General features: G+C 36.2%; 3 protein-coding genes and 1 long non-coding RNA gene across 4 annotated transcripts in view; 2 read left to right on the forward strand and 2 right to left on the reverse strand.

Moving 5' to 3' along the window:
• LOC131949119 (uncharacterized) overlaps nucleotides 1-468 on the reverse strand; it is a 2,067-nt gene extending 1,599 nt beyond the window's left edge. Inside the window, exon 1 of the long non-coding RNA XR_009388122.1 lies at nucleotides 409-468. This is a non-coding gene — a long non-coding RNA (uncharacterized LOC131949119). The remainder of the gene's footprint in view (nucleotides 1-408) is intronic.
• Nucleotides 469-5,178: 4,710 nt separating this feature from the next.
• Nucleotides 5,179-10,508, forward strand: LOC131949124 (ras-related protein Rab-22A). Its single transcript, XM_059310886.1, has 7 exons — nucleotides 5,179-5,387; nucleotides 6,857-6,953; nucleotides 7,708-7,777; nucleotides 8,275-8,368; nucleotides 8,889-8,918; nucleotides 9,669-9,794; nucleotides 10,257-10,508. The coding sequence occupies exons 1-7, from the start codon at nucleotides 5,330-5,332 to the stop codon at nucleotides 10,445-10,447; spliced, it is 666 nt and encodes a 221-aa protein (XP_059166869.1). The 5' UTR covers nucleotides 5,179-5,329; the 3' UTR covers nucleotides 10,448-10,508.
• Nucleotides 10,509-17,616: 7,108 nt separating this feature from the next.
• LOC131949121 (uncharacterized) lies at nucleotides 17,617-33,546 on the reverse strand. The gene is made up of 4 exons (XM_059310882.1): nucleotides 33,444-33,546; nucleotides 27,301-27,474; nucleotides 26,521-26,656; nucleotides 17,617-26,268 (listed from the first exon to the last, which is right to left on the reverse strand). Exons 2-4 carry the CDS (start codon nucleotides 27,456-27,458, stop codon nucleotides 19,198-19,200), a joined length of 7,365 nt encoding a protein of 2,454 aa, XP_059166865.1. The 5' UTR covers nucleotides 27,459-27,474; nucleotides 33,444-33,546; the 3' UTR covers nucleotides 17,617-19,197.
• Nucleotides 33,547-33,826: 280 nt separating this feature from the next.
• LOC131949123 (U4/U6 small nuclear ribonucleoprotein Prp3) lies at nucleotides 33,827-40,457 on the forward strand. The gene is made up of 18 exons (XM_059310885.1): nucleotides 33,827-33,915; nucleotides 34,300-34,482; nucleotides 34,593-34,699; nucleotides 34,827-34,976; nucleotides 35,081-35,170; nucleotides 35,422-35,603; nucleotides 35,869-35,962; nucleotides 36,465-36,562; nucleotides 36,672-36,759; nucleotides 36,879-36,980; nucleotides 37,175-37,233; nucleotides 37,421-37,515; nucleotides 37,840-37,983; nucleotides 38,094-38,307; nucleotides 38,629-38,747; nucleotides 38,937-39,020; nucleotides 39,248-39,306; nucleotides 39,454-40,457. Exons 2-18 carry the CDS (start codon nucleotides 34,338-34,340, stop codon nucleotides 39,607-39,609), a joined length of 1,986 nt encoding a protein of 661 aa, XP_059166868.1. The 5' UTR covers nucleotides 33,827-33,915; nucleotides 34,300-34,337; the 3' UTR covers nucleotides 39,610-40,457.
• Nucleotides 40,458-66,946: the final 26,489 nt, after the last annotated feature.

Here is a 66,946-nt window from a genome sequence, read left to right on the forward strand (position 1 = left end):
CCCTGCCCTTCGTCACATAGCATCACAAAAAGCCAGAACCCATCACTCACACTATAAACTGACGTCACACTTCAGCCTACAACCACTTCACCTCCTCAAAATTGCAGTTATTGTTGTTTAAAACATCGTCGATATCTTTCTCAAATATTTACTTACCTCGATCAACGTTGCGGATACATGCCATCGTTTTACAATTTACAAAAAAAAAAACTGTTTTTATAATGCAACATAACGTCTCAAAGTTTAGATTATAACATTACTTTTTAAAATGTAAAAATGTGTCGTCACACTTCCTACCCCCACCCCCCACCTCCCCTTCATTATAGACAACCACCCCCTTTTCACCATAAGCCCCCTTATATTATATGAAATTATGTATGTTATACAAAGTTATAAATTAATATTTACCTTAAGATGATTGGAAATAATGAATGACCGACCATAGTTTGTGAAATATCGAAAGACAATAAAAGAACTAAAATTATAAGTAGTCAAATGATTACGTAATTTCTTGATAGCTAAGCTTTGGGGTTTCCCATTTTCGTTTTCAACTCATTAGCCTAGCGGTAATGGTCTTTCATTCAGAATGTTATAGATCAATCTCTCTCTCTCTCTCTCTGGATTTGATCTTTCTATCTGTGTGATCCAGAGGCGTAGCGACCCTTCACGGCGCCAGAGGACAAACTTTCGATTTGCACCCACCCCCTCAAACTTTCGATTTGCACCCCCCGCCTCAAACTTTCGATTTGCTCCCCCCTTCAAACTTTCGATTAATTTTTCCAACCCATTTTGGCGCCCCCTAAGGTCGGCGCCCGGGGACATATGTTCCCCCCCCCCCCCCCATCGCTACGCCTCTGGTGTGATCTCTCTATTAGGGTGTGATCTTCTATCTATCTAAGTGTGATGTTTAAATCTGGTTATTTCAGTCCCTATACCAGTTTTGTGAAATTGTGTCTGTCTTGTTTACATATTTTTCTCTCTTTCATTTGTCCTGACAGCTCCATGCCAGTGACACCATTTAGGGGGGGGGGGTGACACCAAGGCAAAAAAAGCCAAATATATTGAGAAAAATGATAATTTCACTTAATTAAATGATTAATTCGAGTGTTAAAAAGTCTTTTAAGAGAAAATTTGACAAATCCCGACAAAGGTGGAGCGGGGTGAAAGTTTGAGGGAGGGGTTGCAAATCGAAAATTGTCCCCGGGCGCCCGGAAGGATCGCTACGCCTTTGGGGTGATACCATTAAGTGCCGCACCGGGTGACACCTGACCTCGCTACGCCACTGCTCCATGCATCTCACTACTACTACTAGACACCAAAGTACGCCCCCTTGTATCAACACGATTGTTTATGTTATTCGCCTTTCATTAACCCCAATCTCTAATGGCTTTCCACGTGACAGATATTGGTCTAAAAATAGTAACATCTATCTTAACCAACTTCTATAAATAGACTTTATTATCCCAATGACAAAGATGTGCGTAATTAGTTGCCCGTGCGTTTCCCAAATACACGCAAGTGATATTAGGTCAGTGACCAACATCACATGAATGGGAGTTCACCTTAGTTATTGATATCTTAAGAAATATGCTCTACCCTGAGTCATATAGTTATTGATTTCTTAAGAAATGTGCTCTACCCTGAGTCATATAGTTATTGATTTCTTAAGAAATGTGCTCTACCCTGAGTCATATAGTTATTGATTTCTTAAGAAATGTGCTCTACCCTGAGTCATATAGTTATTGATTTCTTAAGAAATGTGCTCTACACTGAGTGATATAGTTATTGATTTCTTAAGAAATATGCTCTACCCTGAGTGATATATAGAGGATATATTGTCCAGTATATTATATGGCTAGGAATTTCTGACCCACGAACTTCTACACGAAAGTCACGAGTTGGAATCCAGTCAATAGAACATCCCTGAGTCCCGGTAACCAGTGTTTCTTCCAGACTTTTTTCTCTGGGGGGGGGGGGGGGGGTGACATTACGGGGGACGGTGGAATTTCTTCATATATTTTCTATATAATTTTCATTTCGTTCGGGGGGGGGGGGGGGGGGGGCTCTCTGACCCCCCCCCCCCCCCCCCCAAAGAGATGCCTGGAAGAAACTCTGCCGGTAACTAAGGAGGGTGTCACCCAGTGGCGTAGCGATGTCGGGTGTCACCCGGTGCGGCACTTAATGGTGTCACTCCCCCCCCCCTGAGGCGTAGCGGCGACCCTTCCCGGCAGTAGCGTACGCAGGGGGGGAGCAGGGGGAGCGGCCGCTCCCCCTCTGGCCATTTTCAGCAAAGTGGCGCCTTTTTGGAAACTTTTTAAACTCAAAGTTTTAAACAATGATATTTGTTAAAAAAATATTTTTGGTCGGCACATCTATGTAAATCACAAGATTTCTTTTCATGCAGCAATTAAGCATTATTGTACTAGTCTAGTAGCGTCTACGTTTACAACACGTATTAACAGTTGCATCAGTTTGCCATTCTAAAAATAACCATTATGATGCATTGCATTGTTTAAAAAACCTCTACGGGTTTTAAGATGGGTGTTAAGTTTAAGGCAACTGTATAATGTATTTGCTTACAAATAATTGAATTAGAAAATGTTATACATAAAACTTCACACATAATTACTCTATTACAGTTTGAATCGTGTGATTAATTTAAAAAAAAATTACAATACAGAAACAAATACAACTGATGTGGCACCTCTATTTAAATTTACTTATGAGCAAACTGCGTAGTAGTGGGGAAATTTTGACAACAACAGTTACAACCCCCCTCCCCCATGGACCCCTCTGTAAAAATAAATATTGTCATAATACCACTGCTACTTATTTAAATCTATTTCTGTAATATATATTTGTGTAATATATATTTGTGTAATATATATGTATGTTTAGAACAGTCATCTAAAAACTGACGCTATGTTCACTCTGAGTTGGTTATCTCCCCCCCCCCCCCACACACACACACACCTCACCACCACAATTGTGTAGAGCGACATTAATGTCACATCTAGGTATACACTGGGTTGGATGATTGACCTAAAGTGACCGGACAGTGGTGAATGAAGTTGAACACCCCCCCCCCCCCAAAACCCACCCGAACTGATCTGTTAAGTCGGCCTACATGTAGAAAAACGCGTAATGATGTACCAAAGTACCATGCCGCCAGAAAATTAGCTTTTTAAACGCAAAACTCTGTGAATATTGTTTTTGCAATTACCAGTAAAAATGTGTGTAATCAATACAGTGATCTAACCCATACCTATCGCTATGTTAAAAAAATGATCTTTAAAGAACACAAACAAGCAGTAGTTAATTAAAAATATATGATCTGAACTAAAAAGACCAAACTTTAGTTAAATGTAGGCTGTTATTCCGAATGTTTATCTATTCTATGAAAAGCGTGGTTTTATACAGACTCTGACTTTAAAAACTTTCATTATGCTGTAATACTTTAGCATTTATGATGACGATATATTAAATTCTGATTATAGACAAAAACATTTTGTAAACACGAATAGTGTTAAACAATTCCATTATATTCTAAAGTAATTATTTATTTTTTTGACATTTATAATAAAATGTGAAGATATATACATATTTATATTAAGAGAGTGATAACTTCCCCTATTTCACTAGTCTGAAATAATTTCCCAGGAATTATTATGTAAGAAAATTTTTTTACAAGAATTACAAAACAGATTGTGTTACTTTCATTGTTACTTTCTCGTATATACGAAGTATAGAGAAAGTATTGTAATCATGCAAAAAAAAAAAAAAAAGATTTTTACAAATCTCGACGTTTTTCTTCTCACTGATACGGAAAACATAATTTTGCAATCTTGTTCGTATGTCTGTGTGTCTGTCTGTGTGTCTGTCTGTGTGTCTGTCTGTGTGTGTGTGTGTGTGTAAACACGATAACTTGAGTACCGTTACAGCTATGTTGATGAAATTTCATATATAAGTATTTTATCAAAATCGTAGATCCGTATCAACTTTTGAGCGATTTCCGATAACCGAAAGTGGTACTTTTCCTACTTTGAAATTTTCAAAAGCCTATAACTTGAGTACTATTTCAGATAGATAAACGAAATTTCACACGTAAGTAAAAGATCTAATTCTCTACCTTCTGTAATATGTTGAGTCATTTCCGTTGAACGGAAATAGTAATTTACGCTACTTCCGATGTCTCAAAAAACTAATGTAAATTTTTAAAGTACTAATAATATTGCGCACTATTATGCACTTTTTTATTTAGCGTTCACTTGGTGTGCAATTCTTTTGTCTACGAGATTTTATTCTATTTTTAAAACTTTAAGTATTTAAAATGGATTAAAAATCATGTCTATAGCCCGAGTTCCCATCCCCTGTTATTTTAAATAAAAATATTCGAGAAAGTTTAGGGGAGATCACTCCCGGTTTATTTTTTGTTGTAGTGCGTGTATATATATATATATATATATATATATATATATATATATATATATATATATATATATATATATATATATATATATATATATATATATATATATATATATGTTTAGATTGATACAATTGTTGTTTTGTCGGCCTACTTTGTGTGTTGTCTCTTATTTCTTCAGAGTGCTACTTTCAATTTATTTTACATTATAGCGAAGTAATGACATACAGCTAGTAATTATATATATATATATATATATATATATATATATATATATATATATATATATATATATATATATATATATATGAATACACGTATATAGAACGTATTAAAAATTCGGCGCCTTTTTTGCTCTTTTCGCTCCCCCTACATCGAAAACCTGGATACGCCTCTGCTTCCCGGGGACAAACTTTCAAATTTTTCTATTTGCACCCCCCCCCCCCCTCAAACTTTCGATTTGCACCCCGCCCCTCAAGTTTTTCTCTATATAGTTTGCTATATGGTGTCACCCGGTGCGTTCCGCCCCCCCCCCCCCCCCCGCCCCCCTCGCTACGCCTCTGGTGTCACCCCCACCTCCTCGAACTGCTTAGCATTTTCGGTTTCGCGTCACCCCTCCCAGAGGCGTTGCTTAGCCTTAGCGTTAGGCGCTTTTGTTTCCCGCGCGCAGAAGGGGTCAACTGATGTTCGTAGAAATTGAAACCGGATGCGGAAGTAACAGCCAATGTTTACAAACAGGGACAAAATGGTGGATGTTGATTAACCATAGTCCTTAGTGTAGCTTATCAGCTGTGATATTTGTGTTAGATAACCGATCGAGCTTCTTTAGTATCTGTCTAACCATATCGTTTTAGTGTCTGATAATTTGTTAAATATAATATTTCTAGCCTAAAGGAAGCGGAAATGAACGATCTAAACATGAAATCGTTGGAGGCTAAGGTGGTGGTCTTGGGCTCACAAGGTTTGTCATTGATTCGCTCGTAATCTCTCTGACTCATTGTACTTTTGTGAGGATGCTGATTCATGTTACAGTTTTACATTATTGAATATGACAGGAGATTTTCGTTGCAACTTTTAATAATGTTGGCTATTTATTTTCAGCATTTTTGGTATCCTTAGTGGCCTTTTTTAAGGCTAATTGTAATAATTAGTAATTAGGGCCTACTAGCCTAACTAATTAATAATTAATTAATATTCTGGTAGGCCTAATCACCTAATCTATCGTTTTAGGTAGATATAGATCTAGAATATAGATCTACGTAAAATCGCCTGCGACTAGTAATGTGACAGGTGACTCCTTAAATTTTAATAATTATTTTACATTTTGAGGAGGATTTATGTTTTGAAAAATACAAAAATGTTTCTGTTTCATTTATGTAGATTTACCTATTTTTAAACAATTGAGTTAAAACTTTTCAGTAATAAATGAAGACTAGCAATGTTTCCAACAGATGCAACATTGCCTGTTTACTATAGCAGCCATCTTATGAAGTTTTTTTTTTTTATAAACTTATAGCGCAAGACTCAGGTGAAGCCACTCTAACTTACAGATGGCTGCTTTTTATATAGCAAATCTTGCTCGCAAAAACTGCTGTTTAAAGTTAATTTCTTGCCTATATTGATATATTTAGCCATTGATTTAGGTTTATTATTCATTTATATATGATATTTGACACAAATATATCACAATATACTTCTATTAAAGCCTTGACAATGAGGTAACTTTTTTGTACATTACTAGCAGCGGGCGATTTTACATAACTAAAACAATAGATTACCCTAATTATTGGTAATTTAATAAAGTTTATAAAGTAAAAATATAGGATTTTTATATGGCAATAGTCAATAGGTGCCTAATTATAATTAATTGCATTAGGCAGGGCCAAGCTAGTAGTACTCAGTAGTAGTAGTATTAGTAGTAATACTACAATTTTAATTTTGATATGTAATTTGCTATTAGTTCTATTCTATTATCACTATAATAATTTACTACTAGATCAAAGTACTATGCTTTGAGATGACAATGGGCGATCTGAAGATCATCTACTGGTAGAACGCATGCTTGCTAACCTGAAAATCATGAGTTTGGAACACAGGATTAAAATAATAGGTTGTCCCCTGACTGAAATGCCCCTCATGTCAAAACTTTATGGTGTGATGCACTGGAGGAGTATCAAAAGCCTGTTAAAAACCTATGGTTCTAGTAGCTGTGAGCAAAAAGATGATTAATTGCTCACATGTGCACTTCTGTTGGCTAGGCATTGAACTGTCACACAGCTTCAATTAGGCCTACAAAAAACTGGCAGCCAACCAAAATTTAGATCTATATTAATTTAATATATATATATAAATATAACATCCCACAAGAAATATATTTTCTGAATTAAATATTCAAAACATTTGGTTAAAATTTTCTTCTATGTATGACAGGTGTGGGCAAGACGAGTGTTGTCATCCGCTATGTTGGAGGAATGTTCAGTAAAGCTGTTAGCCCCACTATTGGAGCCTCATTCTTCACATACAAACTGTAAGATTTTAGCTGATTTTTTATTATTGTACTTGCGGGTTTTGATTAGAACTAAGACACCTCACACATCTATGCTAAAATTTTGTAAAATGTATACTTCTTAATGTGCAAATACAACACTGCTAGATGATTTGTTTAATTTTCAAAATGAAATAATAGTATCAATGTCATATGGAGTAACTTAGTCACACTTTTGATGTTTATTTTTTATCCCCCCCCCCCCCATCCCCCATATCAAAAATATAAAGCAAAAGGCTGGATGCTTCCCCCCCCCCCCCCCCAAATAAAATGACAATAAAAACTCCAGCCTTCTCCCACAAAAATTTACATACTTTTCTTAATAAAAAAATACTAAATGATTGCAATGTCACAATTTCCAATTTACTGCCTTCTCTCCTCTGCACATGATTTAAAACTAACCATGATTGTGTTCTGTCACTGCCTTTTCTGCTGCCAATCATGGCACAAGCTCAAAAAACAAATACCAACCGCTCTCCTCTCTCCTCCTTTGTTATTCTAATTTATAACACTAAACAACCCATGTTCAGGAAATTTTCATGATTTTATTGGTTCATTGACACAACGACTTCACTGCCAAAACATCGCCATTTTCTTCCCGCTCTCTCCCTTCTTGCTTCCTTTTTTAGCGCATGCGCACACCCACACTATATTTTAGATTTATCTCGCCTTTTTATGAAACATACTTGAAACATGCATTCACCTTACATTTGACTGTTACATGTTCATTTCTCAGCACACTAGAACAGTACAGGGTCAAGCTTCAGGTCTGGGATACAGCTGGTCAAGAGAGGTTCAGGTCAATGGTAGGGCCAATCATATTTTACTCATTTTTTTCCCCTCCTTTTAATGTTTACTTTTAAAATTAAAAAAGTCATCTAGTTTTTAGGCTCAGAATTTAAAAACGGCTGTGTAAGCTTATCTGTCCCCATGACAGAAATTATGGCAAGTGTACTCATTACTCGTCGAGATGGTCCAATTGTTTATCCCAGTTGAGCATTTAAAGTAGAGTTCATCTGTTTCAATTACCCCAACCTTGGGAATAGTGCCCTAGATGCACATCTTCTGTCTGAGTTGTACAAATTGTTGTTGACTGTTAGTCCATGATATTCTTACCTGATACAGGATTGATTACTATTAGTGCTTTTTGCCATCTCCTCTGATAAATATGATGATTATAATCCTCACTTTAGTAGCTCCCCTTGATATATATTGTTTCTCTAGAACCAAACTGGTGGAGTTAAAACATCATCTCCTAAGTTGCTTCCCTTATATATATAATATTTGATCGTTCTTTCCTTAGGCCCCTATGTACTACAGAAAAGCCAATGCGGCCATGCTTGTCTATGACATCACATCATTAGAAAGTTTCTATGACATTAAAGATTGGGTCAAAGGTCAGTATAATTCTAATGTTACACAGCTGTATATTTTGGCTCTAGGACTTCCCAGACATGCTTAATTTCTGCAAACCATTTGTCATAAAGGCTTTCATTACTTTTTTTTGGGGGGAAATTCTTTAAAATTTGTCGCAGTTTTAAAAAAAAATATTTTTATGCCCGAATACTTGTGCCCTTAAGTGAACTAAGCCCTAAATATTTTTTCTTGTATGTAACATGCAAAAGTAAAGTTCACTTTTCAAACCTGACGGTCTATAGGGCAAGTGAAGTAGAGTTCACTAGTTTGACCTCGGCATATGAAGAGATAGTATGGTCAGCACTATGCCCAGCTGCCTTTACTTTCCCTAACATGAGTTAGGTATCCATCAGAGTTGGATGGACTCAGGGACGGTCTACAGACTTGAACCCGGATTTGAACTGGAGACTTACGGGTTAGCAGTCCAGCTCTCTACCGCTAGACCACTCCGTTTCCGTATGTAACATGATCATCAATTTTTCTTTTCATTTATTTTTACAGAGTTAAAGAAAAATGTTGACACACCTATTGGTAAGTTTTTGCTTTGACATTTTTGTTTGAAGCTAAAATAGTGGAGAAATATTTTATTTATAATAAAGATGCTTTTACAGTAAATTATTTTTTTAAAGGATAATTTAAACAAGTGAAACGAATGTAATGATAAAAATAAGTCAAGTTCCCCTTCCACACCTGGTGGGGCACAAGGCTGGTGAAGCAGAGTTCACCTGTTTCTGTGACCTCTGTTTTACTAAGGGATAGTGTAGTCATCACTATGCCCAGGCACTTTTATTTTCTCCAGTGTTAGTCAGAGTTGGGTGGTCTCAAGGACCTGAACTCGAGACTTTTGGGTCAGCAGTCAAATGCTCTACAGTTAAACCACGTCATCCCATAACCACTCCGTCAGATAAAAGTGTAATGTGTGGACTTAAATCATTGTTGTCTTGTAACAACAATAACAGGCTTTTCTTGTAGAACAAACTCCAGTAACTCCGTGGTAAAATAGTGGAAAAAAAACCATGTCAGTCATATCGTTTCTCCTTCAGTGTGCTAGGGCTGGCTTATTAATAATCATTGCATCGAGCTAAGCTATATATATCTCAGAGTCACCATCTAACCAATCAGTTTCCTGTAGTGTCTCACTACATTACTTCAACCACCTACCTTATAGAGATCCCTAGCCACAACTAACCTTACACCTGAAGTTACTTTGTTAAAATTTCTATTTTATGGTGTGTTGTTTTTTTTGTGTGTTTAAATAAAGCATTTCTTTTGTTTTGCTAGTTCTCTGTCTTTTGGGTAACAAGAGTGACCTTGAAAGTGGGAGAAAGGTCAGCAAAGAAGATGCTGCAGAATATGCCTCTTCTATAGACGCCATTTTCTTTGAGACTTCAGCTCTAAAAAACACAGGTAGCTTGAAAATCTTTATTTTCAATTTTTAAACATAATGTTGGAATATCTGCATTGCTTGTGAATTAGTATGCTATTTTTAATAATTCCAAATTTCTTTGGAATATCATGTTAATTTTTTTAGTTTGTGGAAGTGTATTACATTAATCTCATACAGGCAGTAAGCTCTAATCCATGCATGTAATAGTAAAAAAAAGCTCTCAAATTGAATAGGATTTACTCATCGCAGACACAATTTTTTTTTCTCTTTAGAATAAACAGAAAATGGTAATTTAAACATTGCAAAAAAATTAAAATCTAAAACAAAATGACTCAATCGAAAACAAGGTTGTTAAAATTATTTAAAATATTAATTATTTTTATGTTTCAAATATTCTTTGTTATACTAAAAATAAAGAAAAAATTGCTTCGTTAAATACTTTTCAAAGAATTTGTTTTCACCTGTCTAAAACTGTCTCCCAGGTATCGAGGATGCTTTTCTCCAAGTGTCCAAGCAGTTGATTCACCTGTACGAGACGGTGCCAAACAGTGGGATGGGGTCTCTGGTCTCGCAACAGGCGCCTGACATGTATGCTCCTGACCACGCCCTCAAGCTGCCAGAGAGGAATGAGCCGGCGGTCAGTCGACCACAGGACTCTGCTTGCGGCTGCTGAGTGGGGTCAAGGTTGTACATAATCTTGGGGGTGGGTGTAGTGTGTCGTGCTGGGAGTGTGTAGTGTGTAGTGTGTCATGCTGGGAGTGTGTAGTGTGTCAAACTGGGTAGTGTGTCATACTAGGAGTGTGTAGTGTGTTGTGCTGGGAGTGTGTAGTGTGTAAAACTGGGTAAAGTGTAGTGTGTCATACTAGGAGTGTGTAGTATTACTCTGTTGAGTTGGTATGACTCTAGTGCATTCAGAAGTCTTAACACTTCAATCAGCCTAGACTGGGTTTATTTTCATACTATCAAAAATTGTTGGTGTATGCTGTTGTATGCAACATTTTTAGTATGCTGTTGAATGGTAGATATGCACTAAATGTTGAGCTTTTGGTATGCTGTTCTAAGCTTAATTTTTAGAATGTTGTATGCTAGACATTCAGTACGGTGTTAAATTAAAAAATTTAGTATGTGTGTATGACTGATATTTGGTAAGACATTTTTTTATCTGTGGTAATTTTGAAATGTATACCTTTGCTAAAAATGTATTCCTGATGTTTATTATTTCATTTGCCACTCTTATCATGTGTTTGGTGGGCCTTTATGAAAAAATATTTTATCAAGCATCAAAAAAATTTATAGTTTAAAATACGTTTCTTGAAATTTATGCATAACTGTTCTTAAAACTGTATGTCAGATTTTCTCATATTTGTAGTTAAATTACAACTGTTTCTAAATGAAAAAAAAATATTTGCAGATAATTATTTTCATGAAACACTTGTAGTAATTTTATTTTTCTGCTTGATTTTGGTGCCGACTGTTTTTACCTGGAAATCACAAGTGAACTTATGAAAATGTGATAACATTTTGAATTATTTTTTATACTGGATTGTTTGTGATTACTGCCTTGTGTCTTCACATCTTTAGTGATGTTTTTTCTCATGTAGCAGAGAAACTAAATGTGTCACTACTTTTGGATACTTTTTTTTTTAATGACTTTTAGCTAACCTCACACTTTTAAAGAACAAATAACAAGTAATTCATTCTACGGTATAATCTGTTTGTATTTTACTGAACTGAAATATTGTATCTTTCCTAGTCATTCTTAACAACTGGTATCAGATTGTCTGCCTATCATTTCCAAATATTTTTGTCAACCAAAGTTAACCACCTGTCCTATCTTGCCATTCAACTTTTATGAATCATACAAAATGTGTGTTTGATTTGAAATGTGGTCATGATTTAGTAAGGCAGCTTAAATAATTTGCCAACAAGTTTCATGTTAAATTTCAATTGGTGAACATAATTAAAAGTGCTGGACCTGGTTGTGAACTTTTTTGTATCATAAACCTATTACATAATGTGAATATATATACTTCCCCTTCACAAGTGAATTGTTGCATATAATAGATTATTCCAGCTTAGCAGATCCCATGTAAGTAAATTATTTTTATATAATTAATTACACAATTTTGTATGAATTTATCACTGCTGAAAGAAACTTTTTTTATTTAACAAATCAACTTTTTAAAAATCTTCAATATGCCTGCACCTTTATTCAGATTCTGAAATTTCAATACTAAAAGTATATGGAGGACTTGTAGGAAATTGGTTTAGGTAAATTTTAATTATTTAATCAAGGATGTACATATCTGTGGCGGAGTAGTTTTTTTTTTTAAAACCTTAAATCTCTGTTATTTAAAACATTTTTTTTTTAAAAAAGCGCATTCAATTTCTAAATTGTCAACACTACTGAAGAATTTTTAAGACAGTCTATAGGAAACTTTTACAGTTTCGTGATTAATGTTTTACATTACTTAAACTGTTTTTACCATTAAATCATAAAAAAAGTAAAATATTAATTTCAACGACCCAGAGACGGAAAATGACTTTTTAAGTGGTGTACTGTTATTGAATAATTCATATTTCACATATAAAAAATTGTATATCTTGTGTTAGTCTTTGCTTCTTTTATGTTATTATTAATGCAATTCTGACCACCAAAATTTGTGTAGAACTTGCCATGAGGGAAAAAATAATGCATTGTTTCTGAAAAAACATTGTAAACATACACCATTATTTACTGTAATAACTAGAAAAATGTTGGAATGATAGAAGAGGTTCCATAACTAGGTCTGTGCTTATTCCCCAGACTTTACTTGAGAAGACTATTTAAAACCGGGGTCAGAGGTCATGTTTACAGAGTCATTAGTTAAAATACAATATGGTATTTAATACTGTATAGAAAAAAATTACTTGAGAAACTGTAGGTCGTAACTATAATGAGGTCAGCGTGTGCTGATATGGAGCTTTGGTTACAAATTAAACCTTTTTGATTGGTTCATTACAATGGTTGTTAACCTGTTTCTCACCCAGTCAAATTCTCATTCATTCCCATTTTTCAATTTCTGTTTAGGCCTATCCACATCATGTTGTGCCTTAATGGTCTCTGCAGCTGGGGGGGGGGGGGGTTGTTCTATCGCTGTAGGCAACTTTATTACATCTTTGGTTCCATTTTGATTATCATTTTCAGAAGGCACCATTGGGAAACAAATGCCATTATAACTTTTAATTGGTGGTCATTTTTTTTTTTAAATCTTATTTTTTGCAACCATGCATTTATCATTTTATGTTTACTCTTTCGTTTTTCTATTTCAAATAGACATGTTTTTCTTTAATAATATACCAGCCCAGCTTAAAATGAATTTATAAATGTTGGAATAATGAATTGTGGTTTACAGAATAATTAGTATTATAACATTGATATAAACCAAGAATATATTTTTGTTTTTAAAAGATTTGAGTACCATACTTATATTTTTTTTAATTAAATTAAAGTAACTATCTTCGGTTTTTTATTTTTTTTATTTTTCTCTAAATCTTTTCTTAGTTTGGTATGTTTTTAAGCTCGGTTAAATCAACTACTTTCTATTTCATATTGCTTGTTGTGTTCACATAGAAATTAAAATTGTGTATCTTCTTTCTTTGTTTCACCTTAATAACAAAATATTTTATTTAGAATTCAAATAATTATGAAACTACATATCTTTCTATGACAATGCTAATGACTAAGTTAAATCAACATTTTATAAAAGAAGCCATTTACTGCTTAGTGTTTGGTAAAACTGTTGGTTCTGGTAGTATTATCTCCCCTTACTTTTCAGTGCTTTTTAAATTTTTATTTTTTGTGAATGTGAATTTTTAAATAGATCGAATTATTTTATTTTTAGAGGTAATTTCACTTTCGTATAGATTTTTAAAAATCTAAAAACAAAATCTTCATCTTCTAATTTTTTTTCCATAATTTTATTTCTATTCTATTTAACCCAAGTTTATGTCTAGAAACTTTAGGCTATTACAGAAGCACCAATAAGAATTAAGAGAAACCCACCAGATGTAATTTCCATCATAGTAGAATGTACCACAAGAGTAAATTTATGAATATAATATGAATATAATATTTAGATTGAGGCCCTATATTTACAATTTTGAAACACAGTTTTATTAAAACTCTGTTTCAAAATTATAGACGTGTATTGTTTTAGTGTGGCTAATATCACATAGGTCTCTTCCAGTTTATCTCATTGAGTGTTCTCATCTATATTGACTCGCTGTATTTGGTTAACATTAACCAGCTGTATTTGGTTAACATTTATTGGGTGTATTTTGTTGACATCAATTTTGCTGTAGGTCTATTTGTTAACATTCACTAGCTGTATTTTGCCAATACTGTTTCTTTTGGGAAATGAAAGAAATATTTTGTAGAAAAACGTGTTTGACTAATTCTTCCCAAGGCTGTAAAAAAATGTGTTGGACTAATCCTTCCTAAAGCTGTAAAAATAAATTAAATTGACTAATCCCTCCTAAGGTTTTAAAAACAATATTTTAACTTAAAGCCTTGCTTTATGTGCTTTTCCCATTTACCTAGGGGAAGTAATTTGAATTGTAATCATTTGATGTGATAGGAAGTAAAGAAATAAAGAAGTTCACCAGAGTTATCTGTTTTTAAATGATTTTACTTAAGTCTCAGTGTCAGAAGTAAACCAAAGTATCCCGAAAACCTTTGTAGAGGAAGTAGAGTTTATGTGTTTCTGTGACTCTGTATATGAAGGGATTAAGTGGTCAGCACTACTTGCAAATGTCTTTTCTTTCCTGCACTCTGGTAATTTGAGGGGGAGGGGGGGGGGTGAGGATAAGAAATGGCATCCAATTTCAGGACCGGCACAAGGACACAAATTCACTTTGGACTCACGGAGGTTCTAAATCTATGGATCAAGAATGGCCTATGGAATCATGCTTTGGCATTCATGTTGCCAATTTTCAGTTAGCAATAGCTACCTACCATTTGACAACACCATCTATACTGAAAAAAGTGTTTCCTTTTTATATATATTTTTTGCCATAACAGTAAATATAGTTTCACTGAGGAACAGTTAAATTACACTGCAGTGTTCATGTTTATTTACAAAACAACTTGATAGAAAATAAATCATGGTATCTATTTTCCCAACATTAGCTCTTAAGTCAGGGGTCTCCAAACTACGGCCCGCGGGCCGGATGCGGCCCGCGAAGTCCTCTCATCCGGCCCGCGGAGATCTTTTTGTCCACGGAAAAAACATTTGTTGGTACTGGCTGAGGAACTTTGCCCAGAAAAATCAAAGACATGCCTGGAAGAAACTGGGCCCCGAACTGAAATTTGTTTGTTAATGCGGCCCTCGGACTGAAAAGTTTGGAGACCCCTGTCTTAAGTAAATGAGTGATATCGGGAATGAATTTAAAAACTAATATATTAACAAGCTGACTATTTTTTAAATTAATTATTCATTTACTACAGAAAGTACAATATTACTAAAAGGTTAAAGCAAAACTAGCGTTACTGAATGGGTTATTCAATGGTGTATTGTGTTTTAAAGTGAACTGTTGTTTAACTTAAGTGTGAGCATCCACGACAGTAGGGGTCCATAAAAAAAAACATCCAGGAGTATCTCTAAACTTGGGTTAAATATATTCCACTGGTCTAAATGTATATTTTATGGTTGTATTCAGTGTCTAGAATCAGCCTGATCAAATTGAGTAAAAACAAAAATATGCCTACATCAAGTAATTCAGTAACTGAAATGAGAGAACACCAATTCTGAACATATATTAACTTTATTGATGTCTACATGCAGTTGAATGAATAAACAAATTTATTTTTACTTTTCACTTGTGTTAGATAATTTGAAAAAAAATTGAACATGACATTGACAAATATGAAATAGTAAACTCAAAACAATTCAGCACAAATATGACAATCTATGTCATAATTAAAAAAATAATATTCATAGTTTTAGTGTAAATAAAGCCATCTTGATTATAATAGTCATACCACAGTAAGTTCGCTTTAGTGTGATATACTATACTCTATACATCAAGTTTGATTAATTGTAGCTTGTTTTAACAATATCCTTACTAATAAATTTATTTTAAAATGAAATCGGATTCATTTATTTAATTCTAGACATAATTCAGTATGCTAGAAATTGTTAACTTTACCTCTAAATCATCTAATTACATGTCAGAAAAAAAATTGATATGCTTTATGATAGCTGTTATCTCAAAAAACAAACTCACCAGCAATTTAATCAATGACAAATCTGCTTTAGTACCAACTTTTGGACCCCTGCTGACCTGACACATTTCTATAAGACTGGTTATTGCCTGCAGTTGAACCACAGTGTCAGGCCAGGCTTCCAGCCAGGACTAGAGCAGCAAATTACAATAAAAAAAACTAAATTTTAAAATATTGTGAACATTTAAAAGTAATTTACATTTTTTCGTGAATATTTTTTTTTTATCTTCCTAATCTAAAGCATCTTACATAAAATACACGCCTCAAATTTTAATTATTTAGTTTTTTCCAATTCAACAACAAAAGGAACATATAAGAATAGGAAACATGAACTTATACAAATCAAGAGATATATAAATACATAAAAAAAAAACTAATGATGAGATGTTTTTCCCTCAACTGTTGAATCAGACAATTTAATTTGATCTGTACATTGGTAGTGAGGATGCTTAAAAATGGATTATGATTAAAACTCCAGAAAAGTTCCAGAAAATAAATCTGCAGATGTTTCAATTTTGAGTCTTAGTTAACAAAGCTTCACTACCAAAAAAAAAAATAATTTCCAAATTAAAATTTTAGATCTCATTAAGCTTTTTTTTTTTATAAATACATCATATATTATTATTTATAGTACAGTTCATTTTAAATTGTTGATTCCACAGACGAATTCATGAGACAATAAAAATAAACACATTTGTAACTGATATTTTTTGGTTAGATTAGAGAATAGAGGACCAAAACATACAATGCATTATCCCTTGTAGCAAGAACTCCCTTGTAATAAGCCATGACAAAAGCAGAGGATACAACAGACATCTTTTAAGTAGACATGTTAGCTAAATAGTAAAAAAAGATGATCTAACATACTCTTAATACGCAATATTGATCCCTGGGAAGTCCAAGCTCCCAAAGTTTTATTTCAAGTCACTATCACTCCAGATTTCTTGTATCATTTATTCAATGCAGTAAAAAAATAATGTTTGCCTAATGTCATGCATAAACTTAACCAAGCCACACCCAACACCAAAAAATCTAAATGTTATCCACCTGCCTTTAATGGAAACACCAGTAAATAATTAATTAAATTTAGTCATTAGCTTCTCGTTTATAGACTACAGATGTATATAAAAAATATTTTTTTAAAAAGTTTAACGATTTAAAGTTAATCAAGTAATGAAATTAAAAAAAAAAAGGGTATTCCTGTGTAACTTTACATTATGCTTGGAGGCAGTCAGTTTTGTCAACATGACAACTTGCTGTGGAAAGTACCATGAACAAGCTGCATGCTGCACTATCTGTGCCCAGATCAAGCGTTGGACAGATCAACTATTTCAACACAGTTCAAGCTTGAGATATATATATACAAGTACTCAGAGTAGCACAATATTCAAACCATGAAAGAATCATTTAAAATACACAGGAAAAAAATAACTTTTATCCATGATTTTAAATTTACATATATATATATATATAACTATACATATACATACATGTATGAATACACAAATATATATATATAAATATAAATATATATATATATATATATATATATATATATATATATATATATGGTGTAGTGAAGCATTACAAATACAATCCAATTTTTATAATAAAATGATTACCAATTTGTATTTATTTGATATTATGATTTCAATGACTTGAAAAACTGTATATAATATAACCATTAAATAAAGCAATGTGATCATTTTGTAAAATGCAGTCGACACCTGGATGAATTATTCAACGTAAGGCTAAACTAACCAGATTCACATCATGAACACAAAAAATTTTACATTCTATTCTTTTTAAAATAACATACTACTGATTATTTCAATTGCAAATTCTACTTGAGTAAATTCTAGTTTGATTTACAATCCTATGCAAAAGCTGAAGTGAAAAAATGTAAGTGAAAATTGTACATATGAAAGTTTGGTAGAAACTTTGACCTGTTTATTGCAAAATGGTACAAAATTCACGAACTGCCAGTGATGATATACATTTTTTAAATTAAAAACAGCTAACATAAGTTACTTTCTACAGATAAAAAAATGCAAAGTCAACAAAATTAAAAAACAACAATGATAGATTTATATTTATATTAACAGACAACTATTAAAAGTTTAATAAAAATAAAGGATATTTAGAGGATTTCACACAAACGTGAGTGATTTTTAAATGTAGGATGTGGTAAGCACCTATGATACATGACTGCCATGACTTTGATGGACTAACAATACAACACAATCTGTTTATCATGTGAAATTCAAATAAATATTATGCAGATATTCTACAGTATGGCATTTCTTAAAGAAGCTTGACAAAAATTACATTACAAAAACAGATATGAATGAAAACAGAAATATTACTTTGAAATAAAAAAGATACAAAAAAATGTATAGTAATATATATTGTAACAGAAAAAAGAGATCTTATTTACTTTGTACATTATATTAATTCAATGAGAATCAAAAAAAGATTTGTTAAAGAATTAAACAATCATATTTGCTGCATTAAGAACAAATACATGATTGTACTTTAATTCCTCTATTATTTAGGATGTAGCAAAGTGCCATTCAATAAGCCTTTCTCTGTTAAAAAAATGTTGAGATGCTTCTTGCCTGAGTACACAATGGTACTGATACTAGTAATATCTGATTTAGTACACACTGGTACTGATACTAGCACTGACTTAGTACAAACTTGTACTAATACCAGGACTGTCTGATATACAGTATGTGCTGGTAATGTCTGATATAGTTAGTACACACTGTCATATTGAGTACGGTACGCACTGGTAATGTCAGATACAGTAAGTGCTGGTAATGTCTGAATCAGTACTGTCAGATTCAATACACACTGCTATTGTCTGAGAGTGCTGACTGACTTAGCACATACTGGTGCCACCACTGTTATTGTCTGGCAGTACTGCCATGAGTACATTACTACAGACACCCAACCATGATGAGAAAATATTCAAACCCAGGTTAACCATTAGTTAACAAAGCTACATGTGTTGACCGAGTCAAACAGCCAGATCAATGTATATACATTATTTACAAAGAACCTAACACTGTAAAACTTGATTCCACTTGCCTCAACAATCTATGGATGTCAACTTGGAATGGCTTGACCATCACACCAGGGGAAAATATTTCAGCTTATAACATCTGGTACGTCACCTTCCCCACCCGAATTTTCTTGTAATGTTTTGAACGCTTCTGCACCTGTGGGTCCAGTTTGTCATTCCTCTGAACTCTTCCTTGGTAATTGATAACAGGTTTTTTAGGATGTACATAGACAATTGATGGGTTTGTCTTCCTTTGGGATGGATTTGTCTTCCTTTGAGATGGATTTCTCTTTCTTTGATATGCTGGAACTCTGGTGAGATTTTTGTCAATTTGTGTGCAATTCGACTCAGTACTGCAATGCTCTGGTAATGTGTCCAGATTTTTGTCAATTTGTGTGCAATCTGATTCAGTACTGCAATGCTCAGGAAGTATGGCCAGATTTTTGTCAATTTGTGTGCAATCTGATTCAGTACTGCTGGGTGCATTACAACTGGGTTTGATTATGTCACTGACATTGACACTGTCAGCACGACTTGACTTTTTAGCAGATTTGTCAGCTCTTCTTAATTTTTTATCAAACTTATCAGTTCTACCTGACTTTATAGTGGTATTTTCAACATAGCTGGACTCACCTACCAGGCTAGCAGTGTAGCTTGGTTGAATATTATCTACACAATCCACTTGATTTCCTTTGTTTTCAACCAGAGCTGCTTGGGCTTCACTTTTCACATCAGGTGACCCAGCACTGGCTGCACTTTTAGTGACGGACGACAGCTCGTCAGCTGTGCTGTCTTCTGACCTTGACCTTACAGCACTGGTGACCTGCTGTAACAGGTTAGCTTCTTCTGTGGCACAGATGCGGGTGGACCGAGTGGCCCTGGGGAACCCTAAGTTAACCACCGGTTTTGTAGGGTGGACATACACCAAGGGGATCCCAAGCCGGATCAGGTCGTCATCCGACAGGTCATCCACCTTGTAGAGTTTGGTTGGTTGAACTGACGCCAGTTCTGATGAGCCAGAAGTGTCTTTCCTCTTGTCTTTCGCCAGCTTTGAAACACTCCGAGTTCTCAATCCTTTTCTACTAAACCCTGGAACTGTATATGAACTATTTTGAGAATCATTGTGTACATGGGTCATTGAAGACACAGTGTACGGGAAGTTTTTACAAGACTTCTCTCCCAGTGGGTTTTCAAGGGAAGGGTGACTACCCAGTTCATCTAGCTGCCTCAGGGGCAGACAATTATCATCAAATGTCACAGTTAACAAGTCTTCTTCTTCATCACTCTCAGTCAGCGGTTCTGCTTTCACCTCAATGTCTATAGGTTTTTCATCAAACTCATACAGTGAAACATTTGTTCGCAATCCTCGTACTTGATTGGCTAAGATATTTGTGTTCTCTTCAGCTGAATGTTTGTTTAGGCCTGATGCACAGCTCCATGAGACTTCCGACAACTCCACTGGTTCTGTTTTCACAGCTGGAAACAGAGCTGGACTTGTGAGGTTTTTAGACTGCTGGTCTACAGTACACTTACCCTGAAGATCTCCATCATGAGAAGTTACATTTGTTTCAGGTGCTGAGGTAAAGTCAAGGGGCTCAGACTTGACAGCTGTTGCTAAGATGAAGGATGAGTAAGTTGGATTGTCTAGCAGGCTGTGGGTACTGTACTCAATGTCCTGTCTAGGTAGGACGTCTGTGCTACAAGAACCAACACCTTGGTGATGCAAATCTTTCTTCTTTGCACCAGCCTGCCCCCTTGTTCTTTGAATATTTTTAACATTCTCCCTCGTCACCTCCTCATGGTGACTGGACAACTTTTTGCTACCGTCTTTACAAGAGGTTTCCGGTATTTCTTGCTGCAGACTGCGCACTTCACTTATTAAACAGAGTGGTTTGTTGATCACAGAGTTTTTTCCCTTTTCTACATTGCGAGATTTATACTTTCTCTTTATTTTCAAATCTTGTGGGGTATCTACTGGTGACTTGTAGTATTTACTTGGCCTGACCACGTGTTTCCTTACAACCGGCATGGTTGGTTTGACAGCGATGATCTCCGTGATGCCGCAGCCGGTTGGGATTTTCACGGACTCGTACAGGTTTGTATTGGTGTGAGTTGATTTCATGGAGCTGAGGACTAAGTCAGGGGGGATGTTTTGTTTCGCCTCTGTTGACAAGGTTTGCTCGTGTTTTTTAGATGAACTAGAATGGGCGTCGGTGTTGATGGGTTTAGAAACATGGGTGGCCAAATGCCTTTTGGCGATTTTAATGCTCTTAAGCTTGAGCCCGCACAGTGGGCACTTCCCGTAGAACTTGGTCTTGCAGCTGGTGTTATCATTACCTGGGTTGTCCTCGTCCTCCCCGCCGTCCCCGTCCCCTCTGTTGCTGCCACTGTTGAGGGAGTAGCTCTTGTTGCTGCTGTGCCTGCCTTCAGACCTGTTCACCTCCCTGCCACTGATGCCAGATTGGTACGTGGTGCCAGAGCTTTTCTCCTGTGTCCCACAGGTCATCACCTTCCAGCCGTCACATGACTTCAGCTTATCTGGAGCTCCGGTGCCAGGGAACACAGACCAAGGTTTACCAGAAAACCCCTGAGTAGCTTTCAATGCTCTGGGAGAGTGGGGCTGGCTTGTTGTTAGGGGGTAGACTGCAAATGTAGTTAGATTCTCCCAAGTAAGCTTTGGAGAATGTACTTTGAAATTCCCCACACATTCTTTTCTGGAATCATTGATATTTTTTTGCTTCTTGAGTACAGTGTTCCTGTGTAAAAATGTGCTATGTGTCTCTTTTTTGCCCTTAAAATCCTCCAGTTTTTCTTGTAAAACTTTCGCAAAGAGTTTTTTATTATGGAGTGCATGAACTATCCTAGCAGGCAGCACATTCAACTGGGAGTTCAATTTGTGACTCATGTGTTTGAGCTCCCATCTCTCAGAGGCGAACTGATCCAAACACATTTTAAACTTCTTTTCAGCTTTGACCTTTGAAACAATTGGGCGACTGAATTTCCCAGACAGGACTTTAGTGAGAGATCTACACCCCAGTGGCTTGGTGGAAAACCTTTTCTTTTTGTACATGCTTGCGTATTTAAACAAAGGCATGGAACACTCTGTACAACAAGACTTGCTCCACTGGAGTTTTCTACAAGGTGATGCAAAGTTATTGCAGGATTCTTGTCTCAGACAGTGGCATGGGACACAGGAAATTCTGGCTGGTGAGAAACTGCTAGGAACATGTTCTGGGATTTGTTTACAATCAGTGTGTTGAGACAAAGTTGAAGCTTGGAAGTTTATGTTGTGATTGGTCCATGAATGGTCCACATCACAGTGAGAAGCTTTACCAAATAGACTGGGGTTTAGAGTTGACTGGAGATCAGACAAGAGGGTGTCCAAGTTGATGGTGGCAGTCAAAGACCTGCTGCCTGCTATAACATCAGCAGCACCATCAGAAGGCTGGCTGTTACCTGAGGTACTGGTGCCATCGGTGCTGGTGGAGGTGAGTGCCGTGAAGCTGAAGCTGTGGCTGGCAGCAGAGGGGGGGCTGGGCTCCGTTCTCTGTCTCCACTGCTTGTCGTCCTCATCCCCCCCATCATCTCTGGGATCACCTGGCAAATCTTCGGAATCTTTGCATGAACTTCTGCTGGGGGATTTCTTTTTTTCTGCCTCCTCTATTTCCTCAGCAGGGGCCACCTCTCCATTACTCTCTGTATGTAGATCCTCACCTGTATCCTGTACATTATTAGCTTCCATGTTCTCTTGGATGTCTGCCTTCTCCACTTCAACCGGAACTTCAGCATCTGTCACTTCCTCGTCTTGACAAACACTTTGCCCTTGCTCATTTTTCTCTTCTTCTGCAGTATGCTCATCTTTTTCCTCTTCCCCTGCATCAGGTTCCTCATCATGTTTAGATTCAGTGTTGGGTTCATCAACATCCATGGCCTCACTGCCCCTCTCCCTAACATCTTGACTATCCTGGTGTGGAGGGTCAGACCCTGGTTCACCAGCCTCATAACTCTCACTCAACTCTTGACCAGCTGAACCACTCAGCTCATCCTTCACTGTTTCCTCATGGGAAACTTCTACAGGTTTAACTGTGGTTTGTTGCTTAGAATCAGAGGGTTTCTCACTTTCATCCTCATCAGTTTCCATTGTTGTATCACCACCATTTTCATACCCCGCAGATTCATTGCCATTTTCTTCAGTAGTTGATTTCTTATGACATGGACTTTTAGCATCTATTATATCACTGTCTTGATTATTTTCTTTCTTTTCATCATCCACTTTTTCATTGTTATCTTTAATCGTTGAGTTTTTCACCTCATTACCTGTTCCACCATCACCATCGCCAGTTTCTCCAATGGACTTCAAAATGTTCTGAATTTCATCTCGGAACATATTCTCACCTTCGACCCCCTCTACACTTTCTTTAACAGGCCTCTCCTGCTCTGTGCTTTTCTCATCTCCTTCCTTGGCCTCCCCGCCTTCCAAACTTTTTAAGATGTCACTAATTTTATGACCCAGCTCCTCCTGATTACCCTCCTCCTCCTCTTCCCCCTCCGGTTCCGTCCAGCTGTCTTCACCCTGGGGGTCGGCCACTGGTTTCTCATACTCTGGGGTAGGCTTCATGTCTTTGGCATCTGACTCCGTGCCGCTGTCCTCCCTCTCGTTGCCGGAGTTCTCCTCAATTTCCTTGCAGGTTTTCTCAATTTCTGAAAATATGTCCAGCAGGTTGTCCGTGTCTCCAATGAAATTTGGGAAGGTCAAGGGCACACTTGGTGCTGTGGCCACAGCAATGGAGTCTCCATCACTTGTGTCTTCTCTCTGGCCATCTACATTGACCTTGTCTAAATTCTTACCAGCATCTTCATCTTTAAGATCGGACACTTTCTCTTCATCAGCATTGTTACTGCTTTTATTTTCATCCACCTGGCTTGGGCTAGGCTGGTTACAGTGGGACTCGCTATTTTCACCCTCGCTCGCCTCTGATTCAGAATTTTCCGCCAGACAGACCTTCCAGCCTTCGATGTCTTCAACTTCTAGAAGCGGGTCTTGACCACCAGCGTTATTCTCACCCTGAGTCTTGGGTTTCTCTTTGCCTGGGCTGACCTGTGCAGCCTCTCCCTTGACCTCGTCAATCCTGGTCAAGCAAACAGCTGGGGTCAAGCTGAGCTTCTTGTCCTTGGACATCTCAGCGTCACTCACTATCTCCAGGTCCTTGTTTTTGTCCCTGATAACAGCTATGTCAGCCACTGGGTTCTCTGCCTTGTCTATGTCCACAATCATGGCAGACTTTTTCACAGACTTCTCGCTGCTTTCTGGCGGGACCTCAACACTTTTCTTGGAGACTTTGTTTACATCCTCATCGTCGTCGTCCACAACAATCACTTCATTAGTGTTGAGAAATGGTTGAGGTGTCTTTGGAACAGCTGGGGTGGCGGCTTTAACTTGAGCAGCACCCCTGCCTACCACTGACCCCCCTCTGCTCATCTGTACAGGGAAGACCGCCCCAGGGTTGGGATTTGGCCGAGGCTGTCCAGCAAGAGAGACGTGTGTAACTGGGCCACCAACCGGAACTATTTTCCTCTGAGCACCTCCACCTCTGGCATTCATTGCCACACCCCCACGTCCGACTTGCATTGCATTCCCACCACGGCCCCGTTGTGAGGTATTGGCTGCGGCCCCTCTCTGAGAAACAGGGGGGTTGCTGTTCCACCTGGAGCTCTGGCCATGCAACGTGGTGCCATTACTCGAGCCAGACCATAAGCCTTGCACCTCGTTAAAAGGTGGGTTCATTAAACCAGGTCTGGGTTGATACCTCAACTGTCCTCCCTTGAAAAACAGCGTATCCGCCCGCCCTCTGCCCGTGTTATGCCTGGGTCCGCTAGCCGAGCCCCTGGACCCAGGAAAACGGGGCTGATAGCCAGGAAAGTTTGCAGCGTAGCCATCAGCAGGTCTGCCGTAGATAGTTTTAGTAGCCACAGGATTCTTGCCCATCTTGGTGGGGATGAGCTCACTAGTCAAAGACTGCAGCATGATCTCAACATATTCCCTGGACTCCTGCTTGAACCTCTCAATGCCTTTAGACTTGGCTGCCTTGGGGCTGGGCCGGCTAGGGGAGGCTAGTGATGCTGGGTTCCTCATTCTCTGGGGGTTGGCCAGTGTTCCTGGTCTTTTAATATTGGCATGTAGGGCTGGGTTAACACTGTTTGCCGGCCGAAAAGCTGGATTAGCCCTGGCGTAACCGGTTAACCCAGGACGCGGAGCAGGTGGGGGCTCGGCGGATGGACTGGGTTGAGAATTTGGTACCTGTTTTGGAGGCTGTGGAGGAGCCTTGGGTTTGGGTTTCGTGTGAGTGCCCCCTCGTGGGTTATAATCCTTGTCAATCAGCTCAGTTTTGACGGAGAGCTTGTCTAGAGCGAACCCCCGACTGGGCATTTTATCACCTGCACTTGTACTTGGCACAGGATCCGGGTGAGAACTGCTAGAGGCTGTGCTTGTCCTAACTGACGAGGAGCTTTCCGCGCTGGGTTCTTCTGTTTTAACCTGCATGTCATTCTGCCCTGCACCACCAGGCTCACCACTTAACCGCTCATGTCTCTGCTGCAGACGCAGCCCCCTGGTTTGTTTACCACTTTTGGGTAAAATTTCCATGTCGTCTTCAAGCAGCACGTCATAGTCAACGTATTCATACTTTGGGCTGGGCTTACGTGGGGGAAAGAAATCCCCAGACAGGGGGTCATGGGAAGGAAATCTTTTACCTTTCCATTTCCCTTTAGAAGGACCAAATGATTTTCTGCTCCTGCCTTTACCATGACTAGCAAAAGCCGCAGGATCTACAGTTAGTCCCATTTCTGTCAAACTCATCAAGTAGGCCTCGACCGCTGGGTCTTCATCTGGGTGTAGCCGTGGTGGTTCAGAAATGGCATCAGGATCATAGCGCTCAGGCATTTTTCTTCTTCGTTTTGCCTTCGGTTCAAAATCTGACCCCCCTTGATGGTCTCGGTGCAAGGATTCCGAGGAAACATTGTTTTTGTTTTCTCCAGAGGTCCTTGCCATGCTCTCATTAGACATTCCAACACCATTTTGATTGTAGTCTTCCAAGTTTTGTGAGGTGTCGTACTGATTAGAATAGTTGCTTTGGTCTCTTGAGTCCTCCTCTTCTTCAGGCACCTTGGGGGTTAAAGACAGGCATCAAAGAACAAAATCAATGTGGGTTATAAAAAAGACATATTTTGCAATGAAAAATAGTGGCATACCCTAATTTACAATGTTCATATCAACTATATCCCCTAAATTTAGTGTCTGATCATAGTTTGTTTGTTGTAAATGGTTGTAAGGAGTAAAGGAAAACATTCGACATTAAAAACATCCATTAAATAGCTGTGTTCAAGCAGGTCTTTTTTATATAATCTTTAAACTTACCTGTACTGCCATGCGATTCTGAGATGAGTTCAAGTGCTGGCTAAATATAGCTGCATCAGCGAAGGTGAGTCCACACAGTGCACATTGACCAACCACTGCAAAGTTCTTTTCACTCGCATGAATGCTGATATGTGTGCTTTAGAAGAGAAGATGATAAGTTTATTGACAGGAAAAGGAAAATTGGAAGAAATGTTGAATACTGATAGCTAACTCTACTCAAAGACTAACACACTAGCAGCATAGAACTCAATGTAATGTTTTATCTAGACTTAACTGGACTTATGAGAGAATCCAGCTTGTTTTACTTAATAATTTCTGAACTTTTGTCAACTAAATAGTTTTGGTGTGAGAATATTTTCCCACACCCCCACACATTTTGCCACCCCATGTTGTCAACTAAATTGTTTGGGTGTGAAAATATTTTCCCCAGACCCCCCCCTGCACATTTTCCCACACAACCCACACATTTTCCCACCCATTTTGTCAGCTAAATCGTGTAGCTTTGCTCACCTGAAGTAGAATGGGTGTGAGAATATTTTCCCACACCCCCACACATTTTGCCACCCCACGTTGTCAACTAAATTGTGTAGCTTTGCTCACCTGAAGTAGAATGGGTGTGAGAATATTTTCCCACACCCCCACACATTTTGCCACCCCACGTTGTCAACTAAATTGTGTAGCTTTGCTCACCTGAAGTAGAATGGGTGTGAGAATATTTTCCCACACCCCCACACATTTTGCCACCCCACGTTGTCAACTAAATTGTGTAACTTTGCTCACCTGAAGTAGAATGGGTGTGAGAATATTTTCCCGCACTCCCCACACATTTTCCCATCCCCTGAACACACGGGGTTGTCTGAGAAATCCGGCCCTGGAACTGCGTCATCCATATCCATCTCACTGCTCATGCTGTGAGCAGCCACATCCGACCCAGACATCTCTGTCTGTATGCAGCTGGAATTTAAAAATCTGTTTTAAATATGTACAACTGGCTTTAAATATTCTCAAATTTTTATTTTAAAATTACTACTATTTAAGTAATACATTGTTAGTCTCATAAAGTTGCTTAATCCTTACACTGTGTTTACGCTTGCAACATGTATACTATACATGTCTAGAAAAAAAAAGTTAATGTCATATCAAATATTTTCCCTACAGAACGAGCACACATTTTGTTGAGTAACAACCAATCTCTAGTCTACTGAGTGTAAAAATGTGCTAGGTCTAGACACAACTGAATCCTTGGACAACAGATGTTACACTTCCTATTGCACTACATTGGAGGGTGGATAACAGGTGGATAAACACAATTGTTTTTTATATAGCTTAGATTAGCAGTGAGGAGACAATTGAAAATCTGGTGTATTAGGATACAGTTGTTCAATTTGGCCAACTTATATATATATATATATATATATATATATATATATATATATATATATATATATATAATATGTGCATATTAAACTTGACAAGGTAAACTTAGATAAACCTTTTAGGCTGTATCTTTGTATAAACATTTCATCAACTTTTGTTTTTTTTAATTTATTATTAAACTGTAGGCAGTAATTAAATTGGTATAAGAAAAGTTGAATTACTCTTTAACTTTCAAATCTCTACATATAATTTATATATCTATATATCATATATTCTGGGGAACTGGATTTTTAAAAAAATCAGACTAACTTTATATCGAGGGTATAGAGGACAAATGCAGTATGTCCACTTTTAGGTCAAATTGACGTACATTTATACTGATACTGTAAATAATACAAGCTACAAGAAAACTTATGTACAATATCAGAAAAGTAGAATGCAAATATTTTATGAATGTTTAAACATAATATTTTGCACTATTTTAATATTGGAATGAGATTTATAAACTCATTTTTCTAGAGATAATGTTTTTTTGGACATTCTGCGTTTGTCTTCTATACCCTCGATATATTCTAAGGAACTGGATCTTTATAAAAATTAGACTAACTAAATGTGTTTTCTTTTTTCCACTTGTAAGAACCTTAAAATGCTACTTAAGTGTGTAAGGAATTCCAGAAATTGATGCCAAAGTAAAATTTATTACTGTTTTTTTTTACATTACAAAAATAATTTGGCATTAGATAAGGTACAATAAATTATATTATAAATTATACCTAAATGCCCAAGCTGTAATAAACTAATCTGAATCTAGAAAAAAATTCATGAACTTGAATGAAGAAAATTTCATGAAAATAATAACTTGATTGAGGCAACAACCAACTAAGCCTGTCCATTTTGTCTGCCATGTATTTGAATGGAAGATCTCTGGCTGACAACACATTAGTGTTCAACAGCAGTCAATGGGATCACAAAAACAATCTTCAAAGGTTAACCCACACTAACAGATACAGCATGACAGACAGTTAATAAATAACACATTTTCTAGGCTACTGATTCATTTTGGTAATTGAAATTGGTATAAAATTAAAGGTAAACGGTAAACAAATGCTGTTTTTTTTTATTATTTAAGTTACCTTAAGCAATGAGGTTAGTTGACAACCTGCCCCTTAAAAAATTACTTTAATACAAACTGATGGTTCTAAAATGATGTATGTTTGTAAATATGCTGACAAAAAATATCAATAAAATTAAGCTGCAACTGTTAAAGCAAAATAGTCCCCATATGACTTACCACTTTTTATTATCTGCAGTGGCTATTACCATTATTTGGTTTTAAAAGGATCACAAGGATAACATTTTATAGAAATGATGTGGAATAGTAATATTTAGAAAAATAGTTAGATAATTATTCATATTTTAAACATGCATGTCATCCGAGAGGCTTAAGAAAATTCCAGCATGGTTGAAATGTTAGGTGGCTAAATGAAATAAAAGCTTTAATGTTAAAATTTACAAGATCTTACACTGCGGTATCAAATAGTATTATAAGAATGCAATATGGAGTTGACACTGATGAAAATAACATTTTTAAACTAACTTTGTGCTTTGTATACTTGTATTAATTGGGAAAAAGTTAAATGTTAACTAGGAGTCCACCCACCAGCTCTGGTGGGAACCTGCCCCATGACAGAGAAACAAAGGCTGATGGACATAGTGCTGACCACACATTCCCTTTGTAAGATGAGGCCATCACAGCAGATGAAATCTACTTCATCTGGCCCATGTGTGTTGGGTGCCGATGGAAAAGATGATGATGAAGATGACTTAGTAAGGGGGTGGTCGGGGTTCAAGATTGAAGAAGGGGTGAACATAGTGAGTGAGCAGGTTTTACGGTGCAGTATACCTAATATTTTAATTGGCTATTTTTCTGTATGAAATTCAACATAAACTATTATAAAATAGATTTCAACAGTACCATTATATCACAGGTACTAAATAGTTTCTTCGTTCATTTCATGTTATTGTATATTCCCAGTGTTACGAACTGCTGGAATTTCCCCTATCATGATTGGAGTGAGAGAGGGAACACCAAGCTCCTATTTGGTAGTTATCTGGGTCTAACAAGTTAATTAGGTACCACAGATCTGCAGCAACATTAATATTAGTCCAGAATGGCGGGGAAGACCAAGCATTATTCAATGCTGGGCAGCTGAACAGTGAGGATGTGGATATAGATGTTAGCCAATACAGTGGGACAGAAGTTCTGATGGTTAGGCCCCTAATGTTAGTTGGGACAATAGACAATTAGAGTATGGAGGCTAACTATATTTCATGCACATTTTTATAATATTTTACTCTTGTATTTAGTGTGGTGATCCTTTATTAAAAATTACTAATCCCCAGGCTCATCGACCTAAGTGCATAATTAATCATTTAGGCATATGTAACACTTCTTACAAAATAGTAACAAAATATGTGTAAATTGGGTGTCTATCGTTTTAGGTGTGTAAAATCGGCAGAGGCAAGTAATGAGAAAAAAATTTGCCTCATTGTTAAGGCATTAATAGAAGTATATCGTGATAAATTTGTGGCAAATATTATAGATAACTAAATAATAAACCTAAATTAATGGCTAAATATATAAATGTAGGCCAGAAATTAACTTTAAACAGCAGCGTTTGCAAATGCAAGTAAGATTTGCTATACAAACAGCATCCATCTGTAAATTAGAGTGGTTGCCCCTGAATATCTTAACTATAATTTTAACAAAAAAAACTGTAACAAGATGGCTGCTAAAGTAAATGAGCTTGGTTGCACCTGATGAAAACATCGCTAGTCTTTATTTATTACTGAAAAGTTTTAATACAATTGTTTAAAAACAGGAACATGAATTTGAATGAAACTGAAACATTTTTCTAACTTTCAAAAAATAAACAAACATTTGTAGGGTAAAGCAGGGCACTAAGAGGATGAGACCGGGATTAATCCCACTGCTCTTTCCCTAAAATTTCTTGTCTCTGTAAAACCATTTTGTGAACTTTTTTTCCAAGTAGACATAAGTTAGGAAAGTTCACTTTGTAATAAACCAAATGAGTTTTTCAAGCCCATTCTTTGTTCCTGTATTAAAGGATTGGTTGCTGTACATTTTAACACCATTTTTATATCTTTTTTTTCCACTGTGATTGTTGATGCCAAAACAAAAGGGCCGACATTTGTCAAGTTTTACCATGGGTTAAAGTTTTTATCATTATCAGTGTAAAACTTGACTGATCAATGTCATAATGGTTTTATTTGTTAATTAATAACTAAATCTACATGAATACATTAAGTCTGTCCACTAGCATGCATGTTCAGAAAAGTTATAAGAGATATTGTTAGGTAACTTTTGTTGCCCTTGGTGCAAGTTTCTCATTTATTAGCCCACTGAATAGGACACTGGTATAGGAAGAATAGTTAACACAAAATGTATTAATTATTAAACAGACTGGTCTAAGTGATAGAAATACAATTCAAACCTTCTAAAAAGCAAAAATTCAGACAACTGATGTTAGCCAGATAATTTTAAAATGGTACACAAACTTATTACCTGTAAGGGGCAATACAACCGACTCGGCCCCCATCTGTTTCTAACCAACCATAAAACTTCTAATCTCTTTGTAAGTAATAGGGATAACTGGGTGGTATGTTATGTAATTTATGACTCCCATGGTCCAGTAGGGTGGAAATTAGAGGAATCAGTACCACTGCCCTCCCCTCAACATTTATCACCTCTATGATACCCAGCCCCCATATTATCTAACCCACCATAAAACTTCATCTCTTTGTAGGTAACATGGACTTAGTCCTTAGATCTCAGCTAACCATAGTTAGCATCTCTTATAATATAATTTATGGCCCTCAGGGTTCAGCAAGGAGAACAATGCTCTCACCTCAACATTTCTCAACTCCATGTCATGTTATGTAATGTATAGCTACACACTAGGTATACTAATGTGAACTACTAGACTGTAGGCACTATGTAGACGTGCAATTGTATAAATTGTGGACAGAGTCCAATGGGGCCCAGTGATAGCTGGGCCCGGCTACATTTGCCCCAATTGCTGATTTTGGGGGTATGGCTATAAATGCTAAATTGAACCAATTTAAAGTAACTTTAATAGGCCTAGCCTTTATTATTATTTTTATAGCCTATTGTGTAAGATATGTTAGAATAATTTTGCAATTTGATTTTTAATTTCAAGATTAGAAAATACTTGGATCAGTAAAAATCTTTAAAAATGTACAGGTGCCAAAAAGTGTGGCTCTTAGTGCCCTTCTTTACCCTAATGAGTCACCTTTTTTTCAAATTACTAGTCTCGGCCAATTTTATTTTATGTACCAAAAACTAGGCCTGTAGACTGTAGATTACCCTAAATTGCATTGCTCACTCAATCAACATCTACCTCCTTATTCAGTCAAGATAATTACAATTATCAGTTCCAATCATTTAATTTGTAAGTCATTAGGCTTGTTTTTGTTTATTTTTTAAATAAAATTTAGAGTTGAAGTTAAGTCAACACAAAGAAAAATGCACATTCAGATATTAGTGTCATGAAATTACTACACAAACAAGAAAAAGCTATCTAACCCCTAAATTTACTATAAATATAGTAGATCTAGATTGTGGAATGCATAACCTGTCGGAATGCGGTAACTTGTATTCTATCTAGACTAGCTAATCTTCAGTTCAAACACAATGGACACCAGCGAGTTGACGAGATTCCTTCCGTAATATTGTTGACATGGAATAAAAATGTGCTTTTTTAGATTTAGGACCATAAAACTAATAAAAGATAAAATTTTATTAAAAACTAAAGCCTAAAATTAATTCAGAAATGTAATATTTTTAGAATCAATGCTATACAAGTTGCAGATCCAGAGAACTTGAAAATAATTTGTTGAGTTTAAGGCTACATTTCTATTTATTTTCATCAAGCCTAAGTTATAACCCGATGTTTCACTTTCGTAAGACAAACATTGATTGGCTGTAAAGGAACTCCGTGATCGATTTCTGACAGCCCCACTTTATAGTTATTTTGTTTACAAAACTTTGCAGATCAAATTTTTAAATAACTATGCAAATTTAAACACCATGACCTATTGTTTCTATTTTTAGCTTACAATGTGTACAATAAAACTTATGTCGGCCATTGTTTATGTCGCCATTACACGTGAAAACCAAATTGTTTTTTCTTTTTTTTTTTATTTTTATTTAGTTACCGAAAATATTAAAAACATCAAATACATCCAATCTTTAGTAAAGTCCGAAAAAAACCAGACAGACAGGATTTTATAACCATATTAATTGTAACTACGCCGTGCAAGATTTTAAAATGAATTTATACACCTCTCAAATACCTTTGAGACTTTTCTCGCTGGTGTCCATTCGTCAATTTCTGTTTCGAACAACACAAAATGAACGACTTAAGTTCAACATTTATGTCACTGCATACTACGATTTCATGAAACATATGAATAAATTTAGACACAATACAAACAAAACTTACCAAATATATAATTTTATATGCTCTGGGTGCACAAAAATTAAGAAATTTCAATACTTTTGAAGAATAGCGTTGTAAAAATTATTCATAAATGAGGAAGACGCCATTTTAGCTTTACAAGATTTCAATGATTTCTTCGGAAAAGAGCTCGCTATAGGATACTTGAACGAATCCTATCGTTGCCGGGTTTGGTCTTTTGATTTTGGTAAATATAATTATTATTCGGTTATCAATTATTTCATTGTAGAATCTCCTTAGATCAATGGATTTTGTATACTTTTTTATAATTATGTATTTCTAAAACTGAATTATCTTTTTTTCTGTATATAAGGGGGGAAAAAGTCAAAACTCAGCTATTATTTCCACGATATTACTCTTTCAGAAATCTGGTATAAAAATGGCGACTTACTGCTGAGAAAAGGAACCTGCAAGAAAGAATTTAGAGTTTATTGATACTGATTGATTTCCTAAAAAAGTGAAAATAATTACTAGATCTATCATTTTTTCATATTTTGAAACTTCAATATTCAAACTTGATTTTTATATTTAGTTCTAGTTTTACGAGCTCTAAGTTATTGATTTCTTTTGGTTCCCTGATGATTCGGTAGCCTGGCCAAGCTTAAAAAAGAAAAAAAAATTGTCCCTCTCCTTCTGCTTTACTTTAATATAGATCTAGATCTACTTTAGGGGCCTAAACAAATAAAATAAAGTGCTAGATTCTAGTCTAGACTAGCTCTAGTTACTATATTCATTAGGGTAACCAATGTTTGTAGTAGGCCTATAAGAATTATAAGATTTAGCCAAATTTTAGTTTAAAAATCATGCTCTTAAAAAAAATATTTTTGATATTTTCATTCAGGTTGGACATCAATGTAATAATTTGGATACAACCTAAAAATGGCATTATCTCACAGAGATCTTGAGGATATGAAGCCTCTATTGAATGACACGGTAAAGCAGCTTCTGGGATTTAGCGAGCCAACTGTTGTTGCTGCTGCTTTAAATTGTGTCAGCACTGGATATGACACTAACAAGACTGTTGGTAAATGAATGTTGTTTTTTTCCAGAAGTTAAATAGCTTTTTAAAAATGTATTAGTAGTTTCTTAAGTGAACAATTGCCTTTCTAATTTGTTTATGAACATTTTTTATAGAGCAACTTTCTCGCATACTTGACCGTGGTCAAGCTTCAGTTCTGGCAGAGAGAGTCCATCATTTATGTGAAGATTTCAGAAACAGCTCCAAAAAGAAACGCAGAAGGGTAACAGTTTTTTTTTTTTTTAAATAGTTTATCCCATGCTGAAAACTTACTATATTTAACGTTTTAGTTTTGATGTTTTAAATTATGTAAAAGAATATTTTTTGGACTGTTTTGGTTTTAAAAACAGGATGATGTTGACGACAATATGAAACGGAGAAAGTACATTGAAGATGAAATGGAAATGGCAGAGTTTGCTTCATTAGCCCAGGCAGCATCTAAGCCTAAAAACACACTGCCGAACCTGAACCCTCCAGGTACCATGTTAACACCAGACAAGGTAGGCTATTCACTTGCTTTCACTTCTCTTTTTATCATATTTACTGACCTATGAGGTAACTTGTAAGTTCTTATATATCTTATGAATAATACATTTTTTCTCAGATTAAAGAAATGATGGCAAATGCACAAAAGATGATACAGGAAAGAAAAGCTCAGCTACAAGCAACTATGCCTATCCCAGCCCATTCTCAGGTATGTTGTGTTTATACAATTAGAGTTTGGTTTTCCCTAAATGATGCTACACATATTTAGCAGATATTTACCCCAAATCATTATGCTCTTTTACTGCCACCCTGTAACTATTGTATGTGTGTCATATTTCTGTAACTCTCTCCTCTTCATTACACATTTTAAATCTAGCATCCACTATTGTTGATGATTCCTTTATTTATTTGATAAATATATAAATTATGTTTTTTTGCTTGTTTGTTTTTTTTTATTAGAGAAGCCTCATGCAGGGTACCCCTGCAGATGCAGCCATAAATAAGGTGAAGAGAGCTGCAGAACTGCAAGCCCAAATCCAGTCCAGGTTAAGCGGTGTGGCTGGCATGTTACCGCCACCTCTCATCCCAGGCTTACAGGGCTCGGCTCAACAGCAGCCCTCACATATACCTCCTTTGGCAGGGTAAGATGTGTTCCACTACACAGTTGTCTACGTTTAACATGTGTTCTCACTTCTTGATGTCAGTGACATCTAAACTGAGATCATTTTAGCTCATTTTTATTTTTTTTAGTATACGTAATTGGACATATTTTAGTGATGAACACACTTTCTTTTAAAAGTAATGAAGGTCCAATTATAATTTTAAATTAATGTTCGAACTCTGCCTATCTACAGCAATCAACTCATAAAAGCCAATTGTATTTTAAAACTTTCCAATGTCTTTCAGACCATCTCCTCTCATTCTAAACGAAGAAGGCAAAACTATTGACGCCAAGACTGGAGAAGCAATTCAACTGGCTTTGTATACTCCAACTCTTAAGGTAAACTATTTTTGCTTTTTATGAAACCATTAGTCATCACAGTAGTAAGCATGTTTTATTGTATATATTTCAGAATTATCTGTCATTTCCAAATTATGTAGAATAGAAGAATATTACAGTTTCGCCTTTCAAAAGTAAAGAAAATGTTTATTTTTTACCAAAGTCATACCTACACAGAGCGATGTGTTTTCTCATCCAGTCTTTTGTGTATATGTTTTAAATTTCATACAGTTTAATCTCCATTGTCTCTTTTAATTAGCGTTTTTACTATAAAATTCTTTTGTTGGGTAATTTAAGATTGAACTTAAGATATACAATTTCTGACTACCTCAAAGAACTTATTTTTTAAGTCATCTAGTAGTGTGCATGTTCCAAAAATAGACCACTGTTAACTTTTCCAATAATATATTTAGCTTTATATTGAAAAATTGTGTATTTTCAAACCCTTTGGTTTTTTATAAATTTAGTTCTTTTAATGTTAAGCTTGTTTATTCATTGCCAGGCCAATATCAGGGCAAAAAGAAGAGAACAGTTCAAGGGACTCATAGAGAAGCCACCAGATGAAATTAGTGAAAGCAAATTTTTTGACAACAGGCTTTCGTAAGTTATTTTGGTATATTTTTTTTATTTTTTGAAGTATCAGTTTCATTTCTTATAGCTCATTTCTTGAATTCTATAATAAGTCTCACTTTAAAATTTCCTTTGACAGTTTAAAAGGCATTCAAAGACCCAAGCGAGGGTTTAAGTTCCATGAAAAAGGAAAATTTGAACAGCAGGCATCAAGGCTTAGAGCTAAGGTGATTTATTATATTTGATCATTACATCTGGAACTCTTGTTTCGTTACATTTAACCCTGATCTAATATGGTCATGTCATAGATTTTCATTTCCTTGCATCTTGCTGCTCTAATAAATAGGCCCAGTTGGAGCGACTTCAGGCTGAAATTTCACAGGCTGCTAAGAAAACAGGCATTGCTTCTGCTGCTAAAATTGCCACTATTGCTCCTAAGAAAGAAATTGTAAGTAGAACATTCTTTAGTAAATAAAAGTGTAAAACTAACCAAGTAAACTATTTTACTTTTAAACACTTCTTTTTTTTTTTTTTTCAAATGTATATTTTTGTCACAGGTTTTTTTGGTTGGTTGTTTGTTTTACATACAGTTTGAAAAATGAGTAACCAAAAGTTTTTTCTTTTTCCATTTGGTAACATCAGAAAGAAGGCGAGGTGCCAGATATTGAGTGGTGGGATTCTTTTATCATCAGATCCAATTCGTAAGTCCTGTTGTGTATTCAAATAATTTTTAAGCAAAGTTCACCTCAATTATATTAGTATTGTTAGTTGCAGACATTTTTCTGTCATATGCTGAAGCTGTATTTATATTTGTATTTAAGCTGTATTAGTTAATCACATTCTGTAACTCAAAAATTTATTGAAATAACTTATGGTTGATATCTTCAGATACGAAGCATTTTCTAACACTGATCCTATAGATAAAGAAGTTTATAACGGCATCACAAATTTAGTAGAGCACCCTACACAGATAGCACCTCCAGGTATGTATGCTGTTTTATAGGTAGTAAGGATTGTTCTAGGTCTGGTGAAAAAAAAATAATTGAAAAATGTCCTAAGTTATAAAAGTACAAAATAACTTATATAACTAATTTTTTTTATGAAAGTGCTAAAATGTAATTAAAAGATGTAAACCCAATGTGTTTCAAAGTTTAAGTTAAAATTGACAATATGCCCACCCACTAACATTTTCATTCATAAAAAAGAAACCTCTAATATATTTTGCCATTGCACAAGAGAAATGCCGTTGAAGAATATTATTTTGTCTTGCATATGTTTGATATTTGTTTCATTTTTTTTATTCACAGTCGAACCTAAAGACGATGTTTCTATACCAGTATTCCTAACAAAGAAGGAAAGGAAAAAACTGCGCAGGCAGAATAGGCGGGAAGCTGAAAAAGAAATTCAAGAAAAAATTCGATTGGGTCTTGCCCCACCTTTAGAGCCTAAAGGTAAATTTTTTATGGATGATATACACATTTTTTTTAATTATGTTTAAAACACTACTTTTTATTTAAATCTATATAGTCCTGTTGCTAACTCTCGCTCATTTTGTCTCCAGTGAGGATGGCAAATCTGATGAGGGTGTTAGGTACAGAGGCTGTGCAAGATCCAACAAAAGTGGAGGCACACGTCAGAGCCCAAATGGCAAAGCGCCAGAGGCAGCACGAGGAAGCAAACGCTGCCAGAAAGCTGACTGTGGAGCAGAGGAGAGACAAGAAAATTACAAAAATTAAAGAGGATACCTCTGAAGGTGTTCATGTGTCTGTCTACAGGTATGGCAGAACCTTTTTTTTTTTAACCTATGAAGTTGTTTTAAGATCTAATGTATTGGACCCAAAAAATATCGGGCAATTAAGTTGTACAGGGAAATGTAAAAATGTTGATGTCCTTGTGATTCTGTTAGATGATGATTCATTGTATTTTTAGCAGTGTTGATTTATTCTTGCTTTGATTAATATTCACTTTTTATTTACAAATATTAACAAAATAATAAGTGCAATAGACTTTGTGTACAATATACAAAATAATGTAAGGTAAATTTTTAAAAATATAACATTATGATTTTTAACAACAATCCTTTTATGGTCACACAGAGTGCGGGACTTAACTGACCCAGCCATCAAGTTCAAGGTTGAAACCAATGCCAAGCAGTTATACATGACAGGCATAACTGTCATTTACAAGGACTGCAATGTTGTTGTTGTTGAGGGAGGTATGTTGTTAACTGGTTGTCGTAATGTTTTCTTTTAAAGTTTTTACACGATAAATATTTCATTTTGCATTGTGTTGATACATTTAAGTATTACTGTTAACATTATGCATCCAACATATTTAGCTCAAAATGTATTCAGTTTTTTACTAAGCAATATATTTTATTCATAAGTCATTTTAACTCTTCTAGGCCCTAAACAACAGAGAAAATTCAAGAGATTAATGTTAAATAGAATCAAGTGGGCAGAGTCACACAAAAGGGTTAAAGGTGTAGGTAAGTGAAAATTTTAAGGCAAAATATTTGACTTGGTTGTTGGGGGTAAGCAAATTCCAAATCTAATTCTTTATACATTTTTAAATTCTTAATTTGAACTGATAACTTGTAAATATGTCGAAGAAGGATTTTAAATTGCTAGATAAGCTAGGCTAGTAAATTAAAATATTGTTTGATGAAAATTAAATTTCCTTATTATTTTAGTTAATAAACTTTTCTCATTCTAGAAGAAAATGATGATGATGGTACAGTTGATAAAACTAACAGATGTGTTCTGGTGTGGGAGGTAGGTAATATTTTACTAACACAGTAATGACAGTTTGCTGATATTTAAGTAACAGTAGACATTCTGATTAGGTTTAGTGTTTTCTGTTAGGTCTTTTTTTTTTTTTGGCACAATATAATAGGCCTACTTCGGAATTTATTTTTTCAGGGTATGGTGAAAACTAGGTCATTTGACGAAATGAAGTTCAAAACTTGCCCAACTGAGTCCTTTGCTCGCGAGCAGTTGAAGAAACAAGGGGTGGAACATTACTGGGATCTGGCTTTTTCTGGTGCTGTATTAGAGCTAGCAGGAGACGAGAGCTAGTCTATATTGTTCTATTAAAATGTTTGCCCTGTTTTATTACCTGGCATGTCACTATGTTATGGACAGATTTTTTGTAGAATCAGCTGGTTCATGTCTTATGTTAGGCAAGCCATTTTTAATACTATAATAACAATTGCTATAACTAGGATTGTTATAGTCTAAACAATTTAGTGTAAATATTAAATAATGGCACCCCTCTCAACCTTTATGTTGGTATGGGTGATTCTATGCTGTGTTATTGACCTGGGTGCTCAAATTCCAACTTTACAATGTGGAATTTAAGATTTCCAGTTATAAAATGTCATTACTGCCAATAATATCCTAAAAAAACAATTGTCTTTTTTTATTGTCTAATTTTTTTTTATTAAATTAATGAAGATTGCTTTGAAAATGTCTATAATTCCATCATATTGTGACAAAACTGTCTTAGTTGGGAAACACTTTCTTATACTGAACATTAAAAGTTGAGCTACAATTTATTTTGAATGTCACAATCAGAATATTTGGTCTGATACCAGATCTAGTAAGTTTGAGTAAATTTAATAAACAATTTTTTAAAATGCAAGTTCAATTATGATGAACTTTCCTCAAAATTAATCTCTAATTACAGTTTTAAGATTCTTGATGGTTATTTCTGTCTAGACTAGATATGGGTCAGTTGTTTCTTTAAATTTGTAATTATATAAATTCATTACACACAAGGAAATAATCTAGGACCAACATATTTAAAAAGTGTAGTAACACATTAAAACATCTCAGTTTGAAGGTAGAAAATTTAAAAGATCACTTCTTATATGGAGGATATGTTTCTTTTTGTATATATTACTATGATAAAATAAAAATTTGAATAAAAACAATCTTAACACTTTGTGTTGATTTGTAAACGCTGTTAAAGGTTTGTATTATATGTAGTTGTCCCCCTTAGTTCAATTGTTGCTGCAGATTCAAGAATTGTAAGAAGTAAATAAAAAATTAAATGCATGATTGATATCCTTGACAGAAGTTGACATAATACACTCATACCACAACTGATTAACAAATTAAAGTTCGGAACGGAAGGATTTTATGAAATTAAATTACTCAAAATTGATTATAAAATAGTTTCCCATTATGATCTATGAACTGGTGAAGTAGGGTTCACGTGTTTCAGTGACCTCGAATTATGAAGGGATAGTGTGGTCAGTACTATACCTTTACTTTCGCCACCATAAGGCTAATACCCGTCAGATCTGAGTTAAATCTGTGACATCTAATGGATTTGAGCCCAGTGTTTCTTCCAGGGTAGCTATGCGTTTATTTGTATTTTATGAGTCTTGACACATTTAATTAAAGGAAGACAACCCCGCTCCTCCATCAAATCTGACAATAATTAAGATAAAGTTTTAACAAAATTTAATTATCTGTCAATATTTGTAATAATAATGCTCAATTAAATTATCTGGAAATTTAAATATATGTATGTTTCACTTACTGCATACTCACGGCTTAAAACAAATTACCTTAAACAAGTTAAAAGTTTTTGTGAAACCGGTCTTTTATTACATTGCAACTCTTTAATAAAGACAATATGCCCTTACATATGTATTACGACTGGGCTATTGTTCATGAGGATTTAGATTACAGATCAATGAAATATATTAGGTACACAGTCGATGTAAATTTAAGAAAAAGTGAGTTAACATACGTCGTGATAGAGCAAAAACAGTGGGTAAATATTGAAATATTCAATTTGAATCATGTGGAAAATTAATGTGATTAGAATGTTTATAACTGCGGTCAACGCTGTTACAATTAGCCCATCATACAGAGACATAGCGAGGGGTGCGGACCGTACAGGGTGACACCATTTACGTCAAAAAAATTGCAAAATGTACAGAAGAAAAATGCTTTTTTGCCAGTTCCATTAATGATTAATTAAAGTTAAAAAGTCTTTTAAGTCGAAAATGGACAATTATTACCAGGGGGTGGGGTGACACCATGACGTAAACGTGCTGTTGAAAAAAAACAATGACTACATCTGTATTAACTGTATTATTAACAGAATATAGATAAACATCGACCTACGACGCCATGGAGCGGCCTACATATTTTTAGCGCAATTTCCATTCTGGAGAATTGCGATTAACTCGTCATTTCTGGGAATGTATGAATGGATGGATGGATGTATGTGTGTCCGCAGCTTTAAGTCGTCTTTAAGTCGTATCTCCTCCTCAACGAAGCAATATCGAGGACTAGTTCCAAAAGCAAATATGTTAAGCAAGTTCCGAGGATGAACATAGGCCAAAAAAAAATTCCCGGAATTCCTTCCTGGATTTCCCGGAAAAACCAAAAAACCTTTTTTAAAAATGCAGTTTTTTGCCCATATCTCGGTAACCATACCACTTAGCGACTTGAAACATTTACCAATCGATTCCTGCCATAATTTAGAACAATATTGCCGAAGAAAGTTTTCAAAAATATCCTTTCGTTCGGCCACAAAAAAATAATTAAAAATTTTTAAACTGAGCACCGTGTAGGCCTAGGATGATTTGGCGCAAAGCGCTGAGGTTCGAAAGGATTTTACCATAGCGAATGAGAGGAGGTTCGAAAGGATTTTTTTCTATTTTGTTTTGAATTATTGAAACTACTTGTGTTGCATTATTTATTTGCTGAATATATGATTTATCTCGATTTAAAATTGTTATGGATAACATAAGGAAATTGCGCTTACATTGTCACCAGACTTTTTATTAACTTGTTTTAGTGGACAAACGTTATTACTACATTTGTGTTCTATACAGTCGACTTATAAAAAAATACAAGCCTCCTCCCATCTCGTCTCACACAACCTTCTTTCTGTTAGGGGGTCGTCCATAAATGACGTCACACTCGTAGGGGGGAGGGGGATGGTCCGTAATTTTGTGACGGTGTGTGATGAGGGGGAGGGGGTGTTCAGATGGTGCAACGTCACACTTTTGCATTATAAAAAAGCAATGTTAGAAAACGAATTTTAGACGTTCTTTCGCGTTTTAGATAACTGTTTTAATAAATTGTAATTTGAATTGATTAAAATAATCTATTTTGACAGAGTTCAGATAAGATTTTAGAAAAATATCGATGTTTTATAAAAAAATGCAACTGCAATTTTGAGGGGGGGGGGGGCGTTGTAGGCTGAGGTGTGACGTCATTTTAGGGTGGGTCTGGCTTTTTGTGACGTGTGACGGAGGGGAGGGGAGGGTAAAATCGTCAAAAAAGCGTGACGTTATTTATGGATGACCCCTTGGAGAATCACTCTCACCACAAACAGACCACTTGCTTGTAACCTTATCCACACACGTAGATAGTGAATAATGGGTTCGGAAAAATGTTTGGCTAGAGGTAACTGTATAGATATACCAGCCGTGCCGGCCAGGCGTTGCACTGGCCTCTGTGAAAAAAACTATCTGTAAAGGACCATGACTTGTGTGTTTAGTAATCAGCAAATATCCGGTATTGTCCAGGTTTAGGAAATATATTACTTTTCGAGTTAACTCTAATCACAATCAACCAAAACCAAAACACTCTAAAAAACGCAAACATAAAACAAACACAAATACAAACACAAACGAAAACGCAAACACAAACGCAATCACAAACACAAACACAAACACAAACAAACGCAAACAAAAAAGCAAACGAAAACAAACCCAAATCCAAACGCTAACACAAACCCAACCACAAACGCAAACCCAAGCACAAAGAAAACACATACGCAAAGTGCTCACAGTCTAGCCCGAGGCGCCAAATCGCACTATGCCGGGGCGCTGGCGGAGCCGCCTGATTCTACTTAGTAAACGACTATAGTACCCCAACTTATTCATAGTCTTTTGCAATCACTTAAACGAACGTAGGCGCCATTGCTAACACGGGAAAACCCGGGGCGCCAAATAACACCCTGTCGGGGCGTCGGAGGACGCCCTGATTCGATTCAGGTTAAGACTATAGTAACTTTTCTTATCCATAGTCTATCGCACTCTTTATTTGGTTTTATAATACTTTCAATATTATTTTTTTAATATAATTAATTTAGATGAAGAGCACTTAAGATATATGACGATGAAGTCTATTTTTTTTTCTCCTTCTATTCCTTTGTAATTACGGATCCGCCGTCCACCCGCCACATACAGAATTCAACTTTATACATTAAAAGTTAGTTAGGGTTCGATAGCTGGGGACAACAAATCCTCAGTGTGAGAAAACTCCAAGATCAAATCACTGCTGCCTTGCAATTTGTTACTTGATGGACACAGGCTATGGGGGCAAATTGAAAATGCCCCCCTCCTTCCCATTTAGTAATTAATTTTGACAAAAAATACAAAGGCGTAGCGAAGGGGGGGGGGGTACATATGTTCCAGGGCGCCGACTATAGGGGCGCCAAAATAAGCACATATACAATTTGGAAACGTCGGATCGCTTTTAACCAGACTATGTCACACAACTGATGTAGAAAACAGTAAAATATGTTAGTAGAGCCGAGTAGCACTAATTTATTTTCTTAACCTCGAGTGTTTAAAAAAACAGTACCCCCCCCCCCCCCCACACACACACGCGCCTTTAAATACGCCATTGGCGTTCGAGGAAGTCAAAGGCGCTGGGAAGATGATCTTATTTTCGCTTACATCACCCCCTCACCCCCCCCCCCCCCCCCCCACACACACACACCGCTCCTGCATGTACAATTTCTACTCTCGACTTACTTCAAAACAAAAATTGTCAATATAATCATGTCTTTCTTTCTTTCTTTCTTCAATAAAAAAAATGCAGTTCTGTCACCCGTCAATATTATCTCCTAACCCATTCTGACATAATTAAATTATCGTTTAAATATTCATGCAAGTGAATCATCTGAACTGAGTTGCAGTGTTCGTCTCAGGCATTTCTCCGATTGGTGCTGGGTGGGGGGGGGGTTGTCTGTAGCACGTCCACCGCCCAGTGTTTCTTCCAGACTTTTTTCTCCGGGGGGGGGGGGGCACTTGAAATTTTCGGGGGGGGGGGGGGCGGTAGACTTTCTTCGGGGGGGGGGGGGGCGGGACACTGTTAAAAGTATATATTTTCTATATAAATTATATGAATTTCATTTCGTTCGGGGGGCGGTAAAAATTTTTCGGAAGAGAATGCCTGGAAGAAACTCTGCCACCGCCCCTCGCCCTTTTATATTATTGATATATTCAATTAATTTTTCAACTCCACCCTGAAAGAAACCTATCATAATCAGAGTTTCTTCCAGTGTACCCCCCCGAAAATTTCAAGTGCCCCCCCCCCCCCCCCCCCGGAGAAAAAAGTCTGGAAGAAACACTGATCATAATGAACTAATAGTAATTAGTATAGGCAGTATTCTAGTTGATTATTTATAGTATTTTATAGTATAGTAAACTATTACTTGATTTTTCAAAAACAATAATAATCATATTATTAGTTATAATGGCAAATCAAATAATTTAAGAAAGATTCATTAAGACAGTTGCATCATAATTTACATTTTACAAATAATATAGCTACCTTACAATATAATGCCTACAAGAATTACCCGATAGGCCTACCTGCTATTCAACAATTTCTTTTTTTATATTGTACCAGAAATATTTGGATAACTGAAAGAAATAATTTTCGAAGTTATTTTCCTTATCTTAAGCGATTGTTTTGTTTATATCAACAACTAAGCGGATAGTGAGATACAGAATCTAGCAGACGACTAAATTCTACTTTTTTTTGTTTTGTTTGGTAAGTAAACTATTCTTATAGATCTACAAATTATTAATTTAACTAACATTAACCTAAATCATTTTATAATGTATTGACTGCATTGTTCACCACCACAGGAGAGGTAGATATAGATCTAGATCTAGAATTATAGATCTAGATCTAGAATCTATAAAATAAATAAAATGATTTAATGAAATGAGAAATGCCAGAATCACAGAATCAGATGGATTTTAATGTTGATTGATTTTGATGAATAGGAATGCATGTCGGTAAAATCACGATATAGCGTCGGAAATTATTGGGTAATGTTCGTTGAGTTTCGGTAACATTCGTTACTGTAAACCATAGTTTATTTGACCGGTGAAAGAAAAATAAAGTCAAGTGCATTAAATTAATGTTTTAACTTAATTTAATGTTTAACTGACAAAAAATTAGCAACAATTAGTAAATCTAATATAATTAATAAAGTCGAGTGTAGTAATTAATGGTTTTTTTTAAGAAACAGAAAAAAACCTGCAGAAGATTTGCGACAACCAGCTCTAGTTCTGTTAGTAAATAAGACGATTAGATTAACTAAAGTTAAGTTAAAAGTAGTAAGAATAACTAGAATAATGTTTAGTAGCAGCAATAATTAGCAAATACACTTAAACTAATTAGACATACAAAATAATTAGCAAAACAGTTTTTAAAATGCAACTAAAATCAATCCTTGCACATTTAAAAAATTATGCATTAAAAAATAATATGGCGGCAAATAAATGATGGTTTACAGTATTTCCGGTGGTTTCCGGAACGGCTCGACAGACTACGCCATGGTTTTACTGTTTTTTACTGCTATACAGTTCCGGAATAATAACCGACGCTATATCGTGATTTTACCTGCATGTCTTTTACCGAGTTGTCAACGATATCCATATAGATCTAGATCTAAAATATAAAATTTATTTCTAGCCGCTACGACTACGACAATGAGTGTATGGTGAGTCCTTATAAAAATATAAAAGGAGGATCTACTGGATTTCTCTAGTCTAGGGCTAGGCCTGTAAATTTAAATTATGCCTAATTAGTAATTAATTCATTAGTCTTACATATTAGGCCTACATATTAGCCTACATAAACTATAAACTACTAAAATGCCTAGATCTAGAACTTGCTAGAGCCTACATAATAATATATCTCTATTTCTAATAATTATATAATGAATAATGTATCAAAATGCTAGTTTCGGGGTGAACCAAAAATCATAATAAATGACATCACACCTCTAGAGGTCTAGGGGGGAAGGGGGGTTCGTAAATTGTAAAAATATTTGATGAGAGGATGGGAGTAAGGTCATATAGTCACTTATAGTGTGATTTCACACTAATGCATTAATGCATATTAAACAAGTAATATTTGAAACTGAATTTTCTCCATTATCTTACATTTAAGAAACTGTTTTTTGTTAATTGTAATAGAAATTAATTAATATATTTTCGGCATATAGTTTTTAAAAAGCTTCAATTGGGGGGGGGGGGGGGGGGCTGTACTGTATGAATGAAGTGTGACATCATTTTAGGGAATGTGGGGGGGGGGGGGGTGCTTTTTGTGACGGTGGGGAAAAACATTAAAGAATTGTGACTTCATTTATGGATGACCCCTTAATGATTAGGCTAAACACAACTTCTTTTTATTCTTTTATTCTACCATCTTCTCTAATAATTTTTTTCTTTATCGCTAAATTAAAGACTTTTCTACTATAAATCTAGCCTTGAAATATTTAACAAAAAACATCTATTATTTAATCCCGGTCCTGAAAGTCACTCTCCCTGTATTCTCTCTCATAGCCAGACCCTCCAAACCCTAGATTTTTCAGGAAAATTTTTATAGTCAAACTATAAGGTTAAAAGTTAATTATTATTCATGTCTATACTATATGAATATGTGATTGTGGTTACATACATTTTGTTAAGATGGTATTAAATAAAAATAATTGACCGAAATCAAGTTAATTTTACATCATAGTCCCCTACTGAATTTCTCACTGACTTGCTTTACTTGTTGTTTTAAAACACTGCACAGCCATGATTGAATCACTGTTCTTACCAAGAGAAATATAATACAATGATACGTTAACTTACAGACCTGACCGTCTGTATGGAACAGCATTATTTTTTTCTGGTCTCTGCATACCAGCCACTTTTACTTTCCCCAAATTGAGTTAGATACTCATTTGAGCTGAGTGGACTCAAGAATGTCATATGAACCCAAACCATTCAATCCAGCTGAACTTACATTTTACAGCTCATGTGCTTTATCACTCTCGACCTTGCTTCCAATAATAGCATACAGAATTCAACTTAGCTAAGTCATCACTAGCGTCCTGTTAAACATTTATAAAGCCTATAAATAAATAGTGGGTGATTATAATAAACCAAGGGGTCATCCATATATGACGTCATGCTTTTTTTGATGATTTTTTACCTCTCCCCTCCATCACACATCGTCACAAAAAGCCAGACCCCCCCCCCCTAAAATGACGTCACACCTCAGCCTACAAAAACCCTCAAAATTGCAGTTGAATTTTTCTTAAAACATCGATATTTTTCCTAAATCTTGTTGGAACTCTGTCAAAATAGAGTAATTCATTTTCTAATATTGCTTTTTTATAATGCAAAAGTGTGATGTCGCACTATCTGATCACCCCCTCCCCCTCATCACACACTGTCACAAAATTACGGACCCCCTCCCCCTACGAGTGTGACGTCATTTATGTACGACCCCCTAAAGTGGCTAAAGAGAATATATAATATATTAATTCTACACAATTTATTTCAGTATAAGCTAAATAGGACTTGGTAACACAAAACTGATATAAGGTTGTTTTTTTTTTTGTGAAATAGTAATATTTTACTTGCATGTGGGGGTAATGATTTCATTGCTAAAAACACCATAATGTTTATCTTGAAAACAGTATGCTTATACATCACCCTGAGTAAAGCTAACTTATAGTGTAAATAGATAAGCCAACTGTACTGCTTTAATGCACAACCAAAATTAGTGATCGCAGGATATCAAGGCCTATTCTTTATCTCTGATTGTACATTAAAAATCATGTTTCTGTGAGAAGGCTGAGTCAAGTGGTAGAGAACATGATTACTAACTAGAAAGTTTAAGATCGGTTCCTAGGTTTGAGTCTGTGTGATGTTCCATAATTCACCATACTCAAATAATTAGAATACCTAATTCGATTTTGGAAAACTAAAAGTGGCTAGGTATAGTGTTGTCCACACAATCATTTCATAGCCAAGAAAATCTCAGATTACCTCTACTTCATCTGCTCTAGGGATCATCAGGTCCATAATGTTTTTACTTAACATTTTATTTATATTCATTCAATCAATCAATTTTTAAGGCACCACTGTTAATTTGCTCAACATTTGCAGCCATCTGTCTTGGACTTCTGCTGCTCTGGGTAGTCCTGCAGTGGGCAACCCTATCCTATCTTTGGTTTCCTCCATCCAATGCCGTCTTTGCCTTCCCCATCTTCTCACTCCAGTGCCTTCCATTATTGTCATTTAATACAATTTTACCTTTAATTTTATTTACAATCTTATATTCTTAGTAAAATGTATGAAATGTTTGATTGTTTACTAATAAAAGTGCTGATGTGACAAGTTTAGGGTCACATATCAGGCCACACTTATCATGTAGGCTAAATGTGATGCTAAATGTGATGCCCCATTTGATCAATAACCCCAGAGACAGTGTTTTGTCTGGTACTTTCATTCTCCTTACATGTGGTGGGTTCTAATATTGTAATGCTCATTTTAGTATTTTAAAAAATATGTAGACCTATGTACATTTAGCTTCTTATTTGAAATTGTGTTGTGAATCAAACATACAACTGCCCTCCCTCCTCCTTACCTAGTTCTTAAAACCTTTTCTTATTATGTTTGTGTAGTGTAGAAGTATCAGTCATGTTCTACAGATAACATTGTTGTTATAAAACAATGACACTAATACGCTTACAAAGACTTTTTAAAAACTGCATTTAGTCTCCTTGCTTATGCCAATTTATGTATAACAAAAATTGCTTATTTCATATGAATCCTATATAATGAAGCCACTATCAATAGGCTTTTAAATAATTTTCTTAGATAAACAATACAATTTACCTGTCTAGGTCTATAATTTTTTGTGTAAAAACATTGTAGGAAAGGGATCGCTTGGCTTAGTGGTAGAGCGCTAGACTGCTAAACTGAGAGTCTTAAGTTCAAAACCGGGCTCAATTCAGTAGAACGTCCATGGGTCTGCCCTCTGATAGGTTCCTACCATGCACTAGGAAAACAAAGGCAGCTGCGCATAATGATGACCGCGTTATCTTCTTGTATGCCGAGGTCATTGAAGCAGATGAACTCTACTTCATCTGCCCCATGTGTCTTGGGCACAAATGGGGAAAGATGATGAGATAAAACTTGTGAGAATATCAAATGGGATAAGGTGGGCCTACACATGAAATAAAAATTACTGTAATTAATTATAGTGTTATTTGGATATGTAGCTTGTGGATAATAATAAAGGGATATCAATTTGTTATATAAGTTTGACTAGTTCAACTGAAGGCCTACCTGTGAAATAATAATATTTTACCTTTTTGATGATGTATGATCTCATATAGCCTATACTCTCTTTAATGACACTTTTAAAAAAAGGCTATTACAAAAGTTATTGAGTGGGACTTTGATAGGCAACTTTCTGCTGCTTGCCTGGGATGTTAGAATGTCAGTGTCAGAATTTCTTTCAGGCACTCCCCCCCCCCCCCCCCACTACACACTCTAAAGAAGGTTCACCTCCCCCTACCCTGGTAAAAAGGAATAAATATGTAATTTATACAGAAAATATATAAATTATACCTGGAGGTTTCAAATGCCCCCCCCCCCCCAAAAGGGGTAGTCTACTTCTATTACTTTGTTTAGTCTAATTTAAAATGGCTAGATTGCTGTATGATTGCATACGGGAAAGTTATAGGCGTATTCAATATCGGCCTTCTGTTTCCTACAGCAGAAAAAAATATTTATCAAACACAGACGTAGCTGTACCATTTATATTGTGTTCTGTCATTCGCGCTAAAAAAAAAGATTTTTTCTTCTTCGTTAGACTATAAAGCTTTTCTAAATAAGTGGCTGGTAAGATTCTTTTTACAATTTCTTCTGCCTTTGATATGGCGAGAAATAAAATATGATCTACTTTTTAAAACAGAGAAAGTAGTAAAACCAAATACTCCACACTAACACACGATCATCGAATTAGATCTGACCGCCCACAATGATAAATGGCTTTCCTTTTGTGGCGCTGATTGCACGCCTACGCGTACTCATTCCATGGCGGCTGTCAGTATCATCGTAACTCAAATCATTGGCGGCTCCGTAGTTCCATAGCGGCTGTTAGTTTTAGAATATCTTAACTTAAACTACAGACGTCCTTGTAGTTCAATAGCGGCTGTTAATATCATCGTAACTTAGGTCCATAGCGGCTGTTTGTTTTAGAACCATCGTAACTTAACCATAGACCAGAGTTTCTTCCAGGCATCTTTTCTCGGGGGGGGGGGGGGGGAGAGAGAAAGTCTACATACACTTTTACTAGTGTCCGCCCCCCCCCCCCCCCGAAAATTTTAAGTGCCCCCCACCCCCCGGAGAAAAAAGTCTGGTAGAAACACTGCCATAGACGTCCGTGTAGTTCAATAGCGGCTGTTAGCATCATCGTAACTTAAACCATAGACATCCTCGTAGCCCCAACGTGTTTTTTGTTTTAGAACCATCTTAAATCATAGACGTCCCTGCAGTGAGTGGCTCATGTGTCTATATGAGGGAGAAAGGGGTCTGGGGTTGTTTAGTGCGCGTTAAAAATCAAAATGTATTAAATTATGGAGTTATGCATGTAGGGTGTGGGGTGTAATACATTGCCCTTTGCAAACCAGAATGCCTTAAAAGAGTTATGTGATAATTATACAAAGTTGAAAACGGGCAATAATTTTTTTTTTGCTTTGTGAATCGAATTATACCAAGGAATATTTGGTTCCTTTACAGCGCTTAAGAATTCTTTTACATAACCGGTAAAGTGTTGGTCAAAGCTAGACGTTGGTCAGATAACATCACTTTTGAGTCCCCCCCCCCCTCCCCACTCCCTCTCCATCCCAACTGCAATGTTTGTTTTTCTAAACATATGTTATTAGGCTGTCAACATTAGGTATCGGCCTACTGATCAATTTCTCTTACAAAAATATAACCGCTAATACCAGTTTGAAAAATTGCTCGCTAAAATATAAAAGTGTAACGTCCCACGTATTGAACACCTCCATCTCTCCTGTTCAAAAGTTACCCTTTCCAGTATGGGGTAGTTTAAGTAAATTTCATCTGTTTATTTGATCCATCAGAGTGAGGTACCCATCAGAGCTGGGTGGACTCAGGGACGTTCTACTGGTCTGACCCTGGAATTCCACCTCAAGACTATTAGGGTAGTAGCCGTGTGCTCTACCGTCTGACCACGCCGTCCTTTTCAACATCGTCGTGAAAGGTCGGACACCCCCCCCCCCCTCCCAATTTGGAGTATGACGTTATTTACACCCCTCCCCCTACCCCAACTTTCTGGTTTCTGACTGACATTATATAAACCAGGCTTGTGATCACTCCATCCCTTCATATGCCGAGGTCATGAAAGATATGAACTCTACTTCATCTGCCCTATGGATCTTTAGTTCTAAAAGGGGAGAATTTCTTTACTTTTTTATCCCACCGATTGTCACAATAGGCACTAACATAAACTTTGACCAAAACCAATGTTGTAAAGTTAATATAACTGTACCAGTACGTTGAATAATGGGAATATTTTTCCTTGCAGTTAGATAGTAAGTCGCGTATATTTCTTCAAAACAAATGCTCACTCCCACCCTCTGATGCCGTGCAATGATACATTTTGTCACCTTTGACCCTGATACACTGTTTATTTCCGTTACACTCCTGTGATTAAAAATATAATCTCCACAACAAACGAAGCGAGGGCATTAAAGTTGTTGCACCACTACAGTGTAAACCCAGGGGCTGTCTGTAAAAAATTCGTTCGTTGTTCAGTCGTTTAATTGATTTTTTTTTTGTAAATGATCGATTCGCTGCTTTTGTGTCAAAACAAGTGCTCTAGGATCCGAATGATGCACGCTGCAACATGCGTTCTCCAATAATACTTGGAATATAGTTATACACTGAATTAACACGTCCACACACTGTTTGTTTGTGTAAATCATATATATATATATATATATATATATATATATATATATATATATATATATATATATATATATATATATATATATATATATATATATCAAATTCAATATAGTGAAAGTGGAGACATTTTACTTATATTGTAAAATCGGTTTTCGATTTCTGCACTATCGTTAAATGAACTAAATATGGTTGATTATTTATGAAATGGAGTATATTTTAAACCTGTCGACAACTGGCACCAGTATATGGATGTAATCGCCACAGGCCCCCTACCATCGCCTGCTTTATTCTCTACACAAACTGGTTTACGGTAAGCTATCGATTCAATCAATAAAACGCCGGCCCAATTCCCATTTTTCGGTCTTGCATGCACTCATTTTTTTTTTTTCAAATGTAAAGTTAACGAATGTCATAAAAGTTTAGTACATCTTTAGGCGATCTAGCGGGTGTTGATATTTCTGTGTTTTTTTTAAAAGACACTACACAGTAATATATATATATATATATATATATATATATATATATATATATATATATATATATATATATATATATATATATATATATATATATATATATATATATATATATATATATATATATAGGCCTATATATATATATATATACTTATTTGTAATATGCATGTGTGTGCCCTAAATTAAATGTTTTAAATTACGTGGAATGTTAATCCACATTGCTATTAATTAAATATACCTATGCCTTTTGTTTCTCACGATTTACCGTGTGAAATAGTATGTAGTTTATCATATGAGTGTTTGTGTATGTCCCAAACCACTGTCTGTTTTTCTTCGACTAGAAAATTTCTTGAATTATAGGCCGACATTGATTTTATAAGGTAGTTAATTTATCCATACAACGAGTAACGCGATATATTTGATTGCGTTGTATTTGATGATTTATTTGTATACTAATATTAGCTGATGCATTACCATGAATGGAATTCGCTGGATTAGTGTTATTTGAACTTGACGACACGCTCGGATGTTCCAACGGGAAGTGGTAATGATGGAGCGAATGTTGATTGTCTGGGTGGCGGGCAGCGCTCGTGAGCAGGGGCGGGGAACTCGGGCTATTTTGTAGTCCAAGGGGGTGTACAAAAAAAAATATGATTAAATGAAAAAAAAAATCTTATTACCCGGTGTATAAAAAAAAAATCCGGCGGGAATAAAATACATTCTTTCAGTCGAATCAGTGAGGAGAGAATACAAGGACGCTGGTTTTTTAGTTCTTTTCTGGCGTGGAAAATATAAGAGAATCGTGTGGTTTAATCAAATTTTTAGTGTTTTCTACCAGCGATTTTATGTTCTAGGTAACATGGAGTTTGTGATGCTTTTTTTTTTTATTAAATCACGTTAATAATATCTGTTCTCGCTAGTCTGAATAGTGATGAGCGATTTTATTTGGTGCAACAATGCTATTGGTGTCATTTAAAAGGTTTATTCGTGTGCTTGATTTTGATTGTGATAAGTTCGCAGAAGTTTAGGCACATCTTTTTTTCTCCTACAGACAATAATATAGTTAGAAAAAAAATTCGGTGTTTAAAATTACTGATAAATCATATACAGAATATATTCGTAATTACTAAGATTGATTGTTGTGTAAAATATGTTCACTCTTTGATGGTTAATTATTCAAAGATTAAAATATGTAAATATTATACCTAGGAGCTTTTGACCTAGCCGCATTCAGAAAAATCTAACTACAATTTTAAACTAAAGTTTACTTTACTTTTCAAGTTGCTAATCCGACCAAGACCTAATGTCTAGACAGACGTCATTTTAAAAATAAAAAAATATATAATAATTTCGTTTTTCCCCCTTTAATTTATATATATATATATATATATATATATATATATATATATATATATATATATATATATATATATATATATATATATATATATATATATATATATATATATAACCCCTATCTAATGCTCGTATAGCAGATGAGTATACTGCTGCCATACTCGTCCGTGCTTAAAGCCAGCATTTCAGCGATAGCGAATCAATTAGGTATTAACCCAAATTGAACAAAAGTCCCCCACAATGTTCAACTCAGCGGTAGGCCGAGAGAAAAAAAGTTGTAAGCACGAAAGGTCGACTCGCGATATAGTTTGTATGGGGATACCCGGTCATCTTTGTAGAGGGGGCGATGCGTGATGGATGCTACGTCGTATACAATGTCGCATGCTAGTGGTACCAATCTTTGAAGGATATAATTAACGTAAGTAGCTTCGTTTAATGTTATTTAATTCAGTTAATGTCTCACCTTTTAATTTTGCTTTGTTTTTCTTTTCTCGTATATTAAAAACGAAGTATAAGGGAGATATTGGAATCGTGCTCAATAATCGTCAGATATTTTGACAGTTTTAGCCTTTTTACAACTCCATAACGGAAATATAAAGAATGTAGGCCCTATTGTAATCGTGCGAAAAACCTAAAGTGAGATTTCGACAAACTTTAGCGTTTTACAACGTTCCGGAGCCGGAAAACTTAGTTTTGCAATCTTGTCCGTCTATGTGTGTGTTTATGTGCATGTTCAGTAGGCCTGCGGCGGAAGCTAGATGGACGAGGTTTCAAATATAAGTATTAAATTGTATGCGGAGGTTTCTTTCAATTTCGGAACTATTTCCGGTAAACTGAAGTGATTCTGTTATCTATTACCACGATAACTTGAGTACTGTTTCAGTTACGTAGACGAAATTTCATATCTAAGTATAAGAGCTAATACTTAAATTACATTCAAATTTTGAGTGACCTCCGATATCTGTAAGTGGTATTTTATTCTTTTTCAGGTTTTTTAAAATACCGATAACTTAGGTACTGTTTTAGTAAGGTGGACGAAGTTTTAAACGTAGGTCAAATATCTTATTTTGTTGATTCTTTTAATTTTTGAGTGATTCCCGATGACCGGAAGCAGTACTTCACGCCTTTTCTGATTTCTTAAAAAATATCAGTTCTACTGCACCGATTTGTTTCAAACTTTTCGTTGCCAACTTTATAGTCGGACTGCACTGAAAGGGCCATCCCCCTTACTGTTATATAAGAAAATCAAGAAAGTTTAGGGACGATCACTCCCGCTTTATTTAATTAGGATAACTCGTTTGTCTATTTGTTATATAAATTACAAATGACTCGAAAATATTTCAAGGTAGACATCTATACCCATCTTTAAATTCAAACATAATTTTATACTATTTCGCTTTTAGTACGCAACTGATGAATAGACAATGTTTTGTTCTGTTTATATAGATAGCTGATTGGATGTCTTGTAATGCGGTTTTTTATGACTAGTTGAGTACATTGGGTAGTATTACCAACGGGGGACCAGCTAGCTCTTAAGCTATCAATAATTGACAGTTAATCATATTACTAACCGCACAGGGGGCAGCTAAATAACCCGACCCCCCCCCCCTCCCTTTCTGAGACAATTAATATTGGTAGTGTGGTACACAGTGCTATTGTTGGGCTCAGTTCAAAGATACGCTGTTAGAAAAAAAAAATTAAGGAGGAGGAGTGTTAAGTCGTATTCCCTTCCCTAGCAACCGATTTACGTTGCATTCTGTTAGTAAAAAAGGACCTGATACTTATTTCTAGCCCGAAAATGAGCCCGCCATCAAACAAAAGATAGGTTTGCGAACCCAACACGTATTTAACAACCGAAAGGCGCAACATTTTTCATTAATATCTATCATCTAGCTCGTGAACTTGAGTTCTTATGGCTGTGGGGGGAGGGGGGGGGGTTGTTAATGCCAAGCTTATTTTTTTGGCGCGAGAAAACATCCTCATCAATGTTTAATTATTTGAGAGAAGATCCAATGAACTTTTTGTCTTTATATGTATATATATATATATATATATATATATATATATATATATATATATATATATATATATATATATATATATATATATATATATATGTGTGTGTGTGTGTGTGCGTGTGTGTGTATAACGATGTAAATAATCAACAGTCAAGATTTATGATCTTTTCTAAATCATTCATCATTGATAAACTTTCGTAGGCTACATCAATAAAAAATAATTGAACCCTTCGATCGAGATTATTCGCATGTGTATGTCATCCATCAAGGTTGATAAGCATTTCCCTCTCCGTTCTTCAATGCCATTTATACTCAACAATTCTAGCCAAGCACTCAGAAATAGAATAGCTATCATAAGCACACCCTCCGCTACCCTCCCTGGTAGAATATGTTTCACCAGTCTCGTGGGTTAACTTCAAAGTAGTTAGGTAAATGGATGCTCCGTGCTGAGGCCCAAACTACCGGCTTAGTTGTATGAAGCTATCGTGAAGCCATCGTCGCATCGATTAGTAAAATGTCCCGTTTTACTTTCGCTATGGGTTGTTTATTATGGCTATAAGTGTAATAAAATAAAGCAAATTATTCACCTTCTAGATCTAGTAGTTAAACATATTTGCCGTATGTAATTTGTATTTTTTTTTCTCAACTTAAAAATGCGGACTGTACTTAATTAATTTTAAAAAAATAATTTTTATATTATTGTGGTGTTAATTATAGTAAAAGTTGTGCATAAAGTTTGAATTTCACTAATTATCATGTGTATTAGTGCGTACTTTTTCTTGTTTTTCTAACGGGACTTCTCGTGATCCCACGACAAGCCATTCTTTTCGTGTTCAGTTCAGTCTTGGTTATCTTTACCTGCTGGACGCCCGTGTGGACAGTGGCTATCGCGATAACAAACAAATGTAAACAGAACGACCTGGGCAGGACGTAATGTCCAGACATGTTGTCGATTGCCCACTTCTTGGCCGGACAAATCGATCAGTTAATAACAAGCAGGGAGAAGCACGGACTTGAGAGGGTAATGAGATGCCAACTGCATGGGGCAGCGTCTTCTCCTGTCTCGGTTAGAGACATACGTGTTCCGTACACTCTTCAGTTACTGTTTTTCTTTTATACGCCAACTTAAATTTAGATTATTTTAAAACTTTTTTTTTCTCAACGGTGAGAGTTGTAGGCACAGTGGCTTTTTTATTAACATATTGACCGTTTGTGGTTCATTATTAATTATTATTAACTAATTAGTCACCTATTTGGTTGACCGCTTTTCAATATTGTCCGTTTGTGGGAAATTTGAAATGTATTTTAAGTAGAAAACCCGCTCTATTAAATGTATGATTAACAGATTTGTAACTTAATTGGATGACACCTGTTAGATTTATGGCTGTGTCTTAAAGGCAGCCTCGTTTGAAGCTAGACTGGTCGGATACGCGAATCAGTAGGTTCAGCGTTACAGGTAAGAGATATGTAGTGCTTCGAGGATTTTTATTTTTTTAAATAATTTAAAGCAATAATGCATTCCTTCGGTAATATTAATTGTGGTTGATGTGTTTTGTTTGACTATGAATGTGGGTCAAGGTTGTGCATGGAGATTCTCACGTGCACGCACAGCGGTGAGTACGACGTGCACCGACGGTGTAGCAATAGATTATCGTCCGACGAAAAGTAATGGGTTAATTGAGAGAACAAAACGAGGTATCGATTAGTTCGGGTCGTCCACTATCCCGCCGCTGTTTTTTTTTTTTTGGCGTTTGGAGTTGTGTTTGTGTGTTCATCTCGGACACAATTATTTTGGAAGATAGCCAATTTTGTTTTTTAAAAACATCAGGCAATATTTTTTTAATCTTAGAATATTAACAATCGATAAATTTGGAGATACGATTTATGAGAAATTTTATGAGATATGTTTGAATTATTCTGGTTAGATTTACGAGAAACAATAATTTTTTAATTAGTTTTAATACTACTAAAAAAATATTTCTCTGCGTAGCCAAAATGAAGAATTTGTATGTATTCCGTTCTGTATAAACTTTTCTTGCCTAGTTTAGGAATATGATGAAAAAATAACAACTGAGCTATTGTGATTGTGTGATGTAGTCGGTAAAATCGTAACTTTCCTAGTTGGCGAATATCAAAACAATAACCACATGGTTGTCGTGGTTGTGTAATCTCGTCAATACAAACGTAACTTGTCTAATTGACGAATATCGAACAATACCGAGTTATTGTGACTGTGTGATCTGGTCAATACAAACTTAACTTGTCTAATTGACGAATATCGAACAATACCGAGTTATTGTGACTGTGTGATCTGGTCAATACAAACTTAACTTGTCTAATTGACGAATATCGAACAATACCGAGTTATTGTGACTGTGTGATCTGGTCAATACAAACTTAACTTGTCTAATTGACGAATATCAAAACAATAACAACTGAGCTATTGTGATTGTGTGATGTGGTCAATATAAACGTAACTTGTCTAATTGACGAATATCGAACAACACCGAGTTATTGTGATTGTGTGATCTGGTCAATACAATCTGCTTGTGGAGACTTGGGCGCTTCTCATTGGGAAAATTAGCACTATTGGCATTGGGTTACTGGCCGCGTAGGCGAGCGGCAAGCACCCGTAAGTCCGAACTCGCTCGTAAAAACTAAATGAAAACAAACAGCTAAACGTGACGCCCGCGTATGATGAATGGCACAGATTCCGAGCCTGGTCTTGAGCGTCATAGGAGTCACTGGACCATGAAGGCCGAGGGGAAGAGCGGCCGTAGCTTGAAGACTCAGGCGATGATACACCATAACGATGAGGATATTGAAGACGATGACAGAGACGACTTGTCTAGTAAGTGAAGCATGGTTGTTGTTTTTTTTTTTTTTGCTTATCTCTTCTGCCTATGTATCTATATAGCCTATACAGCAATAAAAAATAAATAAATAAAGTAATGGCTTATATTATATCGTAGGTAATGTCTATAAATAATAAAACTATTTTGGATAATTACTCTTGAGACTTGTTGGGCTTAATCATTGTCGAACAAGGAAGGCAATTTTTGTTAATTTTTTTTTTTTTTTTTTGTTTTTTTTTTTTTTTTTTTTTTTTAGAGATGGTCATGTCCATTGCAGATTAGAAAAGATTCACTTTTAGAAAATGTATTTTATTATTTAAATGTTGGTAGTTTTCTAGTGTACTAACTGGAACTAAAGGTACGCCGATATGATAGAGCTCAATTGATGGTTATAGTTGCACTAATAGTTCCGTTACGTTACACAATTGTAGTTCCGTTATTTTTCTTATTCATTATTAATGTTTTTAAGAAACGGACAAGGAATGTAATGAATACTCCCCCCCCCCCCTATTTCCCCCTCATATTTTCTCTCATGATACTGTTACTCGACGGCTACTATATCTTCCTCTTACAATTTTATAATTTCTTCTCTGTTTTTCGCTATGATTTCGATTTCATACTTGTTGCTGACCAGTTTTCTATCAGATCTAGGCTGCTTGAAACATAATTTAGATGTAGAAATGACAGATGGATTTGGTGCAGAAATAAAAAAAAAATCTTTGTCATCAAATCATTCGCTGTTCCCACATATATCGATATAACCAACTCAGTAGTATTCTATTTGTGCCCATAAAATAGTTAACTCAATCATAGATACGTTTGATTTAACTGGACCGTTATCTCCAAACTATTTAAAAACTTGTGATGTAAACGAAATCTTCAACACTGTTCTTATAAATTTCACTTGTCTATGTGACTTTATAACAAGTTCAAAACACATTGTAATACATTTATTGTTGTTTTTTTATGTGCTTTAAAAATGAAATAAGATGTCAAATTTTTCAATGTAACTTAGCTCTATCGAACGCAGCTGTCTCCCCATTTTTAGCGCAATTTCCTTACAGGAATTGCGATTATTAACTCGTCATTTCTGGATGGGTGTGTGTCCGCAATGGATGGATGTGTGTCCGCAGTTTTAAGTCGTATCTCCTCCTCAACGAAGCAATATCGAGGACTAGTTCCAAAGCAAATATGTTAAGCAAGTTCCGAGGATGATTGTGGGCCAAAAAATTCCCGGAATTCCTTCCTGGATTTCCCGGAAAAGCCAAAAAAACCTCGAAAAAATGCAGTTTTGGCCCATATCTCGGCAACCAGACCACTTAGCGACTTGAAACATTTACCAATCGATTCCTGCCATAATTTAGAACACGGGTTCCCAACCTGGGGGTCGCGACCCACCTGGGGGTCGCGAAGGTCTTTCTGGGGGGTCGCCAACTGGTATACTAAACCTTAGTAATTTGAAACAAAACATGAATATTTAGAAGAATTTTTTTTTAATTCGGCTTCATTAACATCACTGGAAATGTAATAGAGAAGAAACAAAGCGCACTGTACAAAGTTGTTCTCAGTCACGAATCTATGAAATCTTCAAAACTTAAACGCCATTTGAGACGAGTCATTCGGAACACACCAAAAAATATATGGAGTTCTTTCGTCGGTAAGAAGCTAGTTGCAAACGCCATAGACTTGATCGAACGGGAAGTTTTCACCAGCATTAGTGCAAGCAAAAAAAAAAAAAAAAAAAAAAACAATCGGAGAAAATCTCATCAATCGCTGCATGTAAGTAAATGCTAAATAACACATTTTTATCGAAATTAAGCTTTCGCCATTGTTTGCTTTTAAAGTTGATAAATCAACAGACGTGAGTTCGTGTTCGCAGTTGCTGGTCTGTATCTATATTCATGCTGATGATAGCAAAGACAGTTGCTCTTTTGTGAAGATAGCATGGAGAAAATAAATACCTTTTTTGAAACTGGATGATTAAAATGGGTTAGAATGGCTGTGGGGGTTTGTACGGATGGTGCGCCATCTATGACGTTTAGATCAAAATCGGGCTTTCAGAAAACAGAAAAGATTTTTGACCCCTTTACGAAGTTTTCCCAGATATGCCGAGTTTTTTGTGACACCCCAGGGCGTTCTCCTACCACCTCACAAAATTTCAAGGGGGGTCGTCGGAGGAATTTTTTTTTTCGTAATATAGCCCATATAAGGCGCCGGTCAGTCGAGGTCAGTTTTGACCCCCTCTCCGTAGACTTTTCGGCCAACCGTCACCGGCCTTCGTGTTCTATCGCCCCGAGGCACCATCGTGCCAATTTTGACGCGCCTGCGGCGCCGGGAAGTGCCCGATCGGGCACTTGACCACTTTGCTTTATATATATAGATCTGGAGCCTTCAAAGAACTTAGCAAAAACATTAATATAGATCACAAGGTTCTGCTCTTCTACACTACAGTACGCTGGCTGTCAAACGAAATGTTGTAAATTGTGTTTTTGAATTGAAATCTGAAATCAAATTGTTCTTGGAAATGCAAAGGAAACAAGACCTTTTGGTATACTTAAAACGACATAGAGTGGTTGGAGAGAGTATCATACCTAGCAGATGTGTTCGAACATCAAGATAAGCTTAACCTGATGCTTCAGGGAAAATGAACGAATGTTATAAATTTCCATGATAATCTCGGGGCATTTTTTTTTATCAAAGCTGCAAAATCGGTAAAGAAAATAAATTTTGGAAATATTGTAAATTTGAGAAACTCTGCGGTGTGGTAGATGAATCTGATTGTGAGATAATTAAAATTTTTAAAGAAGCGATTTCTGGGCATCTTGAATCGCTTGAAAACGAACTGCATCGCTATTTTTCTTCTTCCCTTGATGTTGCCAGCATTCCCGAGAATTACAAGATGAATTCTTTGATTTGCAGAATGATTCCGCGTAAGATGAAAAACTGCAGACACAATTTTGGTGTATTATTCACCATTTATATCCAAACGTAAAATTGATTTACTTTTCGAGAATATATTTTGAACACTATTTTTCGATTAAAAACAAAATTAAGATAATTATAATGACATAGGTTGGCGTTAACAATTTTTTTAAATTAAAATTTAACCACGAAGGTTTAGTGAATAGTATGCAATAATACTCATGCTATTAAAATAGTTATCAAGAGTAGTTCATATTGAAAGTCTACTAGAAAATCTTATTTTAGTGCTTATTAATTTCCATACTTATTTCGGCTTTTTAATTCTATGGGGGTCGCGGGTCACTTAATTTTTATAAAAGGGGGTCGCCACTCGAAAAAGGTTGGGAACCACTGATTTAGAACAATATTGCCGAAGAAAGTTTTCAAAAATATCCTTTCGTTCGGTCACAAAAAATTAATTAAGGAAATTGCGCTTAAATTGTCACTAGACTTTTTATTAACTTGTTTTTTCATAAGCCCAATTGTTGCCCCCTCAGCATATTTTTTATCTACCCTTTGAAGTTTATTTTCCTCTCTAGCCTAGTTTATAGTTCCCTCACCCCCTCACATTTATGTTCCCCTCCACCTCACTTTGTATCTACCATCCAAGATTTATTTTACTCACCAGCTAGCTTCTGCTCCCCCCCCCCCCCCAATCCACTAGCAGCTTCTAGCTCCCCTTCCCTTTGCATAGCTTCTAGGTCCACCAGTAGCACTGTTTCTATTTACCCCCCCCCCTCCCCCCGTATCTACCCCCAATCCGCTAGCACAACCTCTACCCCCCAGTATATTAGTTTTTATCTACCCCTCCCATAGCATATTTTTACCCCCTCCCCCCACCCCGCGCTATCATTTTTTAGCCACCCTAGCTAACCAACATTTCTACCATTTCTACCCACCCCTCCCCCCTAAGACTAGCCCAGTTTGTAGCTCCCTCTTCCCTATTAGAGCCATTTCTATCTCCCCCTCCCCACCAATACAGTTTCTAGCCCCCCTCCCCCCTACACCCAAATTTCCCCTCTCGCCCTACAGACACCCAGACATGCAACTGGTGTCAGTTACCGCGCTATTGACACGATGCTGTGTAAGGATGCAACGAGCCCTGACTAGATTTGGTATTGGGAGATAACCTGTCCCGTCCCCCCCTCCCCCCCCCCCAATTTCCCCCCTCGCCCTACAGAATAACCTGTCCCGTCCCCCCCCCCCCTTCCACCCCCCCCCCCCCCCATACACCCAAATTTCTCCCCTCGCCCTACAGACACCCAGACATGCAACTGGTGTCAGTTACCGCGCTATTGACACGATGCTGTGTAGGGATGCAACGAGCCCTGACTAGATTTGGTATTGGGAGATAACCTGTCCCGTCCCCCCTTCCACCCCCCCACCCCCAACACTCAAATTTCCCCCTCGCCCTACAGACACCCAGACATGCAAACTGGTGTCAGTTACCGCGCTATTGACACGATGCTGTGTAGGGATGCAACGAGCCCTGACTAGATTTGGTATTGGGAGATAACCTGTCCCCCCTCCCCTCCCCCCCCCCCCCCCTATACACCCAAATTTCCCCCTCGCCCTACAGACACCCAGACATGCAACTGGTGTCAGTTACCGCGCTATTGACACGATGCTGTGTAGGGATGCAACGAGCCCTGACTAGATTTGGTATTGGGAGATAACCTGTCCCCCCTCCCCCCCCCCCGCCCCTATTCACCCAAATTTCCCCCTCGCCCTACAGACACCCAGACATGCAACTGGTGTCAGTTACCGCGCTATTGACACGATGCTGTCTAGGGATGCAACGAGCCCTGACTAGATTTGGTATTGGGAGATAACCTGTCCCGTCCCCCCCTTCCACCGCCCCCTCCCCCGGTACAAATCAATGACACTCTGATGTAGACGTGCCATCAGTGTGGGGTTTGAAGATCCATCACGCCGTCCTCTAAGCAGAGGCTGCTTCATACACGCAATGCATCCGCGCCCGTTCCTTTCACTTTTAGAAAGATAACAAGAAAAAAATACGGCTTAATATATAAAAAAAAAAATTATTCCAATTCCAATTCGGTAGTATTCCATCAAATTTAATACTCTGAATGGTACATAATTTTACGTTGCATGCGGTCTATCGAGTTAGATTGAATGAAATTAATCGTAGCTTGATCATGTTGGACATTTTCAAACTGTATTTGCTAAAGGATGTATCGCAACTACTTAGATATGATTAAGTATGGTGAAGTAACATTCTTCATGGTTCATAGTCATATATATCCACATTAACTTTATTAAGGCGGTACATACTAGAATTCGGAACACCGCACACGCTTCCAACTTTAAAAACGAATACAAAGTTGCTTATACCGATGCCGGAAGAAAGGAAGGACTGACACACCTACCTAGCGGCTCATATTATAGATAGTGTTTATTACGTATACTAATAGTTTTTTTTATCTGCCTATCATATTAATAATTAAGTTATCATAAGTAAAACATTTGAATTATTCCAAGATCGGTAGCCTATCTGACTAGTATTATTTAACTTACCCGGTATATCATTTAAAAGACTTTATAACATAACTTTTTTAAAAAATAATTTTACATACCAAATTATACAATGCCGCTATTTTTAAATAGAACGAATCATTGTGTCTGAAATCTCTCAACGTGTAAGCTAAAATCGATATTATCTAATTATATTCTGAGGACAGTAATGTTTGTAAGCCGAGCAGTACCCACCACAAGGTTTAGTTGTATCAAGCTCACACATACCTGCTACTGCCCGTATGGTACTGGCCTTTATCGGAACATTCATCAACGTCCCAGGATCCCACGCTCCGGTTAGCGACTTTGTTTTGAAGCTGCGGGTTATGCATTTCCTGCCCGTAAAACACCCGCCCCCTTCACTGGCTTTAAGTCTGAGAGTATCAGTACAGAAGTTAATTTATAACTAGTGGTTTGGTTTTTTTTTTAAAATAGCAATAAAATATGTTTAATATTTGTATCTATTTCTTTAGGAAAGCATTTTATTCAAAGTGCAAGTAAACGTTAATATATATGTTACGTTGAAACCGGAAGTGGCTAGTGCGCTTGGTCAATGTTCGATGACCTTAAAATTTTCAGTGTATTTCTAACATTGGCCGGCCACTTCCCGAAATGTGGTGTATGTTGAGTATAGGTTACCTTAATTTATTACTTTCTTAACTTGCTACCATTTCCCCCCCCCCCCCCCCCCCCAACTCTGAAGTCGCTTAAATGACTTTGTTTTCCTCCGCTCACTCCACTCAAAACTAAATGATGGGACACGTTAATACTATTGCACCACGGAAGTCGTCGGTTTCTTGGAGTCGGGTGCAGTTCCAAATATTGTCGTGCATTAGCTGTTAGAGGGTTTGTTGTCCTGAGTAGAAATTCTATTGTTCCCTTAAAATAAAAAAAAATTAATTAAACAAAAGATTAAAGGGTTTTGTCACTTAAAATAGTCGTAAACTATACGCAAACATTACGGTGTTCTTCAAAGCTAATTATTTGTTATGATTAGATCAACCAATTTCTGTCTAGGTCGCTCTGTGTGTCTTAATATGAAAGATCCACTGTCTATCCCAGGTGACGCGGTTTCTGTCGTTTGTAACGTCCACGCGGAAAGGGGAAGGGGGGAAGTCCGACTGCGTGGCTGGGTGGGTCGGGGGAGGGGTGGTGGTGGTTTATTATGATGCTCATTATCTTAATTAGGACATCATAAATACCGATGTTGTAAGCAGTTGTCTTCCAGGCATCTCTTCCGGAAGTGAACGAAATGGAATTTATATATAAAACATATACTTTTACCAGTGTCCGCCCCCCCCCCTGGAAAATGTTGTCCCCCCCCCCCCCGGAGAAAAAAGTCTGTAAGAAACACTGGTTTTAAGCTTTTGGACTAAAAATATAAAGGACTCACATTTCAACGTTAGCTAATATTTTTAATACCTAATAGTATAGCTTATTAAAACATAATATGTATAACTAGTTGTGTTTGTTTTAATATATTCTTCATGAATATATGACCTCAAAGCATACGGATGTTTAAAGCTATGTTTCTAAACACTTGACTAGTTACTATAACGTGTCATGGTAAGTTTTAGTTTTTTTTTTCGCAGCTGGTTATAGAAGAGGGGACAACTAGGCCTCGAGAGACTCTGCTAATCAGTAATGCTTTGTAGCCGAATACCTCTGTGCATGTGGTATACACATTTTTTCTTTAAATTCTACCTGAACTGTCGACGAACAAAGAGATGATCAAAAGAAATATATTATATTACTAATATTTATCCTGCGAAACTTTTTCGTTCTATTACAATCTTATTAATATTATTTAATTAACTTGTATTTTTTTTGTTGTAAGTCTTATCACTTATATTTAACCTGCGACCTTTTTCCTCTTCTATTCAATATCAATGTTACCACTAATATTCGACCTGTGACCTTTTTTGTGTTGTATTCGATGTTCTCTCCCCCCCCCCCTTCACCTCTCTCTCCCCCTCCACACCAATTTGTCACCAACCTCTCCACGTACTTTTACGAGTTATTCACACAGTGCTATCAGAACACTCGGGACTCGTCCCAACTCTTCACTGATCCAACTCCCCGTTACACAATGCGATCCGGTGAACCTTTGAGCTCTGCTCTTTAATTAACCCAATTGATGACAGTAATGT

This window comes from Physella acuta, unplaced genomic scaffold (genome assembly GCF_028476545.2).
Source record: "Physella acuta isolate Inbredline_101_S28 unplaced genomic scaffold, ASM2847654v3 ptg000674l, whole genome shotgun sequence".
NCBI lineage: Eukaryota > Metazoa > Mollusca > Gastropoda > Physidae > Physella > Physella acuta.

What these genes read in the sequence shown, in the direction of transcription:
- LOC131949121 (XM_059310882.1), bottom strand. Translation starts at nt 27,458, where the DNA reads ATGTCTGGGTCGGATGTGGCTGCTCACAGCATGAGCAGTGAGATGGAT. An exon ending in TCACACCCATTCTACTTCAG is followed by an intron (nt 26,657 to 27,300) that starts GTGAGCAAAGTT and finishes TCTCTTCTAAAG; the next exon opens with CACACATATCAGCATTCATG. An exon ending in AGAATCGCATGGCAGTACAG is followed by an intron (nt 26,269 to 26,520) that starts GTAAGTTTAAAG and finishes TTAACCCCCAAG; the next exon opens with GTGCCTGAAGAAGAGGAGGA.
- LOC131949123 (XM_059310885.1), top strand. Translation starts at nt 34,338, where the DNA reads ATGGCATTATCTCACAGAGATCTTGAGGATATGAAGCCTCTATTGAAT. An exon ending in CATATACCTCCTTTGGCAGG is followed by an intron (nt 35,604 to 35,868) that starts GTAAGATGTGTT and finishes AATGTCTTTCAG; the next exon opens with ACCATCTCCTCTCATTCTAA. An exon ending in CCCACCTTTAGAGCCTAAAG is followed by an intron (nt 37,984 to 38,093) that starts GTAAATTTTTTA and finishes TTTTGTCTCCAG; the next exon opens with TGAGGATGGCAAATCTGATG.
- LOC131949124 (XM_059310886.1), top strand. Translation starts at nt 5,330, where the DNA reads ATGAACGATCTAAACATGAAATCGTTGGAGGCTAAGGTGGTGGTCTTG. An exon ending in AAGAGAGGTTCAGGTCAATG is followed by an intron (nt 7,778 to 8,274) that starts GTAGGGCCAATC and finishes TTCTTTCCTTAG; the next exon opens with GCCCCTATGTACTACAGAAA. An exon ending in AAATGTTGACACACCTATTG is followed by an intron (nt 8,919 to 9,668) that starts GTAAGTTTTTGC and finishes TTGTTTTGCTAG; the next exon opens with TTCTCTGTCTTTTGGGTAAC.